This window comes from Bidens hawaiensis, unplaced genomic scaffold (genome assembly GCF_021521415.1).
Source record: "Bidens hawaiensis isolate Kalapana, Puna unplaced genomic scaffold, B.hawaiensis_p1.1 tig00005959_1, whole genome shotgun sequence".
NCBI classification, from domain to species: Eukaryota; Viridiplantae; Streptophyta; class Magnoliopsida; order Asterales; family Asteraceae; genus Bidens; species Bidens hawaiensis.
The window spans coordinates 187403-248542 of NW_027491394.1; the positions used below are offsets into that span (position 1 = coordinate 187403).

Below are 61140 nucleotides of genomic sequence, written 5' to 3' on the forward strand. Positions count from 1 at the left end.
TTTTGGTCCCTGGTCTTTTGGTAACTTGCCATATTTTGATTTCGTCGTGGTGACGTGTGTCCCATGACGTGTCCTGCAACTTCGCGTATCGCGAAGATGCAACTTGGATTCTTCGCATATCGTGAAGATGCAAAACTTTGAATCTGTTCATTTTTGGTCCCTGGTCTTTTGGTAACTTGCCATATTTTGATTTCGTCTCATCATCTAAAAATACAAAGGAGGCTCTTAAGCGGCTCGCGAAGTGCAAAATGCGCCATCAAAACGCCACATTGCGCCCATCGCCCGAGCCCGTGCGCGTTGGGTGCTTCACACCCTCCGCTAGGACTAAGGAGAGTGGTTAGGCACTTAAGAACATTATCATGGAAAGTTCACTCCTTATAAAGTGTTTTATTTTCTTTACCACTTTCCATGTGGGATGGAGTCTCCTTACTTTATTCCCTAACATGAGCTATTTCCATTTCTTTGTCTTATTTTACCCATTATTTATACCATGAATATTTTTAGTCCATCATCTTTATTAGTTGTTAAAGTTAGTCCAAATTTTTTGTGATGTTACAATTAATTTTCACAATCGTTACTACAAGTGTTTCATTAAATTTGTTTAGTCATACATTAAACATTTTTGTTCATTATATTTTATAAATATAATGTTATACAAAACTATATTTTGACGGGCATGTAGTAACTGGAAGGGAGATATCATTAGTAGACTCTTCTTGCCTAAGGTAAGTAATTCGTACACATCCCAATCAACCGCGGGACCTGTTTACTTACCTGGAGAAGTTTGCCAACGTGATAAACCCTATTAGGCCAAAGCATGCTATATCAAACGTCACACAAATACAATCATGATTTCAAAACATTCACAAACCTAATCAAGGTTAAAACTAGACTTAAAGTCTGCAGTCTAATCAAGAAACATCATCAAGGTGATCATTCAAACCTATTTGTTTATAGGTTGACAATCATTCGCAATCAAGAAAGGTTTTCAAACAATCATATCATCGATTCAGGTGAATACGTTAAACCTTTACAAACAGTCAACACATATTTATACTCTATATGATAGACAGGTTGTTTGTCTTATAGAGTCAGTCAAACAATTACATGAGATTACGTGATCTTTAAAACGTTATAATACAAATTAGAGAATAAAACAACTCAGACCGAATACACATGTGTCTAGATCCAAACATAACCGTTAAGCCTAAACATTCAAAGGCTACGTGGCAGCGGGCTAATGGTCATAAATAGTTTCTCCGGTATGGGCTGCGTGGCTCGGAGACTTGTGTGTGTGTAGGACAGTGTTACATATACCGGGTATAGCAATATATCCGCTGAGCTTGTCAAGAAAACTATATTTGTATTATGATTGTTATTTATATGCTTTAGAGTCATAACGATTCACCAGCACATAGCTGACGTATTTTAATTTCCCCCGCAGGTAACTAAGTTTAATGATTACTAGATACAAGGATTAGAGTCATCCCGGAGATAGAAGTTCGCGTATTTGATGGCTCAGTTTTTGATATACAAATCCTTGTAATATTTAATAACAATATTTGGTAAACTATCAACTTGGGTATTTAATTCCCAAGTAAATTTTCAATGTAAATTAATATTATATTAAACCTTTAAGTCTTCCGCTAAAATTTACCCATAACTCTAATATATTTATAACACAAGTACCAACTATTTGTCACACTCCTAGGCCCTAAGTCGGGGTGTGACAGGTTAGTATCAGAGCCAGCGATTTTAGCGAATTAGGTATTATAATAATAGTACCTAAGCTTTAACGATAAGATTATTATTACTTTTATGTAGGGATAAGATAGGATTGGTAATCTTTTCTATCCCTAAGACTAATTTAGTGCAGATGTCATATATTAATTATCTTGGTCATAAGCATCGAGTCGCTAGACGAACTAATCCCACACCTATTCCTTATCCGCCAGATATGGCAAGCAACAACAATAATAGTTATTATACTAGCTTCTTCTGCCGGGAGCAGCCGATAGTTCCGAATTTGCCATACGGAGCTCAACCAGTATACATGCCTGGTAGCAAGCAAATGCCAATTGAAATATCGGATGACACAACAGAAAACAATCCTCAGCATCACCCGGTAGAGGAAGTAGAAGTTCAGAGTAGATTTAATCAGGAAATATACACCGATTCCTCTAGCTGGATGAACTGTCACTCGGACCCAAACAGATGGCATTTTGGATCGCCACCCTCGACTGCCCAAATCATTGCAGAACCCAGCCGCCGTACTCTAGTTCAACCCCAAATACCAATGAATGATTCCTCTGAAGCTGAAGAGGAAGAAGAAAATGAACAAGATAATCGCCAATTTCCACCTTACATAGGTCCCATCCCAACAATCTCAGAACAAGCCAACGTGATAAGAGAAGAAGGACGTTTGATTGAGGAATTTTACACCAACAACATACCTGATGAGGAAATGCAAGCATACGTAGCTAATCCCCACTTGTATCCTAGGGAAAATGCATATTTATTCCCTACTGCATCAGCGCACCCACAGGTTATCCAAATCTGCCCAACGCGGTGATGGATGAACTCAGGAATGAAAGAATAGATAAAAAGAAAATAGGGAAGAAAATAATAAAGAAGTGTGATAAGATGAAAAATCTTGTCAAAAAGTGGGTCAAAGATTAGAATAAGTTGTTATGGTTATGTTGTTGTATTTTCCTTTTTGTGTAACATAAATCAAATGAAATGGAAAGTGTTGTATTACTATTTCCTAAGTTATTATTGCTTTTAATTTTACAGAATGTCAGGAAAAGAAAAAGCCAATAGTAATCCAACTGTCCAAGATAATAATAATGAAAGGACAGTGGATGAAAATATTCGAGCAATACCTCCTGAGTATGTATGTGGTATTCGTGACTTGATTAAAGAGGCTGTTAATCCGTTAGTTGAACTAATGAAGAATAATCCAAGTAGAACTACTTCTTGTTCTAAAAGACCAAGCCAAAGGAAAACAAAACTGTCCAATCTAAAAGGGAAACTAAGAAGGAAACTGAAAATAAAGAATCCGAAAATAAGGAAACAGAAAAGAAAGAATCAGGAAAGAAAGAAGAAGAGAGTGCTAATAGCCCGACTGCAGAAAACGAGCTACTAAACAAAACAAAGAAACCAAAATTTCAAGAAGGGTGTGACTTTAAAGTGTTCAAGGTTTATAGCCCCAAAGAGTTTCATGGAGATAAGGGAGCAATCGTAACCCTCCGATGGTTGAAGGAGATGGAATCAATTGTGATCATCAGCAAGTGTTCGGAAACGGAAAAAGTTCAGTACACCTCTCAGATGTGTAAGGGAGAGGCATTAGAGTGGTGGAACACACTCATCGAAGTTAAAGGCAGAGATAACTTATATAATTTCGAGTGGAAGGTGTTTAAGGAGATGATTTTGAAAAGGTTCTGTCTGATTAACGAAATTGACCAAATCCAAACAAAATTATGGAATCACCGGGTTGTTGGAACCAATTTAAAAGAATATAACACCAAGTTTTTGGAGTATTGTCGCATTGTTCCCCATATGGTCACCCCCGAGTTCAATAAGGTGACTAGATACATTTACGGATTACCAATCGAAATCCATAATTTGGTTCGTTCGCACATGCCAGCAACGATTGAGTCAGCAATGGTATTAGCTGGATATCTGATGGATGGGATGATCCGGAACCGTGACGAGAAGAAAAAGAATGAAGAGAAAATCCTTGTTGGAGGAAAGATGAGAAAGGTCAAAAAGAGGAAGGAAGGGACATTTATGTACACTCGTCCCATTTGTAAGTCATGTGGTAGGAGGCACTATGGTAAATGTTTACGACCAGCCAACACTGTCACCTGTAATTTTTGTAAAAAGCCTGGTCATGCGGAAGCTGATTGCAAAAGGAAAACGGTGGTATGTTTTGATTGTGGAGAGAATGGGCATTTTAGTACCAAGTGCCCGAAAAGGAAGCCAGTAATCACTAAAGTTGGTGCAAGTGGAAGTGGCGCAAGAACCGAGAGTAGAAAAGGAAATGCTCGAGTTTCATGCTCGACATGCAAAAGGCAGCCGATATTCCGGACGTGATTACTGGTATGTTTCCTATCAATAACGTTTATGCTAGAGTGTTATTTGACTCCGATGCTAATCAAAATTTCATAGACCATAAGTTTTGTAGTCTAATAAATACACCTCTAGTAAAATTGAATGATCATCTTGAGGTTGAAACTGCTAATGGTGAATTGATTAAAATAAATGAAGTCGTAAGTGACGCAACAATTTCATTAGCTAGTTATGATATACCTGTACGACTATTACCCATGACCTTAGCAGGATTCGATGTAGTTTTAGGAATGGATTGGTTGGTTATGAACCAAGCCCGTATCCTATGTAGTGAAAAGACGATTGAAATTCAAACACCAAATAGTAAAATCATTCGAATCGTCGGAGATAAAGAGGCAGGAAAAGTTGGAATAATTTCAAAGATAAAAGCCAGTCGTTGTTTAGGAAAGGGATGTCTTGCTTTTATGGCTTTTGTAACTAAAGAATCCGAATCAAAGAAGTTGGAAGAAGTACCAGTTGTTTCAGAGTTTAAAGATGTATTTCCTGATGATTTATCAGGAAATCCGCCAGACAGAGAGGTAGAGTTTAAAATTGATTTGGTTCCAGGAACCTCACATGTAGCTAAATCTCTTTATGACTAGCCCCTACAGAGATGAAGGAATTGAAGAAACAGTTAGATGAATTATTAGAAAAAGGATTCATTAGGCCAAGTTCGTCACCGTGGGGAGCCCCGATACTGTTCGTTAAAAAGAAGGATGGTTCAATGAGAATGTGTATAGATTATCCGGAATTGAATAAGGTCACAATCAAAAACAAATATCCGCTTCCCAGGATTGATGATCTGTTTGATCAACTTCAAGGTGCAAGTTATTTTTCTAAAATTGATCTCAGATCAGGATATCATCAATTAAAGGTCCAAGAAGAAGATATTCCTTAAACGGCATTTAGAACAAGGTACGGACATTATGAGTTCACAGTTATGCCTTTCGGACTCACTAATGCTCCGGCAGCATTCATGGATATGATGAACCGAATTTGCAAGCCATACCTTGACAAATTTGTTATTGTGTTCATTGATGATATTCTTATATATTCCAAAACGGAAGAAGATCATCGAGTTCATCTGAAAGTTATGTTGGAAACCTTAAGGAAAGAAAAGTTACATGCCAAGTTCTCTAAATGTGAATTTTGGTTACCGGAAGTTCAATTTCTCGGTCATATTGTAAATGCAAAAGGAATCCAAGTCGATCCCACTAAGATAGAAGCCATAACCAAATGGGAGAAACCAAAGACGCCAACTCAAGTGAGAAGTTTCCTAGGTTTAGCTGGATATTATCGCAAGTTTATCCAATTTTTTCAAGAATAGCTGTCCCGCTAACGACACTTACTCGAAAGTCGGCCAAGTTTGAATGGGGACCCAAACAAGAAAAAGTATTTGAGACATTTTGGCTTTGCCTGAAGGTCCGGATGACTTTGTCATATATTGTGATGCATCGCACACGGGTACGGGATGTGTTTTGATGTAAGGAAAGAAAGTCATTGCATATGCTTCCAGACAATTGAAGGTTCATGAAAAGAATTACACCACACATGATTTAGAACTGGGTGCGATAATTTTTGCATTAAAACTATGGAGACATTATTTGTATGGTGTTAAGTTTACCATATACACTAATCACAAGAGTTTAAAGCATATTTTTGATCAAAAGGAATTGAATATGAGGCAGGGACGTTGGATGGAAACTTTGAATGACTATGACTGTGAAATTGTATATCATGAAGGGAAATCAAACGTTGTGGCAGATGCCTTGAGCAGAAAGGAACATGATAAACCAAAAAGTGTTCGAGTCTTAAGACTAGAACTTAAAGTAGACTTGATCAATCAAATTAAAGAAGCTCAGAAGTTGGCACTAGAAGAAGAAAATATTAAAGCAGAAAAAGGAAATGGAACGATTGATCAGTTAGTAAAAGGCGATGATGAAATATTTTGACTGGGGAAAAGAATATGGATACCTATGATAGGAGAACTAAGAACTAAGATTCTTAATGAGGCTCATAAATCAAAATATATTATGCATCCGGGAAGTGACAAGATGTATCATAATTTGAGAAATGATTATTGGTGGATTGGCATGACAAAAGGACATTGCCATATATGTTGCCAAGTGTTTAACGTGTTCAAAAGTGAAAGCTGAACACCAAAAGCCGTTGGGGTTATTACAGCAGCCTGAAATCCCAATATGGAAATGGGATATGATAACCATGGACTTTATTATGAAGTTACCAAAAACTGTTTGACAAAATGATGCGATCTGGGTTATAGTAGACAGACTGACGGAATCGGCTCATTTCATTCCAATACAAGAATCTTATAGCATGGATAAGTTGGCACGATTATATGTTGAAAATATTGTATCTTTTCATGGTGTGCCATTTTCTATCATTTCCGATAGAGATAGTCGTTTCACTTCAAAATTTTGGACAAGTTTTCAAAAGGCTATGGGAACGCAACTGAATTTAAGTACTGGATATCACTTGCAAACAGATGGTCAAAGTGAACGCACTATCCAGACGTTAGAGTATATGCTTCGTGCATGTGTGATTGATCTAAGAGGAAGTTGGGATACTCATTTACCGTTAATGGAATTTTCATACAACAATAGTTATCATACGAGTATCCAAATGGCACCATTCGAAGCATTATACGGACGGAAATGTAGAACGCCCGTATGTTGGTCAGAAACAGGGGATAACCAGTTATCAGGTCCTGAAATCGTTCAAAGGACCACTGATCAAGTAATTCAGATAAGAGAACGATTGAAAGCGGCAAGAGATAGACAGAAAAGCTATGCCGATATTCGTCGCAAGCCTTTGGAATTTCAAGTAGGAGATAACGTACTACTTAAAGTATCACCTTGGAAGGGTGTAGTACGATTTGGAAAGAAAGGAAAATTAAGTCCGTGTTTCGTAGGACCATTCAAAATACTTGAAAGAATATGACCTGTTGCATATCGGTTGGAGTTACCCGATGAAATGAAAGGCATACATGATGTGTTTCATGTGTCGAACCTACGCAAGTGTATAGCTGATGAAACTCTTGCAATGCCATTAAAAGATGTTGAGATTATGAAAAACTTAAGTTCGTGGAGCAACCAATTCAAATTGAGGATAGTATGATTAAATTCCTCAAGCGTAAACGACTCAAGTTAATAAAATTCCGTTGGGATTCAAGACGTGGACCTGAGTATACATGGGAACTTGAATCGGAAATGAAAAGAAAATACCCTCACTTATTTCAATAAATCTCGAGGACGAGATTATTCAAAAGGTGGGGAGGATATAACATCTTGGGAATACCCTGTTCAATTTTAGGCCAACAATGTCAATTTTGAAACTTAAAAGGGTAAAAATAAAAATTTTGATTTCTCAGACCCAATCCGCTACGCGATGCAGTTCTCTAGAGATTCTGAAAAAGGGGGCTCGCGCTACGCGATGGTCCCAGATCAGGAGGGCATCGCGCTATGCGATGACCGGGTTAAGAAACCAGTGCCACGTGGCCAACCACGTGTCCACACGTGGCATGACCTTACAAATTGCGGCGTCGCGCTACGCGACGGCCTAAGTAATAGGGCACCGCGCTACACGACGGTCCCTAAAACTCGCCTATAAAAGGGCAGCTACGGGTTCAGTCCATTCCATCCCATTTTCACATTCACAAACACACACTTAGTATTTGGAAGCATGTTAGCTTTGCCGAGGAGTCCCGAGGTCCGTTTTCGTGAAGTTTGTGCAAGTATTGAAGTGTTAACGAGCTGTAGAGCAGTTAAGCGAGTTAGAAACGAAGTTCTGCCAACTAAGCAATCGTCCTGCCTTAGCATAAGTATTTCAAGCTTAGAATTTAAGTCTAAGTTATTGTTAATTATATTATGTTAAGCTTAGACTCAGTCAAGGCTATGGCCTTTAACCTTGAAAGTATTTTCAAAAGCATTCACAAACAGATTTCAATCAAACATTATTTTTTATAAATATAATGTTATACAAAACTATATTTTGACGGGCATGTAGTAACTGGAAGGGGGATATCATTAGTAGACTCTTCTTGCCTAAGGTAAGTAATTCGTACACATCCCAATCAACCACGGGACCCGTTTACTTACCTGGAGAAGTTTGCCAACGTGATAAACCCTATTAGGCCAAAGCATGCTATATCAAACGTCACACAAATACAATCATGATTTCAAAACATTCACAAACCTAATCAAGGTTAAAACTAGACTTAAAGTCTGCAGTCTAATCAAGAAACATCATCAAGGTGATCATTCAAACCTATTTGTTTATAGGTTGACAATCATTCGCAATCAAGAAAGGTTTTCAAACAATCATATCATCGATTCAGGTGAATACGTTAAACCTTTACAAACAGTCAAAACATATTTATACTCTATATGATAGACAGGTTGTTTGTCTTATAGAGTCAGTCAAACAATTACATGAGATTACGTGATCTTTAAAACGTTATAATACAAATTAGAGAATAAAACAACTCAGACCGAATACACATGTGTCTAGATCCAAACATAACCGTTAAGCCTAAACATTCAAAGGCTACGTGGCCGCGGGCTAATGGTCATATATAGTTTCTCCGGTATGGGCTGCGTGGCTCGGAGACTTGTGTGTGTGTAGGGCAGTGTTACATATACCGGGTATAGCAATATATCCGCTTAGCTTGTCAAGAAAACTATATTTGTATTATGATTGTTATTTATATGCTTTTAGAGTCATAACGATTCACCAGCACATAGCTGACGTATTTTAATTTCCCCCGCAGGTAACTAAGTTTGATGATTACTAGATACAAGGATTAGAGTCATCCCGGAGATAGAAGTTCGCGTATTTGATGGCTCAGTTTTTGATATACAAATCCTTGTAATATTTAATAACAATATTTGGTAAACTATCAACTTGGGTATTTAATTCCCAAGTAAATTTTCAATGTAAATTAATATTATATTAAACCTTTAAGTCTTCTGCTAAAATTTACCCATAACTCTAATATATTTATAAAACAGGTACCAACTATTGGTCACACGCCTAGGCCCTAAGTCAGGATGTGACAACATCCGTCCTCTCATTCGTTATCAACTTATAACGAATGAGTGATAAATTAATGAAAGGGACACAATTGTTATTAGCTACTCTAACGAATGTGTCTTACATTTAACAAATGTGTCATACGAATGTTGCCAAAATACCCTTTACATTATTTCTAATACAATAATACATTAAATAAAGACGGAGACGCAAAACCAAGCACTAACAGTTTGTATGACACTTTTAAAACTTGTAAGCATGTTTTTTAGGTTTGTTTATGCCATTTTTAAGTGGAATGTTTGACAATTATGGTTTGTATGATATTTTGATTGTGATGGTTTGACAAATGCTTCCAAATAAAAAGAAACTTAATCAAACACTCTTGTTAAAACAATAGCAGCAACATCTTTTGCAAACAATTTTATTAGAACAAATGATTCAAAGTAACAAATCACACCACGATTAAAGTATAAAAATTTCTCTAAAATTAAAGTACAAACATTACACTACAACTAAAATACAAACAATACTATAAATCAAGTTCACTCCTTCCAATGACAATCATCATGGTTTTTTTCACTCAACTAAAATAGAAACAATTATAACTAAAAAAAGACACAATAGATCGCAAAATATAACAAAATGCCGAACAAAATATAGCTCAATGCTGAGTAATATAACACAATATCAAGAAAAAAAACACAATGCCAAAGAAAGAAAAGACACAATCAATAGCGAAAATAAATACAAAACACAATGATAAACAAAAAGACACAATGATATTTTTCACTCAACATTGTTTTTTTTAGAACGAGAAAGGCGGTGGAAACATTTTTGTGTTTTTACTTTTTTCGTTTTTTTATTAAATTATGAGTTATGGTTTTTTTTTTTTGAGAAAATTCCCAAAATAAGCATTTATGAAAACAAATTTCTAACTTTAAGTCCTATTTGCAAATAATTTCAGAAACAGGTAGTATAAACTAGTCGTGACGAGTATGTCACACCCCAACCTAAGGCGGAAATGCCGGGACGCTATCCGATTGCTCACAGCTCGAAAATACTATCAAAATATAAACGTGACAATATCTAATTAATTATTTTAATTCAAATATACACACACGTTTACAAACGTTACAAAACAATTCAAATAAATGATTATAAACATGATTTAACGATCGTCTTCATTTTAACCTATGGTCTTGACTAAATATCCATATTTCAATTCAAGCAACCTGCATATGCGTAGAAAATAGAGTTTTGTCAACAAGACATGTTAGAGTGAGATGATCACCAATTTTAACACAACAAATAATATATATATATATATATTTATATATATATATATATATGTATGTATATAGGGTAAGGTTAAATGAAAACCTATTTGAGTTGTGAAAATTCCTGAAAACCCTATGTAACATCGGTTTTTTTTTTGTTACATGTAATATATGTTGTAACATTTAATACAAAACATCGAAACATAAAAAAAAATGTTTTGCTATTTTTTAACATTTTTTTACTAATTTTTATATATGTTTTCAGGAGAGGAAAAAGTTATATTTATATTTACATTTTTTATTCACTTTAATTGTGGACCACAAGATTTAAACATTAATTAAAAACATGTGATTAAGAATGGGTTTCTAAAGTTTTCACAACTCAAGTGGGTTTTCATTTTATACTTAGCCTATATACATATATATATATATATATATATATGATAGATAATTGATAAGTGATAAATGCGCAAACCAAACATGTGATAGTAATCAATCAAATCATAACAAAACATATATATAACCAAATCGTGCTAGTCTGCCAATGAATCATTGCCAAGCGAATCGGGCATTGACTACAATGACTAAAATTGTTGTTTTACCTTCGCCAAGCGAATCGGGCTCCGGTTACTAAGACGTTCATATGATCATACTAATGAGAATCCAAGACTTGATAGAATACAAACACACTTAAACAAATAGCATTTAATTGATACAATACACAATGATCATGTTTGCGATTGTTTGAGATATATATATATATATATATATATATATATGATAGAAAATATGAATAAGTACGCATATGTCCCCAAAACGTTTGAAAACAATATAGAAAAAGAGGAATGATCAAACTCACCTGATCAAATAAGCCAAACGGGAATGAATATGTCAAGAAAGTGGAAATCACACTCTTCGAGAATTATCGACAAGAATCCTAATTAAATAATATAATATTATGAATGAATTGTAAATGATGTAACACATATGGTGAATTTAGGAGTTCGATGCGGATTGAGTTACAATTATTATCGGTACATTATGGATTGAACGATTACTCTCAAAGGATTATTGTTATCATTTAATTATAAAAATCATTGTTTATTGTATAATCGAACTTACAAACAATTAGTTTGAATAAATGATAAACACTTAATTATATAATTATCATAAAATTTATATTTTGGAAATCTTAATGAATTTGATGGTAAAAATATAATTAACATTTTTAATACGTTTAGTACATTTATTATAGTTTTGTTTTAAAAATAATACATATATATATATATATATATATATATATATATATATATTTAAAATATATATCTAATAAATATGAGCAAATTTATAAAGACATTTTAACAACGATAAGCCTCCATATTAGTGTCGGTTTTTAATAAAATAATAATGATTCATTATTAATAAGATATATATATATATATACACATGAAAACTTGTAACGAAACTAGTTGACACAAAACATTTAACTTTATGATGTCGGTTTGAATAAACTATTGTTTATTTAATATTTAATATTAATTATAATATATTTTATAACATTAAAATGATAAAGAAATAAAAATAACAACAAAAAAACAGATGGCTGGACTCGAGCCCGCGCCTAATGGCCGGCTCAGGAATGAACACACACACACACCAGCCGTCTATGCTGGTGTGTCAGTTAGTTAAAGCTTGTAAACGGTTTAATATATACAGAAACAAATCAAAACCTAATTCAATCAGAAACCCTAGTTATGAAATCGATAAATCCGTTGAATGTTAATTAAATCAATATTAGGGCTTTTGTTCAATGATGTTGGACGAGCAAAATGCATCTTCCAATTACCTGGAAAGACGATGGGAGCAGGGAGAATGACCACCCCAGTTGCCGGCGGTAAGAATAGTATCGAACAGAGGCTACGACCAAGGTTAATGAAATTAGGGTTAGGGTTTTGAATGTCGAGTTATATAGGAGACGCAGACACGAGAAATTGCGTTATAATCAACCCTAGATTATATAATTGATCCTAGATTATGATGGTTTATACAATATATCAATATACATTTGATTTGATCTTATTTCTAAATTAAATGAGTTGTTTAGGCCGATAATGATACGGGAAATCACAAACTTGATTAAATTCCTAGTTTAGATCGTTAATTATGGCTCAAGTAATCTAAACGGGTAATGGTTACGGGTTACGGATGTGACATCTGACCCGATCCGACCCGACCCAGGTACCCGTTTCTCTGACCCGATCTCTTTCTTTTATGATTTAGTATTTATTTATACTTATACTTTATTTTTAATAATAATATATATATTTTCCTTCCCGCCTCTTTCTCTCTCTTTCTTTCCGCCGTCCCGTCCCTCTCCTCTCTTTCCGCCTTCTTTTCCCTCTTGTCGCCGTCCCGCCCTTACGCCTTGATTCCCTCTTTTTCTTCTAACTCTTTGCTTGTCCTTTGTTCCTTCCCGCCTAAGGTTGTCTGCGCAGCTCCACGCGCCAGACTCCCTTACAAGGAATCCTGCGTGAAGACCACCTGTTTCAGCGATACGCGAGACGAACTCTTCTCGCAGCGCGTTAAGAATTGTAATTCTTCTCGCAGTGCGCGAAGGACGGAAGTTCTTCCCGCGACGCGCTAAGGATTTGTAGTTCTTCTCGCAGCGCGCTAAGAATCGTAATTCATCCCTCGACGCGCGAAGAATTATAGTTCTTCCCGCGGCGCGCTAGGAATTATAGTTCTTCCCGCGGCGCGCTAGGAATTTTAGTTCCTCCCGCGGCGCGCTAAGAAATGTGATTCTTCCCGCGGCGCGCTTAGAAATGTAGTTCTTTCCGCGACGCGTTAAGGATAGTTCTGTCAGCCTTCGCGCTCGCGCACTCAGCCTTCTCGCGCTTGACCCTTTAGTCTAGTCTTCTGTTTTATCCAGCCTGTATGCTTTTGTGTTGTCTTATCTTCTGAGCTGTTGACCTAACCTATCTAATGTCTGAATAGTTACTTTCGGCGCAGCATGCGTACCAACCCCATTGGTTGGTAGAAAAAGTGACTGACATTATCTTTTGAGATCTGCTTTTCCATGCTTTATCCAGTACCTTTATCTGATCCGCCCATGCTTTTTACTGTTCCCTGGCAGCTTTCCCTTTTGCTTTTCCTCTTTTCCTGCTGCCATATCTTTTGATATCTTGCTTTTGGAATCTTTTACTGTTGATATCTTTTCTTTACTTTTGGAGATCTTTTCTAGGGTTTATGTCCCCTTGGGTTTGCCTATAAATAATAGTAGTATTTTCTTAACACTTCACACACAACACTTATTATCTCTTCCTCCCTTTTTGCTCTCTGCCGTTGTCCTCCTGCCGCCTCCCTCTCTGCCTCCGACTTCCTCCTTGTTCTTCCTGCTTTTCCGGTAATATATATTATATATAATAGTTTACTTATTAATTATGCTAACTTATAATCAAGACTTAAAACCAATCGTTAAAACAATAATCTTTAATTATAGGTTAACTTTGCTTGTTTAAGAGTTGATTCTTGCATATCTATCATCGCATCTTTATCAAGTGAGTAATCTCGTACCTAATCCCTTTTTATTTTTAATGTTTTGGGATGTTCATGTGTTCATACAAACTTAGAGTCTTAAACTTGTTTATGAACTTTAGTCGCGCAGTATCCCATGTGTTGAGGACGTTTACTTGGCTGTTTATTTGTATGTGTGTATCATTAACCGCTTTGTTCGGCCTATTCCGAAGTTTTCATGGATCCATTAGATGAACACGGGAGACCTATCGTTTACGGTTTTCTTTGTTTACACTTGCACAGATGTTTTCTCGTTTTTGTGCTCAATTGGGAGCACGGATTGAACTATGAACTATGAGCTATGATCTATTTAGGCTTGATCACAATCTGATTGCACCCTTGTTAAACACCAGACATACACGTGTTGCGCGCAGATTTATTGCTATCTATGTATTGTATTAAACTTGATTTCTCACCAACACGCAAGTGTTTGACGTTTATTTTAACACATGTTCAGGTTTGCAGTAGCCGTTTTGGAGCTTGTGGACACATAGGACGTTTTTACTTTTGGACCTAGATTAAAATGTATCAAGACAAGTTATTGCTGTTCGAATATTTTGATTTATAATATATTGATTTATGTTGATTTATATTATGTGTTTGCTTTGCGCGTGCGCGAATGAATGTATTTATTAAATATTGACACCCAATAGTGTCACGAGTAATGAAACAATATGTGGCGCCCCGATGTATAATCCGCCTTTGGTCGGGGTGTTACAGATTGGTATCAGAGCTCGTTGACTTTAGGATAGGTGGTTAGACGTAACGGCCTAGAATACCTAAGAGTCCCTTCTCGCGCATGAGAGAAATCTCATGTTTGCACGCTTATTGTTAATTACTCGTTATTTATGAATATGATCGCACTTGCGCAGTATATGATTTTATGTTTTATTTCGCGATATTTCGATTTTTGCTGAATTTCGATTTTTATTGATTTTACTTACATATTCGTTTGTTGGATTTGAAAGTCCGAAAAGTCATGGTGATGCATGAATAGCTGATTTTCAATTTCCATTTACGATTATGTTCTGAGGTTGGAGACTTGAAAAGTCATGGTGATACATGAATTGTCAACCTCCAATACTCATTTTCTTGTATATTTTATATTGAAGATTGAAAAGTCATGGTGATACATGAATCGTCAATCTCCAATACTCGTTTGCTCGTATATTTTAAATTGGGAATTCGGAAAGTCATGGTGATACATGAATTGTCGATTCTTGATTCGAATTTGTTACCTTTATTAAGTCTGCATTTAGGGTCATTTATTTTACTTTAACTTTTGACAGTAACTGACTCCGCGAAACCAAGCTTTGTGAGATTAAAACTTTGCGCTAAAACCAAGATATTAACTAAAATTAAAATTTTTATAGAATGCCTCCGCTATCTCGCCGATTTCAGAGAAGAGAAGCCTCGCGCATGCGTAGACAGCAACGTTCCCAGGAAATGGCCGCCGCGATAGCCCAAGCCTTGAGCCAAAACAATACCTCGAGTTATAACATTAAGTCCTTTAACGCGGGTAACCCTCCAAAGTTCACAGGTCTTGGAGGAGCCACCGTGATGCTCCAGTGGCTTGAGAAAATAGAAAACACTTTCCTTCATACCCAATGCCCCTCAGACAGACGAACCCTGTATGCTTCCAGTGTCCTGGAATCCAGAGCGCTTACATGGTGGAATGGAGTAGCTCATGCGCGTGGCGCAGAAGCTGCTTCCAGCATGCTCTGGGAGGAATTTAAGGAAATTCTTACGCGAGAATTCTGCCCTCCCAACGAAGTTAAGCGCCTGGAGGAGGAATTTTGGAATCTTAAGCAGTACAGCGGTGAAGCGCGCGAGTACGCGACGCGCTTCCATGAACTAAGCCTGCTTGTCCCTCACCTTGTTACCCCTTCCCGCCGAGCCATAGAGAAATTCCTTGGGGGTCTCCCCATGGAAATTCAAGATTCTGTATGGGCCAGAAACCCAGTAACCCTCTCTGACGCCATCGAGTTGGCCGCTGTGCTCAGCGACAACCATGTCAGAGCAGGAACCCTGTTCCTGCGGGGAGCTGAGAAAACCAAACCCACCAAGACTGCCCCTGAACCAACGGAAACCAAACCAGAACCCTCAAACCGTAACAACCTCAAGCGCAGGCGCAAAGCCTATGCGCTTACCAACCCGCCCATTACCCAACAACCCATTTATCAACCTCCAGTTTACACGCCTAACCCACTATCAGCCTACCCAACTCCCCCTATAGTCCACAACTATGCCTTAACCAATCCCGCACTCCCTGCCCCGCCTCCTAAGAAACCTTACACAGGAAATCAACCCTTTTGCCCAACCTGTAGACTTCACCACCCAACCCAAACCCCGTGTCGACAATGTAACCGGTGTGGCCGCGTTGGTCACTCTGCCGAATACTGTAGAGTCCCTCTCGCCAACCCAATTGCGCCAACACCACCAGTCTACCCGCAGAACCCACAACCAACCTACCAAAACCCACGACCCAGGTCGTGCTATAACTGCGGTGATCCCAGTCATTTCCGGAACGCGTGCCCGAGACTACAAGTTCAGATTACGCAAGCGAATCCGGTGAACCAGATCTCGAACCAAGTGACGCGTGGACGAGCTTTTAACATAACCGCGCACCAAGCGCAAGCGAATAATGACGTAGTTAATGGTACATTTTTGCTTAACGGATTTTATGCTTCTATACTTTTTGATACTGGCGCCGATCGAAGTTTTATCTCTCGCGCCTTCGAGCAGAAGCTTGCGCGACCGCGCAACGATTTAAAAGAAAATTTTTCAGTTGAATTGGCTAATGGTGAAACTGTTTTAATAAACTCAGTGATTAAAGATTGTACGCTTAACCTTAACGAAAACGATTTTCTGATCGACCTCATCCCCATGCCTCTTGGAAGCTTTGATGTTATCATTGGTATGGACTGGCTCTCGAAGAATCGCGCCGAAGTTATTTGCGCCAAGAAATTGATTCGCATACCTCGAGAAAATGGTGATCTTCATATTTACGGCGAAAAACCCTCCAGTGGTCTTAAACTTATGTCTTGCGCCGAAGCCCAAAGACTCATGCGGAAGAAGTGTGTTGCATTCTTAGCCCATGTGGTTAAACCTGCTGAAGAGAAGAAGCTTCGCGATATCCCTGTTGTGCGTGATTTCCCTGAAGTTTTTCCTGATGATCTTCCTGGTATCCCTCCCGCTCGTGAAGTCGAGTTCCGTATTGATCTTGTCCCTGGTGCTTCCCCCGTGGCTAAATCTCCTTACCGTCTTGCGCCCGCTGAGATGCAAGAATTGGCAAGCCAACTTCAAGAGTTGACCGCTAAAGGATTCATTCGCCCTAGCTCTTCGCCCTGGGGTGCTCCGGTGTTGTTCGTTAAAAAGAAAGATGGATCGTTTCGCATGTGTATTGATTACCGCGAGTTGAACAAACTCACCATTAAAAACCGGTATCCCTTACCGCGTATTGACGACCTCTTTGATCAACTCCAAGGTGCCTCTTGTTTCTCGAAGATTGATCTCCGCTCTGGCTATCACCAGTTGCGCATCCGCGATGAAGATGTTCCGAAGACTGCTTTTCGAACTCGTTATGGCCATTTTGAATTCTTGGTCATGTCCTTCGGTCTAACCAACGCACCCGCCGTTTTCATGGATCTAATGAATCGGGTGTGTAGGCCTTTCTTGGATAAATTCGTGATTGTGTTTATCGATGATGTTCTGGTGTATTCTAAGACCAAGGCCGAGCACGAGCAACATCTTCGGTTGGTGTTGCAAAAGCTTAGAGCTGAGCAACTCTATGCTAAGCTTTCCAAGTGTGAATTCTGGTCTGATGAAGTACAGTTTCTTGGTCATGTTGTTAACAAGATGGGTATTCATGTCGACCCATCCAAGATTGAAGCAATCAAGAACTGGATTACGCCATCCTCTCCTTCTGAGATCCGTTCCTTTCTGGGCTTAGCTGGTTACTACCGGCGATTTATTTCGAACTTCTCGAAGATCGCTTTGCCTTTAACAGCTCTAACGCACAAAGGTAAACCGTATATTTGGGGCTCGAAGCAAGAAGAAGCCTTTCTAACGCTCAAGCGTTTGTTGTGTGAAGCTCCTGTTCTTGCGCTACCTGAGGGTAATGATGATTTTGTCGTGTACTGCGATGCCTCCAACCAAGGTCTCGGTTGTGTTCTTATGCAACGAGGCAAGGTTATCGCTTATGCATCGAGGCAACTTAGGGTTCATGAAAAGAATTATACAACTCACGATCTCGAACTTGGTGCAGTTGTTTTTGCCTTGAAGATCTGGAGACACTACCTTTATGGTACTAAGTGTATCCTCTACACTGACCATAAAAGCCTTCAGCATATCTTTGATCAAAAGGAACTTAACATGAGGCAACGCCGATGGAACGAACTCATCAGCGATTACGATTGTGAGATCCGGTATCATCCTGGTAAGGCTAATGTGGTAGCCGATGCGCTCAGCCGAAAACCCTGCCAGCTTAACTATATTTTGCCGCGCACGCAGCTTCACTTTGCGCCGATTCAGAGCAATCTTGAATCACGCATTCGCGACGCGCAGCGCGCATCCATCAGTAATGGTAACCTTCGCGCCGAGTTAGCGTGTGGCGCGGAAGCGCATTTTGTCCCTAATCTGAGTGGAATTCTCTGCTATCTCAATCGCATCTGGATTCCCTTTGATGAGAATCTTCGCGCTGATATCCTGAGTGAAGCGCACAAATCTCGATATTCCGTTCATCCCGGCGCTGATAAGATGTACAAGGATTTGCGCATAACTTATTGGTGGCCCGGTATGAAAAAGGATATTGCTGTGTTCGTAGCTAAATGCCTGACTTGTTCTAAAGTAAAAGCTGAACACCAACGCCCATCTGGTTTGCTCGAACAACCAGAAATTCCTACGTGGAAATGGGAATGTGTAGCGATGGACTTTATTACCAAGTTACCTTTGACAGCAAGCAAACATGATAGCATTTGGGTAATAGTGGATCGATTGACTAAGTCTGCTCACTTTCTGCCCATTCGTGAAAACTACCGTGTTGAGCATCTCGCGCAGCTTTATGTCAAGGAAATTGTCTGCCGCCATGGTACTCCTTTGAGCATCATATCCGATCGCGATGGCCGTTTTATATCTCGCTTTTGGAAATCTCTCCAATCTGCGCTAGGAACTCGCTTGGACATGAGTACGGCGTATCATCCTCAGACTGACGGTCAGTCTGAGCGAACTATTCAAACTCTTGAGGATATGCTCCGATCTTGTGTTCTTGATTTTGGAGGTAATTGGGATTCGCACCTGCCTTTGATCGAGTTCTCTTATAATAACAGCTATCATTCCAGTATCGGTATGGCCCCATTTGAAGCACTTTACGGTCGTAAGTGCCGCTCCCCGATCTGTTGGAGCGAAGTGGGTGAAACTCAAATCACAGGACCCGAACTTGTTCAAGAGACAACCGATAAAATCGCCAAGATCCGTGATCATCTGCTGACTGCCAGAAGCCGACAGAAGAGTTACGCAGATCGTAGGCGGAAGCCTCTCGAATTTCAAGTTGGTGATCTTGTTCTCCTCAAAGTGTCGCCCTGGAAGGGTGTTGTCCGCTTTGGGAAGAAAGGTAAGCTTGCTCCTCGTTATGTTGGTCCATTCAAGATTCTCGCGCGTGTGGGAAAAGTTGCCTACAGACTTGACCTGCCGCCCGCGCTCAGTAATGTGCATCCAACGTTCCATGTATCCAATCTCAAGAAGTGTTTAACTGACGAGAACCTTCACATTCCACTTGATGAAGTTCAAGTTGATGAATCTATGCATTTCGTTGAGAAGCCTGTTGAGATTATGGATCGCGAGGTAAAGCAAACCAAGCGCAGTCGTATCCCTATCGTGAAAGTTCGCTGGGAGTCCAAGCGCGGAGCCGAGTTTACATGGGAAAGGGAAGATCAAATGAAGATCAAGTACCCGCACCTGTTCTCTGCGCAACCTACTTCGAGATAAATTTCGGGACGAAATTTCTTAAAGTAGGGGAGACTGTGACATCTGACCCGATCCGACCCGACCCAGGTACCCGTTTCTCTGACCCGATCTCTTTCTTTTATGATTTAGTATTTATTTATACTTATACTTTATTTTTAATAATAATATATATATTTTTCTTCCCGCCTCTTTCTCTCTCTTTCTTTCCGCCGTCCCGTCCCTCTCCTCTCTTTCCGCCTTCTTTTCCCTCTTGTCGCCGTCCCGCCCTTACGCCTTGATTCCCTCTTTTTCTTCTAACTCTTTGCTTGTCCTTTGTTCCTTCCCGCCTAAGGTTGTCTGCGCAGCTCCACGCGCCAGACTCCCTTACAAGGAATCCTGCGTGAAGACCACCTGTTTCAGCGATACGCGAGACGAACTCTTCTCGCAGCGCGTTAAGAATTGTAATTCTTCTCGCAGTGCGCGAAGGACGGAAGTTCTTCCCGCGACGCGCTAAGGATTTGTAGTTCTTCTCGCAGCGCGCTAAGAATCGTAATTCATCCCTCGACGCGCGAAGAATTATAGTTCTTCCCGCGGCGCGCTAGGAATTATAGTTCTTCCCGCGGCGCGCTAGGAATTTTAGTTCCTCCCGCGGCGCGCTAAGAAATGTGATTCTTCCCGCGGCGCGCTTAGAAATGTAGTTCTTTCCGCGACGCGTTAAGGATAGTTCTGTCAGCCTTCGCGCTCGCGCACTCAGCCTTCTCGCGCTTGACCCTTTAGTCTAGTCTTCTGTTTTATCCAGCCTGTATGCTTTTGTGTTGTCTTATCTTCTGAGCTGTTGACCTAACCTATCTAATGTCTGAATAGTTACTTTCGGCGCAGCATGCGTACCAACCCCATTGGTTGGTAGAAAAAGTGACTGACATTATCTTTTGAGATCTGCTTTTCCATGCTTTATCCAGTACCTTTATCTGATCCGCCCATGCTTTTTACTGTTCCCTGGCAGCTTTCCCTTTTGCTTTTCCTCTTTTCCTGCTGCCATATCTTTTGATATCTTGCTTTTGGAATCTTTTACTGTTGATATCTTTTCTTTACTTTTGGAGATCTTTTCTAGGGTTTATGTCCCCTTGGGTTTGCCTATAAATAATAGTAGTATTTTCTTAACACTTCACACACAACACTTATTATCTCTTCCTCCCTTTTTGCTCTCTGCCGTTGTCCTCCTGCCGCCTCCCTCTCTGCCTCCGTCTTCCTCCTTGTTCTTCCTGCTTTTCCGGTAATATATATTATATATAATAGTTTACTTATTAATTATGCTAACTTATAATCAAGACTTAAAACCAATCGTTAAAACAATAATCTTTAATTATAGGTTAACTTTGCTTGTTTAAGAGTTGATTCTTGCATATCTATCATCGCATCTTTATCAAGTGAGTAATCTCGTACCTAATCCCTTTTTATTTTTAATGTTTTGGGATGTTCATGTGTTCATACAAACTTAGAGTCTTAAACTTGTTTATGAACTTTAGTCGCGCAGTATCCCATGTGTTGAGGACGTTTACTTGGCTGTTTATTTGTATGTGTGTATCATTAACCGCTTTGTTCGGCCTATTCCGAAGTTTTCATGGATCCATTAGATGAACACGGGAGACCTATCGTTTACGGTTTTCTTTGTTTACACTTGCACAGATGTTTTCTCGTTTTTGTGCTCAATTGGGAGCACGGATTGAACTATGAACTATGAGCTATGATCTATTTAGGCTTGATCACAATCTGATTGCACCCTTGTTAAACACCAGACATACACGTGTTGCGCGCAGATTTATTGCTATCTATGTATTGTATTAAACTTGATTTCTCACCAACACGCAAGTGTTTGACGTTTATTTTAACACATGTTCAGGTTTGCAGTAGCCGTTTTGGAGCTTGTGGACACATAGGACGTTTTTACTTTTGGACCTAGATTAAAATGTATCAAGACAAGTTATTGCTGTTCGAATATTTTGATTTATAATATATTGATTTATGTTGATTTATATTATGTGTTTGCTTTGCGCGTGCGCGAATGAATGTATTTATTAAATATTGACACCCAATAGTGTCACGAGTAATGAAACAATATGTGGCGCCCCGATGTATAATCCGCCTTTGGTCGGGGTGTTACAACGGATATGGGTCACGGGTCAGGATCCAAGGATTATAAACATAATATGCAGAATTTACAAATTAGTCCCTAGGGATTTGAGGTGGAAACCATAAAGGATAAAAGTTAGTTTTTTGGGTTAAAAACGAATATTTTCTAAAGTTAAACATATATTAAATAAATATACAAACAATTATAAATTTTATAATAATGTCTCGATAAACGTGCTTACTTTTCGTTGTTAAAATTTCCCGAACATAAAACGGGTCGGGTAGTAGGTGTAAATTAAGGCGTGGAGAAACCGAGTTGTCACAGAGTAGTTAGTAGAACCAACTAAAACTTGTCGCGTGTCTTTAAACTAACTGTAACGAGCATGTTCACTAATCATTTACTCGTCACGACTAAATAAGTTTCATGCCTCGTAATCAACACCCACAAGTAATTCATAAGTCATTTAGTCGCGACGACTAGTTTACCCGGTTTACATTCCCTACATGAGTAGTTTATTAGTAGTTAATTCATCGCGACTAGTTTAACCTCATAATCTACTCGTCGCGACTAAAGGACTTATAAATTACTCGTGAGCGTTGATTACGAGGCATGAAACTTATTTAGTCGTGACGAGTTAATGATTAGTGAACGTGCTCGTAATGGTTAGTTTAAGAACACGTGGCAAGTTCTAATTGGTTTCTACAAACCACTCGTCACGACTAGTTTATAATACCTATTTCTGGAATTTTTTGTAAATGGTACCTAAAACTAGAAATTTGTTTTTATAAATGCTTATTTTGGGAATTTTCTCTCTTTTTTTTTAATTATTTTGTTAAATTTTTTTAAGGATTTTTTGTGTAGCTATAAATCCTTCTAATCCTTCTTATTTTTGTCTCCTTTGTAGAATAACTTGACCATAAGTTACTATTTAGAGTTTTATTTGTGTATTTTTATGTTATATTGTGCCTTTTTAGCTAGTATATTTAACGTGGAAACATAGAGGGCAACTTAGTTGCTTTGTCTTGAAGAGGGTGGGACATCGAAGCACAGGACAAGATGTTATGATATTAAAACCTCACTTAACGTTGCCAATAGTCATAGATTGACCATGCTATTTGTTTTTCTTTCTTACTTTCAAAACAGTTAAATCGTACGTTGATTCTTAATTTGTTATGTTCGTATGTTGTTTTTTCAGTTAAATTGTGAATAATACGATTTAGCCCATTCCTTTTTCACCCAATTAAATCTATAATAAATCATAATTATGTCCCTCCCTTTTACTTCAATTATCCAAACCAAGATGTGGTCAAAGGTAATAATAGATGAATGTTCACACATTGCATAAATGGCATGGACCATCTTAGATCAATCATGCTCCTAAGAGACTAAAGTATGAAGGTCACCTAACATTACACACCAATTATGATATTTCATGTGCATATTCAAAATTGTAACAAAATCATTGACTTAATATCTCAATTATTGTTACTTTTTACTCCTATTAACATTTAATTTTTCTGTCAATTAAGTATTCTAAAAAATTAAAAATAAACTAGTAAACCTAATTGAGTGTTCTATATTATCTACCATGTTAATGTTTCCTTTAAAACATTTTCAATTACCATTTAACAAAATAATAAATGATGATAACCTTTTAAAAAAATGAACTAAATTAAAAAATATATATATTTACCGATTCTAATGTATCATGATAAATGCAAATGTATGATTATTTATTTGGTTGTCTTAGTCTCTTGGCTCTTTATTCAATTTACTGGTTGTGTGGTAGTCTCTTATGATTTCATTTATGGGAGGTATATTGTATTTGTTTTATTGAAAATACACATCTTAATAGTTTATGAAGCATTTTTCTGATTAAGTTTAAGAGACAAATATTATGTCTTAATGAATCATGTCTCTTACAGATTTAACCTAAGATTGTCAAATAACCCCTGTTTTGTATACAATGTCTGTTTAAATAAGTATCTTACTTGTCTATCTTCACATTATAACAAAAATATAACATTGGTGTAAATTTATGTAGAAAGTCTGTTTTGAATTTGTATAAAGATCTTTTATGATATACAATAGGAAAAAATTAAACAAAAATTAAAACAAGTATCAAATCACAAGTGCCACGTGTGTCCATGGTATCCATAAAACATCTATAATATATATAAATGAAACTTTTAAAATCCTACATGTCGTGATGTAGTCGCTCCCTTCTTTTATGGAAGCCATCAGATTATTTGATTTTTAAATGGACGTCTCTCATTGATTTAACTCAAATTCATGGGTATGGGTCTTACCAAAACCAGATAGCTCTTAAACGGGTTATAACATCTCATTAAATTAAAAATTAATCTTACCAATTATTTGATATAAAAATTCTATAAAATAGGGATATACTAAAATTTAATATCCAATTTAAAAAGAAAAATATATTATTTATAATTAATAAACAATTTTATAGTAAAAAAACATGAGCGGGTCATAGGTCACCAAATCCATATAGCTTTTAAACGGGTTATAACATATCATTTATTTATGAAACCCTTTTATCATCAAACCCTAAGTATATTATTAACTTTATTATAATAAAGAAAATTAAAATCCAAAAAATAAATATTTAAAAACAAAAAAATGTAAAACAACCATTCTCTCAAGCCATGATATACTAAAAATTAATATCTTATTTTATTTTAAAAAAATATTATTTATAATTAAGAAACAATTTTATAATAAAGAAAATAAATGAGTAATGGGTATCACCAAACCCAGATAGCTTTTAAACCGGATTATAACATGTCATTTATTTGTGAAACCATTTTATCATCAAACCTCAAGTATATTAGTTATTAACTTTCTTATAATAAATAAAATTAAAATCCAAATATATATATATAAATATTAAAAACGAATAATGTAAAATAACCCCCGTAACATGGAGATAAAATCTAGTGTACAATAATATGGTCACATACTCACATGGCATGGAGACATGATGAAATTATCTTAAAAGTCAACAAGTGCCTTTTGGTTTTGTTGTACAAGTCTAACTTAGGCTGAGGGGTGTGGAGCGCTAGGAAGGGCGCAAGAGGCCGGACGCTCGCGCCCCGGGGCGCGAGCACCACACCACCGAGGCGCGATAGGGGCGCGAGAGGGGCGTGAGAGCGGAAAACGAGGCAGGCGCCAGGGTGCTAGCGGCTGAGAATGGCGCAAGAGTTTTCTTGGAAAGCGTGAATAGCCGTTGGGGGGTGTTTTATTTAAAAAAAAAAACGTTTTTTTTTTCCTATATATAATAACAAACCCATATCAAACCCATTTCAACACCCATATCAAACCTATTTCCAACTCGATTTTGTTTCTCTGTATTAAACATATATCAAACCCAAACCAATATCACATACCACACCCAAAACCCGAAATCACCCCATCTTCCAAACCTTTTTTTAAAAACATGGCTGGAAATTGGTACCCAAACCTAGAATCAGATTACAGTTACGACGATTTATGGTCGGCACCGGACCAACCGATGTTTTATTCGGGGTCGCAACAACCATCCGGCTTTCAACCATCCAACATACAACCGTCTCCTAACTTTGTAGTTCCGGAGACACAAGAACCAGAACCAGAAGGTGAAGCTGCGGGACAAAGAAGACGCGTCCACCGGAAAAAACAAGTTGCAACGGACGGGTCGGGTTCGGCTTCGACCGGAAGGGCGAAACGGAAAATCACTCCGTGGTCATCGGATGAGAAGGAAGCCCTGTGTCGGGCTTGGATAGTCACTTCTGAGGATCGGCGTTGCGGTAATTGTTTTAACGTTTTTAAAAATGATTTTTAATAAAAAAGTTACCAAAAAAAGTTAAATGACTTACAAATTTATTTATGCATTTTGCAGCGGACTACCAAAAGAGCAAGGTCTTTTGGACAAAGGTTAGGGAGACGTTCTATTCGCTCGTTGGGAGTACAGAGCGGACCGCCGATATGATTTCGGGTCGGTGGACCGAAATCAGAAAATTTGTCGGCTTGTTTACTAATCTGTTCAACAGGAACGCCGGTCGTATGAGACCAAGTGGCAGTGACGATTTGGCGGTTTATAATTTCACTGTCGAAGAGTGGAGGCAGGAGTGCCTGCGGAGGTATGGGACGGTGAAGACGTGGGACGATGTAAAGGTGTGGGAGAGGTTGAGAAGGTGTTCTAAGTGGGTTGAGCTGGTGGCGCCGGACGTTGATGCGGAAGTAGGGCCGAAACGGACTAAAACTAGTTCGTCTGGAGCGTACAGCACTTCCGCCGGGTCGGATTGCCGGGTTGGATTCGACCTAAACGTTGCGGGGGAGGAAACGTCTTCACCGCCGAGGAGGCGGCCATTGGGAAGGGACGCCAGGGGGAAAAAACCGGCTGAGGGGGAAGCCGTAAACATCAACGATCTTGTTGAATCCCTCAATAAATTCAACAAAACCATGGAGGTGGTCTCTATTGACAAAAAGGAAAAAAAAAAGAATGAGAGATTTGGACTTCCTTGCAAGAGACTTCAGCCACCTAAATCCGGTCGACCAAATGCTGATGGAAAAACAAAAGGAACGTATCCGGAAGAGGTTGATCGAAGAAGACGAAGCCGAATAATAAGAATAATGTTTTTCTTTAGTACTTTAATATTTTTTTATATATTAATGTGTTTTTTTAATTAATGTGTGTTTTTTTAAATAATTTCTTGTTTTTTTAATAATACGTTTTTTTAATACATTTATAAAAAAATAAAAAAATAAACCGCTCGCGCCCCCTCTCGCGCCCCTCCACACCATGGCCCGGGGCGCTATCACCACTACCAACACCCATCTTATCAAGTTTCTCTCTCTGCCACACGTCACAATATTATTGGCTGACGCCCCCACTCACGCCCCCTCTCGCGCCCCCCACACCCCTCAGCCTTATATCTAACATAACATAACATAACATCACATCACATCATAAACTTAACCCAAGGATAAAATTGAAAACTATAGTTTCAACTTTCAACCACCATATGAATAAATTCCCTATAAATATAATACTTCCAAAAATTTTAAAATCTTTATAGTTAAAAAATCATTTTACATGAATTATAAAAACACTAAATCTTATCTATATTACACAGAATCCAAAACTGTGTTGGTTTGCTTAATGGGTTATGAAATTGACACATCAAGATCATAACATCTTTCATCTTGTTTTTGTGCATCATATGGTTGTGCATTTTGGTGTTGTACTTGTACATGTTATCTAACATTTGGATGTTTCTTATTTTGGAGTGAGCATCTAAAGTTGTACCTTCAGATTTAAAACAATAATAACCATTTATATTGAGCTGCATACTTTTCAAACACCCACCCACAGCTGGTTCCCAACCATCATGATCATGATTCACATGACTTGTGTTTTATTTACTTGTTTGGGTAAAAAATCATTTCACATAACTTTCTTTTCAGCCACTTTAGAGTTCATGTGAAGCAAATTAAATAATTATAATATTAATATATTACACCAAATGAATATTATTGGTAAATTACATAAACAGTTAAACAAAATAAGGCTGTTTGTTTAGTTAAGAAGGTATTACAAAGCTGTTAATTTAGTTAAGAAACCTAGTTTGATACTAAGATAGTTGAGGGGTATCATATTAAATATCCCATAAATTATCATGCAATGTTCACAATAATTTGTTCCAACTTTCCTACAAACTCTAGAGTCAAATTTCTGCTTAATTGTGTGTAGCTAAACAATGCAGCCAGCCATGCTTCATCAACATAAATATTTGACCTAATTGAAGTGGTCCTATAAAATCAAATCATGTAAAGATAATATATTATTGTTATACAAATAACCAATTTTACACATCTAAGATATAAAAATGAATAATCCATTCATATTATATTATCACAAAACTCAACATCTTTTTTACTAGAGTCACCATTTAAAAATGTTTGATAAATCAGTCACTTGATTGTAAAACAAGTACCGGATACTACATAACACATGAAAATTTGCATGTCATTATGTGAGATTGTGAGTCCGCCACATTGTGGATCTTTAAGAAAAATATAAAATCTTGCAAACAAAGGTATCAATGTACAACTATCATTGCATTAGTTAAAAAAACAAAAAAGAAAGGTTTGATCAGTTTCCCAACATGTACAACTCCTTTTGCATAATGTACAAGTTATCTTTGCAGTATGTGTCCCAATACCACCCATTGGAGAAATGATTAAAACAAGGCTGAAAAGTGAAAACCCATCCTATAATACTACTAGCATTGTAAATTGTATACAGAGATATTCTTTATTTCATATACACACACAAAAACAAAAGGGATGAAGAGAATCTGCTGTTTCACTGCAAATTTGGTCCCAATTCTATCTGACAAAAGGAAACTCAAATAGGGAAGCCCAACAGAAACCCATCCTTAGCAAACTGTCCAATTTGTAGTATAAGTTTGCTTTCTCTTTGACCAGTACCAAAAGATAGAAAAAGTAAAACAAACAAAAATAAGTATGTATTATAAATATGCAAGAAAATCCATTCATAAAGTTTAGATTTTTTTTATTTTACAAGGGTTAAGTAATCAGTAAAATTCAATCATAAAACTTGGATCTTTGAGATTATTATACCAAGAAAATATAGAAACGGTAAAAAAGAAAATAGTGTTCTATATATTAAAGAAAATCAATTTATAAATATCATTTTTTTCATATATGTTTCAGTGTGCTTTTTCTTTAACCAGGAAGAAAAGATGAAGCAGTAAAAAGGGCTTCAAGAATTCAGTAAAATATAATCATAAAAATTGGACCTTGGAGATTATTTTACCAAGAAAACAGCAAAAGGTACAAGAAATGAAGAAAGTGAATTCCCACAATGGTTTTTTACTTTGAGTACGCCCTGCTTGCGGTGCGCACATATAATGTATATATGTGTGAACCCTTGGGTGGGAAAAAGTAAAATTGCACTAATTTTGACGTTATTTTACTAATCACGTGAAAATAACGTTAAAAGTGGCGGAAGGTTAATCAGGCATCATGTGGTGGCGTTGATAGCCGAAAGACAAGGGCACATGCACCAATCAGCCGGTGTCCCGATGATTGAGTGTTATGTGTCTTATGTCCAAGGCTTGATTCAAAACTACTATCGAGCCGGGGGTCTCACCGGAAGCAGCCTCTCTATCCCTATGGGATAGAGGTAAGGCTGTCTACATCTTATCTTCCTCAAACCCTACCATAGCATTGCTATTGGTGGGATATACTGAGTACGATGATGATGTTTTTTACTTTGAGTAAATGACCAAGTCAAAGTTTGACATCACAGGGAAAGGAGAAGATTCATCATGTATCATTCCAAAATAATTTGGGTGGGCCCCAATATATGTGCATTGCTACACGTTGAAATCTCACTTTCTCCTTAGGATTATTATAATCATAAATTATGGTTGTTTTACACTAATGTCAAACCATAAACCAAACAACCTTAAAGTAGAGAAAAAGCAATGAATATTGAACAGGAGTGCCCTTGGGGACAAAAACAGCCCCACAAACTCATAAGGTTCCCCATACATTTTATTTTATTTTGATATTCGTACACACTTTACTTTTGATCTTTATCTTCTCTATACATCTCTCCTCAATGATCAATTTGTTTTTTCTACTGTATTACTTTTATTATTATTGTTATATATTATCGAAAATGTAGAATCAACATTTTCAAGTCAAATACCGATCAAATAATCGCATTTGATGTATACCCTTTTCTTGATGATGTAAATTATGCAGATACATAAAACGAGCAAGTCAGGCCAAGTTGACCTTGGCTCGGGCTCGAATTGTTTACATACCGAGTTAGCTTGGCTCAACTCGTTTACAAATGAGCAAATTCCAAATGAAGTTTTTTCATGCAAGTTTTTTTAACAGCCATAAAGAATATTAAAAACCTAATCAAGAAGTTAAACCAAGTGGTCCTAAAAGTCAACAAATCAAGAATCAAAGTCATATCTTCAAGAACATAAAATCTTTTTATAAATTTTATAACTTCTTTTATAATAAGCAGGTATTTAAAGCATAATTTTTTAATAAATCAACAATCTTGAAAGTCTAATCATTCACAAAAATACTACAATGCCTCAATTCAAGAAACTCAAAAGTCAACAGACATGAAGCTTCCATTTTGTCAATATTGTTACACTATGCAAACATACACCATCATGTTTAGCATGTTAAACAAAATAAATAGAAAACAGCTAACCCTTTAATAGTCAGCACACAACTACACAAGAATCAAAGGGTAGCTTTGTGACATGTCCATTTATGATCCCACCCACCTCTAAATCATTGATTTATGATATTCAACAAGTGTCCCTAACATTAATACCTACAAACAACACTGCACACACACGGATTGATATATAATATATCAAAAGGTACCGAATTGACCGATAAAATGTTAGACAATTTAATTGAAGCAAATGTAGAATGTGTTTTTCCAACACATGGGTTTGTTGACTTTGACCAGAAACAGAGATATAGAATAAGGGTAGCAATGTAATTGCACCATAACAACATACTATAGCAAATGTAAACTAATTACCATACTTAAAAAGATAGCAGATTATCAATGGGCGCGCGGTTGACCGGAGTCAATCTCATTTGTTGTTCTTGGGTTCGGTTTTTCTTGAAATGGACCTCGGTTGATGATGTCACTGATGATGCATTCGCCCATGAGTTGTTAGAGTTGTCGCTGCTGAAATAGGCATCCACTACCCCACTTGGACTTCCGGGAACCGAGTATTTTCGTTTGCGCGTTTGGAAATAACCGGTTACATTATTGTTTGATACATCCATGATGAAATTAGAACATTTGTCCAAGTTTTCCTGTTAAGATATGCAATTTAATATATCTTAGCATCATTTCTTTAAAACAAATAAATTTTAAGAAAATGAACATGTTCGTGTCTGTTTGTTAATTTTCTAAAAGAACGGTTCATGAACATAAACATACACAAGTGATCAGTATTATTAGATCGCTAAAAAGTTAACTAATAAATATTAGGTTAATTAATAAAATTAAAAATCAATGATTTTAAATTGATTAGGGGTAATAAATAACTAAATTACCATCAATGTATGTTTAAAATTAATATTAGGCTTAACGATTTTGAAAATATGAAAAATCACATAACAAACACATGTGAATGGACGAAGTCACGAAACATGTATGTTCATGAAACATATATGAATGAACAAACATATAAACAAACAAACGTTCACGAGCATACATGAACGGATGAAACATGTGTTCATGTTCGTTTATTAAATGAACAAGCATAAACGAATTTCCCACCGAACAGTTCACTGAACATCCGATTCGTTTAAAGACCTACCAATAGATAATTAGATATAACCCTTAAAACAATGAAACAAAACCATAGAATGAGTTCAAATTTGATGCAAAAATAACATATTAATTTAATCGGATGCAACCCGTAAGCTAAATTTGTGTAAAATAAAGTGATTTTGGACTCGCTAGCTTAACAATCAAATACATTTTTAAAGCAAAGAACAAACCTCGGTAATATTAAGAAGATTCGTAAGCTGATTTCTATAATCCAATGCATTATCAGGCTCAATCTCTTTGCTAACAATGCACATTATAGCAGCAGCCATTACAGAAGGAAGAAACCCTAGAAACCTTGAATCTGCATTCATTATAACAAAGATCAGCCACATGATTCAACCTAAAACAAACATCATATAGGTGATCTGTAATCACATCATAAGCTTACCATTAATAACAGATAGAAGAATCCGCTCACACCGCCTCAAGAACTCATAATGCAGATGATGAGTCATCAAATTAAGCCTCCTCATGATGTAATCGAAGAATGCAATCGGGGTTACTGGATTCATCTTCCATTCAAGAAAAGATAACACCAAAAGCTCCATCTTCATTATGGTCTTTGACTCAAACACAAATTTTGTTCCTTCCATCTGAACAAAATAATAAAAAACCATCAGTTGCAGCACAAATTTGGCTTAATCATTTTCACACACACTTATTAAAATTAACATAAACACAACAATTGCACCACAAAATTAGCTTTGACATCTTCACAAACACTTAAAATGCATTAAAAGTTCAACAAACACCATCAAGTGCATTTCAAAATAAGCTTTGGCATTTTCACAAACACTTATTCAGTATAAAAAATTAACACATTTACCAAAAATTGCACTCTAAATTAGTTTAGGCATTTTCAAAAACACTTAAAATGCATTAAAATTTAACATAAACACCATCAATTTTACTACAAAATTAGCTTGTACATTTTCATAAAAACTTAGAATGCACTAAAAATTAACACAAACACCAACAAGTGCACTGCAAAATTAGCTTATGCATATTTCATAAGCACTAAAATGCACCAAAAATTAACACCAACACCACAAATGCACTACAAAATTAGCTTAAGCATTTTCACAAACACTTCAAAATGCACTAAAAGTTAACACCAACACCATCAATTGCACTTCAAAAATTAGCTTAATCTGCATCAAAATCAACAAAAAAAAAAAAACTTACTTGCAAATCCAACAAAAGAGGGGCTTGGATCTCTTCAACTTTAGAAGCTAAAGAAAGACATGCCACAGCCACCAACTGATTCATCCACGGCTTATCCTTCTGAAACGAGCTGCTCATCAAAAACCTATCAAAGTAATTAACAGCCAGCACGCTCGTCAACGCCACAAACCCATAATGCGCACCCACCCGATTCATCCAATCAACCGATACTTTTCTCAAACCACCCATTAAACCAACAACAGAATTATTATTAATATTATCATTTTTCTCTTTTGTCAAAAGAGAATCAAGCTCATCTTCTTCCCAATGAGTGGTAAAGTTTGAATCCTTATCGCCGTTCAAGATTTGATCTGACGGTCCAAAATCGAAATCTTGTTCGTCGCAAAATAGGGCATCAAAGATGGGTTGTTGTTGATGTGACGTCATCATCGTCTTCTAGAGAGAAGAGGATGAACAGGGGTTGATTCATTATCTTCAAGAACACAAGAAGAAATTGAACAGCATGTTTTGTGTGTTGTGTGTGAATAACAGAGAGAGAGAAAGTGAAAGCAAAGAAGAAGAAGAAGAAGAAGAAGAAGAAGAAGAAGTATGAATCAGGCTATCCACCCAACCCTTTATTTCTTTGGTTGCTGATAAATAAACAAGCAGTCAGTAGTCACACAGAGAGAGTGAGAATGAGAATGAGAATGAGAATGAGAATGAGAATAAGAATGGTTTTATACTATCATTTTCATTTTTATTTTTATTATTCAAGGAAAAGATGGGTGTTTGTTTGGGCTCTCGAGATGATGAACTGGCAACATCCAATCGTATATACGCTTTGTGACTCATGTATGTATGACTATGCAGGACGAGGATGGATTCATTTTATAGGTTATTTATATTATATATTTTGGTATTTATTTTGTCCTGTCATTTTTTTTTTTTACTTTGGTCATGCGGTTTCATCGACTTACAAAACCGGCACTCCAACTTGTATAGTTTTTCTTTTTGACAAGAACCTTTACTGGATACTCATGAGTCCCCATACGTGTATAGGGGTGTTCACTGGATCGGATACGGGTTATTCGGTTCGGATTTGAAAATTTTAGAACCCTATCCGAAACCCGATCCGATCCGAATTAGGGACATTCCTATCCGATCCGAATTGAATTCGGATAGATTCGGATAACCCGAAATTATCCGAATAATACGTATAACAAATATACAAACTTAAGTTTTATAAAATAAACATACAAACTGGAAAATAAAAATAAAAACACTACAAAAACAAGAAAGTTAAGTAGTGTTAGAGAGTATAACGACGGAGTTTTATGACATTTTTGTCTATGGTGTGTTAGGTTGATTGAACGAATAATGAAGTTACGGTTATAAAGTTATTATAAATGTTAATGGACATGGCTATATACACTAATAATATGTTATATATTCGGATTATTCGGATATCCGAATAATCCGAACTATCCAGAATTTTTTGAAATCCATATCCGAATCCGATCCGAATCCAAATTAGTTATTCGGATATTCGGATCGATCCGGTCCGAATATCCGAATAAGAATTCGGATCGGATTATTCGGGTTTCGGTTTCGGTACGGATTTCGGTTTTTTTCAGATTTCGGATTTCTTGAACACCCCTACATACGTACGCTGTTAACATATGAGATTAGGCAAATTACAGTTTTTGATGGTTGAATGGTCTTAAGAGATTATAGTGGGAAATCGGGTGCTTGCAACTACATCATCCTTTGAAACTTGAAAGTTAAGAATACAACTATTGATTTATGAACTTGATGACTAGGGATTGTTTTCGCTGGTTTTGTTATAGTTTACAAGATCCTAATATTGATTGTATGGTTTTAATTTTGTATTGACTTTATTTAAGACGTGTCTATAGATCTTTTTTGTAATATCTTTTCAAACATAAGATTCTTGTATTGGTCGTAAAATTGTTTGATCTCAATCCGATCTGATGTTGTGTTGATATGAAATGGTAATTTAACAACTTTACATTATCTAAATTTTATAGATAGATTAAAAAGATAGCAAACTAGTTGTTTGTATGGCGTGTAACACTGATTTGCTACTTTATTATATAAACTAGTATTCGTGCCCGCGCGTTGCGGCAGGGCACAGCACTTCAAATGCATTAGATGTATCATCAATAAAATCCAAATTGTAATCCGAATTTACCAATAAATACAAAGATCAATAGCACCACCTAGTCAACTGTAACCACCGAGTCCCGACTATTGGCTGCAAAATTGTCTGTCCATAAACTGATGGAGGACTGGTGGACAGAGATATTTGTGTATAATCCAAGTTACCTTCTTGTTTAATTTCCTATAATTTGTAAAAGCTCGTGAGTTATAAAAATAAAGCAACAGAAATAAGCAAAATGTTAACATAAACATATCGTATTCAACTAAGAACTCCCTTGAATTTGCAGCAAAGTTGAAGATTCATTTGAAGTATTTTTCAGGTATAAACATGCTGTGTCAACAACAAAAAAAGTAACAAAAACATCAAGACCAACTAATCTATACAAATGAACAAAAAAAGAAAGATAGATTTGTTTATTTACAAACACTTGATGATTAGTGCTTGATTTCAAAAGGGTTTCTAAAATCGTAAATTGAAAAGGTTTCATGGATTCCTCTTGCATTTAGACACCTAGTTTGCTAATAGACAGTTTTCCCATTTGCAATCTCATGTTTATGGACGTTTTTATCAATAATTGGTGAAATGTTTAACAAAAATATAGGGAGAGGGGTCATTGGTCAAACGGATCAAAAGTCGTTCGACGCACACTTTTTAATAATTGTTACAAAAGTCGAAAGTTAATAGGAAAAACTGTTTTGGGGCAATCTGAACCGACCCCACGTTTTGACCCAAGAAAAAAAGACCGCATCTGGTCGTCGGTTCTAGCCTCCTGTTTGGAAATAGGAAGCTTTGATGAAATTAAAAAATGAGTTTACTAACTATTATTTTTATATCTGAAATTTAACATTTAACATGAAATCTAATGTGCCTGTGTCTCCTTCAGTAATCTATGAACCCACAGCTTCATTGATACCGCCACCAAGCTCCTGAATATTAAAAAGAAATATATGGTTTAGCCCCAAGCAATAAAAATGAACTTGTAAAAATTCAATTGATGTATTATATAATGGTTGCAGAGTCATCTCAATATGTATTCCAAATTCAATGTTCAGCCAATTTTAGTTAACTATTTCAAATAGGCAATTAGGAAATGAAAAAAAAAAAAGAAGGTGCAGAAACACAATGTTATTTAACGAAGTATGATGATTCATAGTATGAAGTCCGTAAATTCAAAGTTCTGATCCATTACTACCAATACTAATGAGGATTAAGTTTAAAAAAACCACCTGTGAATTCTGTATTTCATAATTACATATTGCATATCAAGTACCTAGACTGTAATAAAATTTACATCAAAACGTCAAACCGAGGTATAAAATGCTAGCAAAATAGCTTGAAAACCCTATGTTACATTATAAATTAGAATAGCACAAATTATCATCAATCATAAATACTAAAATTGACAAAAATGAAAAGAGCTTGACAATCAACAATCAATAAAAAGACAGTAAATCATGCTTCGTGATTGAGCAAAAGTATGTATGGATAGGTATGAATCCATGAAAACCTTTAACTGTCCTATTTTTTTAGTAAAATGAGTAAAATCAATGTTAAAAAAATTTCTTAACCATAGCATAATTTAGGAAGAGGACTTAAATACTCTTTGACGGTAACGGCTTCTTCATAATCATAACCCTAAGATCATGAACAACATCAAATGCAAACAACAAAGATGAAAATTCAATAAGGGATTGCCAAAACATAAGAACATTCAACGGAAAAATAAAACTTGTATGTATTAATTCTAAAGAGATTGAGCGAACCTGAAGAAGTGGTTTTAACAACACTAATCATTAATGTACTCTCAAACTCCACATACTCCTCATCACTTCCATCAGTCTTTGGCAGAAATATCCAAATTGGTATTCTGCGCTTTGGCAGAAATATCCAAAAGAGAAGATACGGCAAATAGATGTTGTACCAGCTGCACAAAAAGTTGTAACTCTCAGCTACAGGAACTTATGTGAGTGTGACGACATCTGCTTTTTAAACATATCTAATAATGTAACTTACTTACTTAATTAAAAAGATGGTCCATGTGATGTGGTAAGATCGAAATAGAGATTTGACCCATGTGTTTAATTAATTACAAGTTTAGTCTGCATTGGTTGCTCACGTAAACAAAAAAATGGTTCCTAATGTGCAAGTCCTTTAAGTTCTTCTACTAAGTTCGAAATGACCAAAATATCCCTTTGTTATAAAAAAAAGTATTAAAGTAATAAGATTGTCTACTAAATAAAAAAAAACAAAATATGTTGATAATTATATGACCCATTTATATAATAACAAACTGAACCACCCCCTCCCCCCCCCCCCCCTTTCCCTTTTCCGATATACACACACTAACCATCTTCTTCACTCATCTAGTCTCCTACATTCCAACCACCACCAATCCCAAAAATATTATTCCAACCACTAGCTCAAAAGGCTGATCCAGGGAGGTGTGGTTGTGGATATCAGTAGTTTCATGGTTGTTGAACTACTAAGAAATATCGAATACAAAAGTGGAGAGATTGAGATATGAGTGGTATTGTATATCGGTAAGAGATTGAAAAGAGGCAGAGATGAGCGTCAAGTGGGATATTTTATGTTTCGAGACAAAAGGGGAGTAGCAACATGTTATGGAGAGGAAGGGTTCAAATGATAGTGCAGATCGTTCAGTTCAAACATGGAGATATAGGAAACCAAATGAGTTGAAATCTCTAATACAAGTTCGCCACAGGTGTAGACATATCGCACTAGAGTTAATATTGTGTTTGGGGATGCTGTCATTAGATTGAAGGTTATCGGATTTGTTGTAACATCTCGACTTATGGCCTAGAAATGTGACACTCAGTTGGTACCTGTTTTGTAAATACATCAGAGTTAGGGTTTATTTTAGCGAAAGACTTTATATAATATTAATTTACATTGAAAATCTAAATACCTGAGTATTCGGTTACAGAATATTGTTTTTATATTATTACAAGGATTATATATTCAAATTGAGCCATCTTGTATCGCGAGTGTCTATCACCATGACTCTAATCCTTGCTTATAGCTACCTGCACTTAAAAACTTGCAATGGTTGGGAAAAATGTCACACCCCAACCTAAGGCGGAAATGTCGGGATGCGAACCGTGGTTCACAACTCACAAGGTACTATCATACAATATGAAATACGACAATATCTATTTAATTTATTTATTTCAATTTCGAATATGTGCACAAGTTCCAAACATGACAAATATAATCTAAAATAATTAATAATTCCAAAACTAAGATAAAATAGAGCAAATATTATTTATGTTATTGTCTAATGTCTTTCTATGTGTTCTTCACCTTAACTTCAAATCAATTGATAACATGTACATGCTTAGAAAATAAAAGGAGATTTGTTAATAACACATGTTGAGTGAGATGATCACCAGTTTCGACACTAATAATAATATATAATAAATAATAAATGATAAATACGTAAACAAAATAATGTGAGTATTAATCAATCATACCGTGAGCAAATAATGTGTCAGTTGACCATTGCCTTGCGAATTGGGCGTTGGCTACTATTACTAGCATACAAATGTGATTGTCGGTTGACCATCGCCATGCGAACGGGCTTTGGCTACTAAGACTAGCATATAAATGTGATTGTTGGTTGGCCATCGCCATGCGAGCGGGCTTTGGCTACTAAGACTAGCATATAAATGTGATTGTTGGTTGGCCATCGCCATGCGAGCGGGCTTTGGCTACTAAGACGGCGTATGATCATACTATAATGTGATTATGATGGGCCTCTCCGAATACGATAAAATAAACGCTTAAACAAGTAGCAATTAGTATTTAATTGAAATACACACAATATTTACGTTTGCTAGTTTGTGTATATGTAATATAAAAATATGAACTAAATACGCATATGTCCCCAAAAGATTTGAAAATTAGTAAAATAAAAGGGGAATGATATCTCACCTTATTTAGGCGAGTGTGCGAGAAATAGAATAAAAACACAACTAAACGAACGAAACGTTTTTTAATGTGCTGACTGAGATAAACCAAACTGACCTGAAACTTTGAGACAAACAACTACGGTTAAAACCGAGAACATAGCCACCGGTATCGATCCAAACTGATGTCTAGAACTCCGGTTATGAGATATTTAACGTTTAAGCGATCTGGTACTGACCAGAATCCGAACAGAGATTCGGAAGTCGGGTTTTGGTAAGTAACCTTAAAATCTCGAGATAAAAATAAAAGACTTCTGGACCGAAAGTCGGATACAACCAGAAGTGATAGAAATCGATTGGTCAACTTTGTTGGTCGATTTGCCCATGAAAGGGTCGGAGTCCAATTGACCACCGAGACTCCATCAATCGGCAAAATTGATTGAGGGCTTTTATTTTACAAATAAAAATCTATAATATTGAAGAACACAACTTACCCCGGAGATGAATAGAAGGATGAGAAAACCGTGGTCAAAGAGTTATTGAACTTGAAAGTGAACGTAGCAATACGAACTTGATAAATTCTTGAAGAAGATGATGAAAGATGAGAGGGATTTTGTGGGTTTTGAGAGGGTGACTGGGAATCAGTAGTTTTTAGGGTTTAGAGATGTGTTTTGATTAAGTAATATGGGTTATAACTTGTTTATGAAGTAATTCACCCGATTTGGAAATGAAATAAGCTATTAATGAGAAAATCCGGTATAATAACTAATAAAATTTGGCTTGGACAATAAGAAACGAATTTGGGATATGCTATAACATTTCTTGGAGTTTAAGTTTCGTTAATTTAATGGAAAATTTGAAAGATTTAGAAAAATTAGTCCATGTACTTTAATAAAAGCGATTTTTAGCCGTTTTAAGCGATTTTAAAGGTTTCTAGGGCTATTTGGCATAATTGAAAGTTATGAAATTATAAAATAAGTTAAACCAAGTTAAATAATACTAGTTTTAAATAGTTCCCAAATCGGTTTAAACTTAAATGAATACAAATACGAAAAATCCGAGATTTTACAAAAATTACGTCAGTGACGAGCTGGTGAAATGTTGACTGGCTCTTAAAAGAATTTATAATAGTCATTAAATACAAATATAGTTTTCTATTCACAATCTCAGCAGGAATGCCGATCATTCCCGGGATTTGTACCACTGACCTACATACACAATTCAAGAGTTCCCCGAGTTACGTAGCCCCTGTTTGGAGAAAGAGTTCCCTGAGCCATGTAACCCAGTTTAGAGAACCGGTTATGTCTGACTTGATTTGCATGCATGTTTAGTCAGTTATGTTTGGATCAAGACATATGTGTGATCGGTATGAGTTGCTTTTATATTCTATTTTGTGTTGTAACAATTTTAGAGATCATGTAAAATCTCATGCAAATGTTTATCAGACTCTTTGTAATAAACATGTTTACTACAAGAGTAAAAATGTCTGTCTGTAAAAGGTTTAATGTATTCACGTGTGGTTGTCGGTTCAGTGATGTTTGAAAACCTTTCCTGTCTGTATGATGTTAACCTATAGTAAAATAGGTTTGTATAAATACCTTGATGATGTTTCTTGATTAAGCTGCAGGCCTTAAGTCTAGTTTAACCTTGATAAAGTTACGGTCGTTTATGAAAATATACTTGTATTTATATATAACGTTTGGAATAGCATGCTTTATCCTAATAGGTTCTATCACATTGGTAAGTTTCTCCAGGTAAGCAAACGGGTCCCACAGTTGATTGGGATTTGTACTAATTACTTTCCTTAGGCAAGAACCTTACTACTAATGATATCCTCCTTCCAGTTATAACATGCCCGTCAACATATATAGTTTTGATTACATTACTTCTTATGAGAGTAATGTCACTTCTTTTGTAAAAATATTAATTAGAATATAGAAATCTTTCAAGGTTAAAGACTATAACCTCGAATAGGTCTAAGCTATCATAACTATATACATATATATATATATATACATATGTATATATATATATATATATTCAAATAACTTAAACCAAAACCCTATCTTAAATCGATCACTCTGAAATAAAAATAATAAAGAAAGAGCAGCAAATCGTCATAGGGCTTCGATAATAGAGAAGGTTTGGACGCTAGCAGGGCTTTAGGACTTCGTATCTTGCACAAATTTTGAGAAAATGGACCGTCGGTTCAGCGGGAAAGTCGGGCACGAATTCCTAGACTAAATGATTATGGAAGAAAGTGTTTTGGGATGAATTGGGTCAAACCTGTAGCTCCCCTTTTATAGGTGTGTTCGGGCTCCCATTGCGATACGCGATGAGGCTTTTTCTGTGGCTGTTGCCTATCGCGACGCCGCAATTCACAAAATCATGCCACGTGTTAACACGTGGTTAGACACGTGTACCTAGTTACTTAATGTGGTCTTCGCATATCACGATGGTCCATTTAATTTGGCCATCGCGTAACGCGACACCGCCATTTTCTCGATGTTGATGAACTTCCATTGTGTATCGCGATGGGATTATGTTTATCCCGTCGTGTATGGCGAAGGGTCTAAAAACACCAGAATTTTCATTTTTTAACCCTTTTACTTTGAGAATTGACGTTTTCGACCCAATCTTAACTAGGGTATTTTCAAGATGTTACATCCTCCCCAACATTAGAAAAATCCTGTCCTCGAGATTTACTGGAATAGATGCAGATATTTCTTCTTCATTTTGGATTCAAGTTCCTAAGTGAATTCTAGACCGCATCGGGAATTTCACCTAACTTTTACGAGTTTCAATCTCTTGCACTTTTCAATTTGGATTGGCTCCTCTACAAATTTAATTTTCTCATTTGCTTGCCCACCCTTTTGAGGCATTGCAAATGATTCATCAGCTAAACGTAAGTTGGATATGTGAAACACATTGTGAATTCCTTTCATTTCTTTCGGCAGTTCTAAATGATATGCTACTAGTCCTATTCTTTCAAGAATCTTGAATGGCTTGACGAATCGTGGGCTTAACTTTCCTTTGTTACCAAAGCGTACTACACCTTTCCAAGGTGATACCTAAAGCAGCACTCTGTCTCCTTATTGAAATTCTAACGGTTTTCGACGTGTGTCATCATAACTCTTTTGTCTATCTCGTGATGCTTTCAATATTTCTCTAATCTGAATTTCTTGATTAGTTGTCCTTTGAACAATTTCAGGTCCTGATAGCTGATTATCACCTATTTCATACCAACATACATGCGTTATACATTTCCGTCCATATAGTGCTTCGAATGGTGCCATTTAAATACTTGTATGGCAGCTGTTGTTGTACGAAAATTCTGTTAGAGATAGGTGAGTGTCCTAACTACCTCCTAAGTCTATAGCACAGACACGAAGCATATCTTCTAGAGTTTGAATTGTCCTTTCACTTTGTCGATCTGTTTGAGGGTGATAAGCCGTACTTAAATTTAAGTGCGTACCCATTGCCTTTTGAAAGCTTCTCAAAAAATTGGAGGTGAAACCACTATCTCTATCCGAAATGATGGATAGTCGTACACCATGCAAAGTGCCGATAGTTTCTACATATAGCTGTGTCAACTTATCCATGTTGAATGATTCTTGAATTGGAATAAAATTGGCAGGCTTGGTAAGTCTATCTACAATAACCCAAATTGTATCATTTTGATGATAATTCTAGGATAACTTCATGATGAAATCCATGGTTATCATATCCCATTTCCAAATAGGTGTCTTTGGTTGTTCTAGTAAACCTAACGGCTTAGAACATATTAAACATTTAGCAACATATATGTCACACCCCAACCTAAGGCAGAAATGCCGGGGTGTGAACCTGGTTCACAGCGCACGAGGTACTATCATACAATATAAAATATGACAATATCTAAGTAATTTATTTATTTCAAAATTCAAATAAGTGCACAAGTTTCAAAATATAACAATAACAATTCGAAACAAATAAATAATCCCAAACTAAATAATAGAGCAATAAATCTTTATTTTATTTCCTAAGGTTTTTCTATGTGTTCTTCACCTTAGCTTCAAATCAACTGATAACCTGCATATGCGTAGAAAATAAACAGAGATTTGTAAACAACACATGTTGAATGAGATGATCATCAGTTTTGACACTAATAATAATATGTAATAGTAATAACTGCGCAAACAAAATAATGTGAGTAATAATTGTAACAGTCCAGCTACCGCCGCACCATAATATTTTCCGCTTTGACCGGGACGTACCACCATCGCCTCACGGATTTGCTTTTGGTTACCCAGGTGAAGACTTCCCAGGAGTTTACCCATCCTAATACTACTTCCACCTGAGCACGCTTAACTGTGGAGTTCTACTCTCATCCACCACCATTAAGCGCCCAAAACGCGTTATGATGGGGAATGTATCCACCTCCTTATAAAGAAGGCTTTGTTCTCCTCCCCAACCAATGTGGTATGTCACAAAAAGGAAGTATTAGTACGCATATGTCCCCAAAATGTTTAAAAACAGTAAAATAAAAAGGTGGATGATATCTCACCTTGACGATTAAGCGAAAAAACCGAGAGATAGAATAAACGAGCAAAGTTAACATGACAAGTTTTCTAATCCAAACTGACCTGAGACTTATACAAATAAAAATAGAGTCAAAACCGAGAACATAGCCACTGGAATCAATCCAAACGAAGGTATAGAACTCCAGTTATGAGGTTTTCAGTAAATAAGCGAGCTGGGACTGACCAGAATCCGAACAGCGGGTCGGGAGTCGGGTTTTGGTCAGTACACTCAAAATCTCGATATAAAACTAAAAGTCTTCTGGACCGAAAGCTAATTCCGATCAGAATGGTGAACAAATAATGTGTCAGTTGATTGTTTCCTTGCGAATTGGGCATTGGCTACTATGACTAGCATACAAATATGATTGTCGATTGACCATCGGCATGCGAATGGGCTTTGGCTACTAAGACTAGCATATAAATGTGATTTTCGGTTGACCATCGCCATGCGAACGGGCTTTGCCTACTAAGACGGCATATGATCATACTATACTATGATGGACCTATCCAAATACGATAAAATAAACACTTAAACAAATAACAATTAACATTTAATTGAAATACACACAATATTTGTGTTTGCTAGTTTTTGTATATGTAATATAAAAATATGAACTAAATACGCATATGTCCCAAAAAGATTTGAAAATCAGTAAAATAAAAGAGGAATGATATCTCACCTTATTGCTTAGGTGAGTGTGCGAGAAATAGAATAAAAACACAATTAAGCGAACGAACCGTCCTTTAATGTGCCGACTGAGATAAACTGAACAGACCTAAAACTTTGAGGCAAATACCTACATTTAAAACAGAAAATATAGCCGCTGGAATCGATCCAAACGGATGCCTAGAACTCTGGTTATGAGATATTTAACGTTTAAGCAAGCTGGTACTGACCAGAATCTGAACAGTGAGTTGGAAGTTGGGTTTTAGTAAGTAGCCTTAAAATCTCGATTTAAAAATAAAAGTCTTCTGGACTGAAAGTCGGTTCTGACCAGAAGTGATAGAAATCAATTGGTAAAGTTGACCAATTTGCCCATGAACGGGTCGGAGTCCAGTTGACCACCGAGACTCTCTCAATCGGCAAAATTGATTAAGGGCTTTTGTTCTACAGATAAAAATCTACAATATTGAAAAACACAACTTACCCCCGAGATGAATAAAAGGATGAGAAAACTGTGGTAAAAGAGTTCTTGAACTTGAAAGTCAACGTAGCAATACGAACTTGATAAATTCTTGAAGAAGATGATGAAAGATGAGAGGGATTTCATAGGTTTTGAGAGTGTGGATGGAAATCAATAGTTTTTAGGGTTTAGAGATGTGTTTTGATTAAATATTATGGGTTACAACTTGTTTACGAAGTAATTCACCATATTAGGAAAAGAAATAAGCTATTAATGAGAAAAAATCGGGTATAATAACTAACAAAATCTGGCGTGGACAATAAGAAAACGAATTTGGTGTAACATCTCGGATTTTTCGTTTACGTTTAAACCGACCGGGAATAATTTAGATTTTCATTATTAAACAAACATATAATAATTAAGTTTCTAATGTTCAATTTATACCCCTCATACTTTATATAATGTCTAAATCCTTATTTAAAACATAAAAAGCTCAATAATGGACCAAATATCAAACTACAGGGACTAAAAATGCAAAAAATGAAACTTTCCCCATTGTGGCCCGGGTCGCTGCGCGACGGGACCTCCCTAGGTGGCCACGCGGCGCGACGGGGTACCTACACAGATCGTTTAAGCCTTAGTTCGTTTTCTAGTTCGTTTAAGGTATAAAATCGTTTATTTTAGGTATGTTAGAGTGAATTAAGGTCCAAGTAAATATCATACAACTAAAATACCATTCCTAATTCGTTTTCCCTTGTCCAAGATCAGATCTTTGTGAATAAATCGAAAATTCTTTCTTTAAATCGCATATACTTGCTTAAACGGGCCAAAAAAACCCATATTTTGTTCGTTTTAGCTATTCTTATATAAACACATCATAATTCACTGCTGTAAACCTTAATCTAACCCTAAAAAAACATCCTACAGCCGTCCTACCTTCTGCCCAGCTCGAATCCTCTCGGTTTTTGGTGTTTTCGTTGAAGAACCGTTTACATTCTGTTGACTTTGCTTGCTTTATGATCTTTGACTTCTGTTTCTCATCAATCCTTTCACTTCCGGGTAAGTTGTAAACTGTTAAATTGTTCATACATATTCCCTAGTCAATAGCCTTCAATCAATTTTGGTGACTGAAGGGTGTTGACTGGTCAATTGCTTTAAAACCCGCTAAAGGGTAAAACAGCCAACAAGTTTGACTTATCATTTTCTCACACTTCTGGTCGGATTCAACGTTCGTTCCAGAAGACTTTTTTTCTCATAACATAATTTTAAGGGTTCTGACGAAAACCCGACTCCCGAATCGAAGTTCGGATTCTGGTCAGACTCGACTCGTTTAAACGTTTAATTCAACATAACTGGAGTTCTACTCATCCGTTTGGGTTGATTTCAGCGAAATTAAGTTCGTTTTTATTTATAGTTTCATATCACAAAGTTTCAGGTTCTGATTTGTTATCTCGTTTGACGCGTTAGTGGACGACTCGCTTAAACCTTACTCGTTTATCGTATTTATTAATCAATTGCCTTCCATCTAAGGTGAGTTTGATCATTCACTTTTTTATCTACTGTTTTCAAATGTTTTGGGGACATATGCGTACTTATTCATATTTTCTATCTATATATATACACAAAATCGCAAATATAATCATTGTGTGAATATCAGTTGAAAGTTATTTGCTAGTTGCTACATGTTTAATTGTTTACTTGATAACGTTTCGGAGAGGTCCAACATATCCCTTTTGTATAGGGTTCTCATTAGTATGATCATACGATCGTCTTAGTAACCGGAGCCCGATTCGCTTGGCAAAGGTAAAACGACAACCTTAGTCATTGTAATCAATGCCCGATTCGCTTGGCAACGATTTCATTGGCACACGATTTGGTTATATGCATGTTTGTTATGATTCGATTGATTATTATCACATGGTTGGTTTGCACATTTATCATTTATCAACTATAATATATATGCTATTATTTAATGTTTCAAAATTAGTGATCATCTCACTCAACATGTGTTGTTGACAAACTCCATTTTCTACGCATATGCAGGTTGTTTAGATTGAAGTATGGATATGTAGTCAAAACCGTAGGTTAAATTGAAGACAAACTTAAATTTAATTGATTGTATTTATTTAATTGAATTGTTTTGTTGTATTTGATTATTATGTGTACATTTGAATTAAAATAATTAATTAGATATTGTCACATTTTATCTATGATAGTATCTTCAAGCTGTGAGCAATCGGATCACGCCCTGGCATTTCTGCCTTAGGTTGGGGTTTGACATTTGGGATCTGCTATAATATTTCTTGGAGTTTAAGTTTCGTTACTTTAGTCGAAAATATGAAAGATTTGGCAAAATTAGTCCATATACTTTCATAAACGCGATTGTTAGCCGTTTTAAGCTATTTTAAAGGTTTCTAAGGGCTATTTGGCATAATTTAAAGTTATGAAATTATAAAATAAGTTAAACCAAGTTAAATACCAATAAATACAAGTTTTAAATAGTTCGAAAGATCCAAACTATATTCCCGAATCGGTTTAAACTTAAACGAATACAAATACAAAAAATTCGACATGTTACAAAAAATACGCCAGTGACAAGCTGGTGAAACGTTGGCTGACTCTTAAAAGAATTTATAACATTCGTTAAATACACATATAGTTTTCTATTCACAATCTCAGCAGGAATGCTGATCATTCCGGGATTTGTACCACTGCCCTACATACACAATTCAAGAGTTCCCTGAGTTACGTAGCTCCTGTTTGGAGAAAGTGTTTCTCGAGCCATGTAACCCAGTTTGGAGAACTGGTTATGAATGACTTGATTTGCATGCATGTTTAGTCAGTTATGTTTGGATCAAGACACATGTGTAATCGGTCTGAGTTCCTTTTATATTCTACTTTGTATTGTAACAATTTTTGAGATCATGTAAAATCTCATGCAAATGTTTATCATACTCTTTGTAATAAACAACATGTTTACTACAAGAGTGAAAATGTCTGTCTGTAAAAGATTTAATGTATTCACATGTGGTTGTCGGTTCGGTGATGTTTGAAAAACTTTCCTGTTTATATGATGTTAACCTATAGTAAAATAGGTTTGTATAAATACCTTGATGGTGGAGTTAAATATGATACATATGGGAATGTTGGTGAAATGGAACTAAATGATTGGTTTAACTATTAAAAATAAATATATAAAAGAAAAAGCAAATCAAAGTTGATGATCGATGCCGCCTCTTCTTTAGTGCCCTTTAATGTCGAGTATGTAGTGGCGTTCACCAACAAAATATGTCACTAAGAGTGTGCAAGGTTTAGTTCGGTTAATAACCTCAACTAAATTAACCAGTTGGTTTTCCGTTAATTGGGTAGGTTTATTCTGGTTAATTTTTTGGTTTTTGGTTCGGTTAGTTTTGGTTAACCAAGGATACAAAAAAGGCTATTCGGTCAATTCAGTTTTCTATTAATTTCGATTCGGTTTCATTAGTTAGCCCCCCCTCTCAATAGATACCACGGAGATACCACGGTGAGGTTTGGCACCTTTCTCATCTTGCTAGTGTTTTGAAACTCGTCAGGATCGGCTAGTTCACCCTTTCAGGCCATGATCCGGTGCACCATCCATTTAATCTTATGGTGCAACTTTTGTGTTCTTTGATCCTCGACATCTCACATGACTTTATCAAAGTGAAAAACCCTAAAAAACTAACCCCCCCCCCCCCAAGCTAAAAAAAACCTAACCCCAACTCGAAAAACCTAAACCCCAATAAAAGCTAAACTAAACCCGAAGGCTAAACCGAGAATTTTTTTTAAACGGGGATGCTAGATAAACGTTTTAGTTTTTTTATTTTTAATTTTTTTCCCTTACAAAAATAATGTGATGTAGGTGATTGAAGGTGTACCATAAGGATGTGAGTAAATGATCTAAGGGTTATGAAGTGAGTTCTCCAGTTCCCCACTTTTTTAGAGTTTCTTTTTTAAACCTACCTATATATATATATATAGTGAGGATCCTTTGAGAACTTTTTGAAATTGAGAACCATTTTGGACCACAAAAAAACCCCTTCAAAAACATATTTAAAAAAATATATAAACCGAAAAAAAACAAAAAGTTTAAAAAACGTAAAAAAAACAAAAAATTTTATTCTTCATCCCGGTTTCGTGAAAAAAAACCTAATCATGCACATATGTATATTTTTATTTAATCTCCATTCACATAATGCATGCATATATACATTATCATTTATCTTAATGGTCCATATGTGTATAAAGAATTACATGTATAAAATTAAAAAATAAGTATTATACATATATGTACAATTTTGCTAAACCAATATTTTTTTATTTTTTATTTTTTTATGAAACCGGGATGAAAGATCAAAATTTTTGGCTTTTTACTTTTTTTATTTTCGCATTTTTTTGTTTTATAAATTTTTTATTTTTTTTAAAAAGAGTTTTTTTATGGTTCAAAATAATTCTCAAAGTTCTCAATTTTAAAATGGTCCTTACACGATCCCAACCATATATATATATATATATATATATATAGGCTAAGTATAAAATGAAAACTAATTTGAGTTGTGAAAACTTTAGAAACTCATTCTCAACCACATGTTTTTAATTAATGTTTAAATCTTGTGGTACACAATTAAAGTGAATAAAAAATGTAAATATAAATATAACTTTTTATCTCTCCTAAAATATATATAAAAATTAGTAAAAAAATGTTAAAAATAGCAAAACATTTTTTTTTATGTTTCGATGTTTTATATTAAATGTTACAACTAAAAATTAGTAAAAAAATATTAAAAAATAGCAAAACATTTTTTTTTATGTTTCGATGTTTTGTATTAAATGTTACAACATATATTACATGTAAAAAAAAAAAAACGATGTTACATACGGTTTTCGCGGGTTTTCACAACTCAAGTGAGTTTTCATTTTAACCTTACCCTATATATATATATATATATGTTAAGGTTCAAATGAAAACCATGATTTTCTAGAAAACTAATTAAATCAATCTAGACCATTGATCTACTAGATAAATGGTTAATATGAACAATAGCGTTTATGTAAATATATACAAATTAAGGGTGACTAGTTTATTAGATAAGGGCAAATAAGGAAGAATATAAATTAGAAACCATTGTCAAATCCCTAAATCCACTCTCATCTTTTCTCTCTCTTCTCTCCCAACCTTTTGTTTTTGAACGTCTCTTCCTTCTAACTTCTTGTAAAAAACCCAAACTAGTTATGCATGTGTCAATAAAAAAAGTTCAGATTCTTTCTTTCAATAAAAACGCATATGCCAATAAGCTACATATGTGTAATATGAGGAAGATAAATATATATGTTTATGTATACATATATGGAACTTGACATACTATATATATGTATCATGTTACATATATGTAAGTTGACAAGGTGCATATATGTAGTTTGTAAAAGTTACGTATATGTATCATGTTACATATATGTAAGTTGACACACTCATATATGTTAGGAATGAGCAAATTCGGTACCGGCACCGAAATTAGTATCAATTTGGTATAGTCGGCATCTAATCGGTACCAAAATTTTGAGTTTCGGAATCGGTACGGTATCGGTACTTTCCGAATTTTTACCTTCAATACCGGTACCATACCGGTACCGAACCGAATATTTCGATACCGGTATCAAAATTTTGTGATTTTTGAAATCGTTATTTTCGGTATACCGAGCTCATCCATAACATATATAGCTTATATAGATGTTACATTGAAGAAACACTAAGTGACCCGGGGCAGATTATGGATAATCTGGGGGTTAAGTAATGTTTCCCACGAAGATGAGGTCTGGCAGAGAAGGTTGTTCTTCAGGTGACCTGCAAAACAGACACCGTAAGCTCGTCACTGAGAAGGGGGGGGGGGTTCCTCCTTGTGACCACCCTCCGGCGTGAGAATCAGACTAGATTGCTCTGAATATAAGTGTATATTAAGAGATTGCTAGATAAGAATGAGATATCAGATGATGTCCTTACCATTCCAAGGTGTTGGAGTATTTATAGCCGAAGGTAGGTTCTTTAGAAGGTACAGCCGGCTGAATAGTATTCCTGTTCTACCAACAGTGGACTATGCACAGGCCATGCTGGTTGGTGGATAGGTTACGGCCGACAGTAACAAGGTCGGCTGTATACTGTTCCTTTACTGCCGGCTATGCACTGTTCCACCAACTGTAGGCTGCGCACGTCCCATAGTAAGGGTTAGTGAGTAGGCAGCGGCTAATAATGACAAACAGTACTAGAGGGTGCTCCTCCTCGTACTGTTGTCGGTGAGCTGTCACCCTGTGATTGGTTCATGGGCTGTTCTGGTCAAATCGTCTGTTATGCCCATACCTTAGTAGGTATAGTACGAAAGATCTTCCAGAAGCATATGGACTGGTTCATTTAGGCGGGAGTATTCCCGCCTTGCTCATTCCTTCATGTGACTACTGAAGTAGCTAATGCCTTGTGCGTGTAGCCTTGCTGTTAGTGCGGGTAGCCTTCCCTGATGGCTTGTATCCGCAGCTGCGGGAACAGGCGGGGTACTTCACCATTGGGAGGCTTTCCCTGCGGGTACAGCTGGCGTACTGCGCATAAGGTTCTCTGAGCATGGTGGGTCCTGCTGGAGCAGTTGGTCGTTGCGCAGACGCCCCTGTTCGAGGTGAGTCTTGCAGGTCCAACTGGGCTCCGCTGGGACCTACCTCTTCAAGTCCCCCCAGTCCAATGTTCTTCTCATGAATTATTAATAAGTGAGGTGAACTTTTGGACTTAGCAAGGGGTTTTGAAAAAGGTTTAGTTTTTAGGTTTTCCGTGGTGATTCTTCCCGCGGTTTTCCTGATGTCACGCAGAAATTCCCGACTTTTCTGCTTGATCTTTGGGTGTGAGGCGGGTAGGTTTGTAACCTCCTCGCAAGTCAGGAGCGTTGAGTCCCACTTGTGGATTCTCCATGGGGTTTTGGTAGTTTTCAACATATTGATCAATTATGCTAAAACCACCAATTCCATCTTGGAGTTTCAAACAATATAGTTCTCGACGTTCCCGTCATGCGGGGATGTTATTCCGGTTTCCGCAAGCATGGCCCAGAAGATCTTTCTTGGTTTCAATCCCTGCATAGTGCTAAGTATGTGAAGGGTTTTGCCTTGACACTGTACCCGCACTCGTCTTACGGTTACTTTACTTCCAAGGTATTCCTGGCGTCAATTCCCTGCGGGTGCTAAGTATGTGAAGGGTTTTGCCTTGACACTGTACCCGCACCCGTCTTATGGTTACTTTGTTGCCAAGGTAAGGGGTATTTTCCTGCCTACTTTTGAATCTTTTTTTGAATTTTTTGAAATTCGAAGAGTTGGTGAAAGGATAAGAACAGTCCAAACCTCTGAAACGTCGTGCGACGGTTTCTTCTGACTGTGTCAGGACGTGCAGGAAGTTATGGTGACGTGATAGTATCTGGTCATTCCAGACGCTTTTCAGGCGCGTGGGCGCGATTTTTCGGGCGCGTGGCCGCGAAATTAATGGTACGCGTCCTTTCAACAGCTGTTGCCAGCTTGCTTTTTGCCACGTGTCATAGTTTCATTCCACCTTCGATTTCTCTCTCTTCCGCATTAAATTCATCGCATTAATTGCGATTAGTATATAAAGGGGGAGAGGGTCCTTTGCAATTCACACTTTCACTTCTCTCTTCATCTTCAGAACGATTTCCGGCGAATACTCATCTTCTCAGTCGAGCATTCCCTTGAAATCGTTTTCTTTCATATCTGCAAGATGTCGTCTCGTGATCTCGAATCTATAGCCGATGACAAGAGTACTGCTGGCGAGTGCCAGTGTGCTCTGCCTGTCGATCTGTATCAGTACGTCGTCAAGAAGTTCATGCTCGAGTCTCTCGAGCCTGAGTTTCCTGAACCCCATCAGACGGTGTACGATGCCCCCAGAGGCAAGATCGGGGTATATGCTGCATTCTTTGTTTATGGGAATCTTAGGTTCCCATTGACAAAGTTTGTGTACCGTGTCCTGGAGAGGCACGGTGTGCACCTGACCGAGGTGCACCCGATGGCGATTGCCAGGATTCGGCACTTTGAGTGGGTGTGCCGGATTCTGGGCATTGAGCCCTATGTTGACCGCCTGATGACCTTCTACTCCTGGAGGTGCATCCAGGGGTGGTATACGTTGATAACCCGGATTAAGGGTTTGAAGATTTGCGCAACCGAGCGCAGTCTTCGCTCGTGGAAGCGGGAGTTCTTCTACTTATCCGCTCGCGCCATCCCCCTTGCCATGAAGTTCAAAAATGGGCAAGCACTTCCCAGCCTTCACGCCTCCAACTACGAGGAGGCGGAATGGTTTACGAAGATATCCCGAGTCCAATCTCCGGTTTACCGGTTTGCGGAGTCCGGGATGGTAATGCTCGGGATGAGCCGGGTGTGGAAGGATGCGGATGCGCGGAAGATCCCGATCGTCCTCGAATACGGTTCGAACTCTGTTCCTTACGGTATGCTTTGTTTCTTTTTGTTAATTTAGAATCTCTTCTAACTTCTTTCCTGTTTATTTCAGAGGGGAACGACTTGCAGTCGCTCTTATACCCGCGGGAAGCTGACGGTCCCGCTCGGATGGGTACTCGCGCTCTAGACGAGAACGAGTTGCCCATCCTAGAACAAACGGCGGATCGGTTCGTGGAGGTCTACCCGCTAGGCCACGAGATCCTGAGCGCCAGGCGGCCAGGTAAGGCGCTATTCGACCATCGACCCCTCAATGTTGAAACCTCTGCTGGAATTCCTCTAATCTTATGTTCTGATGAGGAATCCGCAGATGGTCCTCCGTTGGTGCGGAAGAAGAAGGCTGCCGGCGGGAAGGGGAAGGAGAATGTGGCCTCCACTGCCGATCCGGTGCCGCGGTCTGACTCCGAGGCCAAGAGTGAAGAGGTGGCGGGGAACCCCGGTGGTGAGAAGACCACCGCTCCGGAGGATGTGACGACTGTCACCTCCGGAGAGCCCCGGATGACGACGGTGATCGGCGCAAAGATGCCGGCTCCATCGGGTTCATCCCCGCCTGTCCGTACTTTCAGGCTCAAGAAAACCCGTGAGTACAAATTTCCTTAATCTTTAACTTCATAGCTTATTATCATTAACACTTGTCTTCTTTGTGCAGGCGTGGATGTTGACGCATTCCAGGGTGGAGCGCAGGGTATCCCTCCGCCAATGACGGTAGGCTTGGTCAGCCTACCTGAGGCGACGACCCAGGCGCCTGCGCCTGCTTCCGCTGGTTTAGTTGCTCACTCCTTTGAGCCGACTGTTCCAGCTGTGATGACGTTACCGCCGGCTGTGAGTACTATTTTTACCGCATCCTTCACCGAGCCGGCGGTTACTATTGCTGCGGATTCCGCAGCGGCGACCGCGGCGGCTGTTACCATGCCGCCTCCGTCATCGGCCACGACGGCCGATCCTTCAGGTATGCCCGGGGCTTATCGCCAACCTCTGCCTCCTTCCCATCTGCCTGACCTCTTGGATGGATTTCCGTTGGGTTCAGGTGATGGGTTTGGCGGCTATCGGCCTGTTATTGACCCTACAGGTGCGTAGGGTTCTTTTGGCCTATTTTATATATTTTTATCATCTTTTCCTAACTGCTTTATGTATTTTGCAGTGTCGGATTCCAATGAAGTGTATGTTCCACGATGGAACATCCGCCGAGGAACAACCCTTCGCACCCCTGTGGAGTGCGTGGAGTGGGCTCGTCACGCTGCTCCCAGTGGTGCGTTGGGGGAAGCCATGGCTAGCTACCAGGAGGGTAGGCTAACCAATGAGCTTCGGGTTCTCCTGGCCCGGATGCAGCCGCGCGTCGAGCTACTTTGTCGTGAAAACGACAAGTTAAAAGCAGCTCGCATTAAAGAAGTAGCTCAGGCGCGGGCTGTCCGGGAGGAGAACCAAAGGCTTACCGCAGTGGCTGCGGAAAAGGAGAAGGCCTTCAAGGCCCTCGAGGTTGAAGTTCAGGCCCGGCTCGAGGCCCGTTCCAAGGCTGCCCAAGCTGTTAATGAACAGCTTCGGCTGGCTAAGGAAACTGCAAGGAACGCAACCGAGAGGGCCACCAAGGCTGAAGCTGTTGCTGAGCCTCTACGCGTGGAGAATGAGGAGCTTAAGGCCAAATTAGAGGCTCTCCAGCAGGCTCATGATGCCTTGGCGATGGAAGACGCCAAAAAGCTCCAGGAGATCTTGGACCAGGGGGGGTGCTTGACCATACTGAGCGGAAGCTAAAGGGCGTCGAAGAGGCTGCTGCAAAGGAAGTGTTGCTTGCCAACCTTGATAAAAGTGAAGCCGAACGCGCCTGTACCCAAGCTCAAGCCGCCCTCCAAGAAGCTCTGGTTGCCAAGGAATGGCTTCTTCGAGAAGCGTTGTCTCAGGTAAGCTTTCCATGTCTTTACGCTTTTCTTTGTAAATAGAAAAGGTTCTTATACTTGTATTTTTTCTTTGTAGGTTGTGCATCGGGTCTTCTCAGAGACGTTTTATGACGATGCAATGAGCGCAGCCCTCAACGCTTCTCATGAGGATGGGGAAAAGGCCGGCTTCCTGCTTGGTCTAGGGTTCGTTGAGAAAGGCATCCCACCTTCCAACTTCCCTTTGTATAATATTGATACTGAAGCTGTTTACGACCAAGCAGTGAATCAGTATGCCGCCTTCCCGCATCCGGTGGTGGAGAAGGTGAACGAAGTCGCTGCTGCTGATGATGGGCTAGCTATCCTTAAAGCTTTCCTTGAACCACCACGCTCTACTGATGGAGCGGGTCCAAGTGGAAGTGGTCCTGAAGCTTGATTCTGAAGATCCCTTTCCACCATTAGCGTAGATTTTTGCTTTTGTATAGCTATCTTTGTAATATTTGAATTTGATGGAATAAAGATTGTGTTAGTTCTTTGCCTTGTTTATTTTACGCCTGTTTTGATCTAACTTAGCAACTTCTTTAGTACTTAGATAAGTTAACTTTTTAACGTGGTAAATTATAAGTTTGTTTCGCTTCCTCTTTCATGATTGTGCGGGTATGACCGTCACTTACACTTAGTAGGATGGCTTAACTTTACTTATATCTGACCTGCGTGGAAGTTTTCCTCATCTTTTCCTTTGAAATTTTCTAAGTGTTCAGAATAAGTTAACCTTTGAACGTGGTAGATGATAGGTTGAAGTTTTGCTTCCTTGTTCGTGATTGTGCGGGTAATACCGTCACTTGCACTTACAAGGATGGCTAAACTTTACTTACATCTGGCCTGCGTGTAGGTTTTCCTTCAAACTTGAGATTTTTAGCGTTGTGTTTATGCGGGTTTTGCCGCATTCCACACGTAACGACTTACTTCTTCCCCCATTTATGCGGTGAATACCGGCACATCAGTGTGGGAAGTTCATAAGTATAAAGGTAAGGCTATCAACACATTGTGAAAGGAGAATCATTTCCATTAGAAGTGGCTCTAGGCCTTTTCTTTACAAGTTTGGAATTGATCTACATATAACATTTGCGTAATTGAGCTCCATTCCATGTTCTTGGGATGGGAGTGCCATCGAGCCTTTCGAGCCGGTATGCGCCCTTTCCCAGGACTTCTTTGATAATGTATGGCCCTTCCCAGACCGGGGCCAGCTTTCCTGGGCGTTCTTGGTTCGAAGCCTCGTTGTTACGCAGTATGTAGTCTCCTATATTGAAGTTGCAGAGTTTTACCCGCGTGTTGTAGTACTTTTGCATTTGTCGCTTGTAGTTCTCTTCACGCACTGCGGCTAAGTCTCTGCGTTCCTCGGTTAGCATAAGGTCCAACCGTCTTTCCGCATCATTGTCTTCTGGCTGAATCAAGACCCTTGGTGAGGGTAAACCAATTTCGACCGGGACCATGGCTTCAGTGCCATAAGTGAGGCTGAACGGGGTTTCTCCCGTACTGGCCTTCTTCAGCGTTCTGTTTGCCCAAAGGACGTGCGGAAGCTCGTCCACCCAGCCGGATCTGTGTTCCACGAGTCTTTTCTTTATGCCTTCGACGATGCTCTTATTTGCTCTTTCCACCTCACCATTACCTTGCGGGTGTGCCACTGATGTAAAGGTGTGGGTGATTTGAAGTTCTTTCAGCCACTGTTGTAGCTTCTTGTCAGCAAAGTTGGTGCCGTTATCGCTCACCAAATTCTGTGGAAGTCCAAAACGACAAATAATAAATTCCCAAATAAATTTTTTGATATGTTTCGCGGTTGTTTGGGCTAAGGGTTTTGCTTCTATCCACTTGGTGAAGTAGTCGATGGCTACCACTAGGAACTGAACATTTCCTGCTGCTGTAGGAAATGGTCCTGTCACATCAATGGCCCACTTCTGAAATGGCCATGAAGAGGTGACTGGAACAAGTTCATTCTTCGGGCGGTGCGTGTTGGGTGCGTAGAGCTGGCAAGACCTGCATTTTCTGATGTATGCCAGCGCATCCGTATGCATCCCCGGCCAAAAGTATCCCGCTTTGTTTAGCTTAGCTACAACTGCGCGGGGACCTGCGTGTATTCCACAGATGCCTTCGTGTACTTCCCTTAGGAGGTAGTCAGCATCTTGGTTGTCCACGCATCTCAAGAGTGGGCCAAGAAAGTTACGTCTGTAAAGGATGTCATCGATGAGTTGATAATTCAGTGCTTTACAGCGTAGTTTTCTTGCCTGTGCTTTTGACTCTGGTAGTGTACATGCCGCAAGGTATTTTATTATTGGTGTCATCCACGTTTCCGTGCCGGTTTGGATGACACAAATTTCCTTGTGCGGGACCGAAGGTGTCTCGAGGAGTTCAATGCGGATATCCTTTCCTAAGTGGGTGAAGGCTAATGATGCAAGCTTGCTTAACGCATCCGCAGATTTGTTTTCACTTCACTTGACGTGTATGACTTTGCAGTCATTGAAATCGCGCATAAGGGATTTTGCTTGTGCGAGGTACAGGGCCATTGTGTCGTTCACAGCCGTGTACGTCCCGTTGATTTGATTGGCTACTAACATGGAATCCACGTGGGCTTCCAAGTTTTTCACTCCCATTTTACGCGCAATTCTCAGCCCAGCCAAGAATGCCTCATACTCGGCTTCGTTATTCGTACTTGGAAAATCCAGTCGAATAGCGTAAGTGTATTCTTGGCCTGCTGGGTTGGTTAGTTTCAGCCCTGCGCCTGAACCCTCGTTACTGGCTGCTCCATCAGTGTAGAGTCGCCAGACATCATTGATGTCTTGTGCTGGAGAGGGTTGAGCCTCTTCCTGGCACTCTTTTTCCCGCGATGCAGGCACTTCTGCAATAAAGTCGGCCAAAACCTGGCCTTTTATGGCTGGTCTTGGCTTATACTTTATCGCGTACTCCCCCAACTCAATTGCCCATTTGGCTAGGCGTCCCGATAACTCGGGTTTGCCTAGAACGTTTGCAAGTTTGAAGTTGGAGAGAATGGTGATTGGGTGACCCTGTAAATATCGTCTTAACCTGCGTGAAGCGTGTATAAGTGCTAAGACTAATTTTTCGAGGGTAGAGTACCGGGTTTCTACGTCTGTTAGGATACGGCTGACATAATAGATTGGCATCTGAATGCCTTTTCGCTCTACTAGCAGGACTGCCCCGGTTGCTCTATCTGTTGCGGAAAGGTATAGGATTAACTCCTCTCCCGCTCTTGGTGCTGTGAGCGTTGGGAGTTCGATCAAGCGTGACCGAATCTCCTGAAAAGCTGCTTCCGCTTCTGGTGTCCAGCGAAAGTGCGTTTTCTTTAAACAGTTTCTCAACGTTGACATGAAGGGAAACGACTTATCCGCGTGGTTTGCCAAAAAGCGATTAAGTGCCACTAGTCGTCCATTCAGTGTCTGAGCCTGTTTGATGGTAGTAGGTGATTCCATTTTGATAATGGCTTCGACCTTTTCAGGGTTCGCTCTGAAGCCATCTTTAGTGACGATGACCCCCAAGAACTTCCCTTCTTCCATTCCAAAGGCACACTTGCTCGGGTTGAGCTTCATGTTTATCTTCCTGAGCGTGTTGAAAGTTTCTTCGATGTCTTTCAACATCGCTTCTGGGTCAGGGCTTTTGATGACCAAGTCATCCATGTAGACTTCCAAGTTCCTCCCAATTTGGGCATGAAACTGGTTGTCCATCAGGCGTTGGTATGTGGACCCGGCATTCTTAAGTCCGAATGGCATCATTTGATAACAAGATGTGCCATCGGGCGTCCGAAAAGCGGTTTTGTCCTGATCATCAACGGCCATGTGGATTTGATGGTACCCCTTATACGCGTCCAGGAAGCATTTAAGGCGGAACGGTGCCAACGAATCCACCTTAAGATCAATTTCAGGTAACGGATAACAATCTTTGGGGCATGCTTTGTTCAAGTCCTTGAAATCTATGCACATGCGCCATTGTTTGTTATTCTTCGGTACCATAACGGGATTTGCAACCCAAGTTTGATATCTACTAACGCGTACGATGCTTGCGTCAAGGAGTTCCTTGACTTGGGTTCTACACGCGTTAGTTTGTTCTGGCCCCATTACTCTGCGCTTTTGTACGATTGGCGTAACAGCCGGATCGCATTTGAGCTTATGCTCTGCCTTACTTCGGGGTACACCAGTCATGTCAGCTGGTGTCCACGCGAAGATGTCAGCGTTTTTCTGTAATAAGCGCTTGAGTAAGGTGCGTGTGGGATCAACAACTGTTGGGCCAATGGAAACGGCCTGGTCAGGATACTTGCCGTTGAAGGCCCATCTTTCTGGCTCGGTGATGGTTGGTTTAGCCATCTTTGGTTTGGGTTTAGATGAGACAGATGCGATGCATACCTGGGGAATGCCGGTGATCATCGCTACACCCTCAGCTGTTGGCCATCCCATCATGACGTGGACTGAGGATACCACGGCGTTGAATCTTGCCATCCCGTCTCTTCCGAAGAGAATGTCGTATGTGTGGTGTGGCTTCCTCATTACGACAAAATCCACGTCTTCTGTGCGTGAGTGATTCCCGTCCGTAAGAGTGACGGGGAAAGATAGGATGCCCAGGGGGGTGTTTGTGCTGCCATCGAACCCTTCCATCGAGGCGCAAATCGTTTCCAGGCGCTCTTTGTCTTCGTCATCTAGCTTGTCGAAGAACTGCCTGTACATCACCGTTGACGATGCGCCGTTGTCAGCAAGAGTGCGAGAAGTGATGTAGTGCCCCAGCTGGCTTTTGATGACGATAGGTCCTCCTGGCACTCGCGGGAAGCGCACCTCGGCTTCCTTCCACGCGCATGGTTCTGTCGTTCGCCTTTTTCTTCCTCTGATCTTCCCATGAACCATGTTGATGCTGATGTCAACGGGCTTTCGTCCGTTGCCTCGGTACCGGTTGTCGTTCCTTCCTCCCTTCTTGATTGATGCCACCAGGTGTGCCAGTCTTCCATCCTTGACGAATGCTTCAACAATATCCTTCAAGGATGTACACTCTTCCGTACTATGACCTTTTGTCCCGTGGAAGTCACAGGATTACTCTGATCCGCATTAGGTCGCTGCCGGATCATTGGAGCTTTTGGCCATGGTAGCTTTTCAGTGGCAAATATCTCCGTGACGCTTTTGGTGAGTGGTGTCCACCGGTGTTTTTGGCTTGAAGGGTGTGTGTGATTTCTTCCGCCAACAAGAGGGTGAGAGCTGGATGAGGTGTCAAAGTTTACCCTTGACTGCCAGATACCTAGCTTCCTCTTTTTGTTCTGCCGGGCGATCCGAACATTGTTTTCTCTAGTCCTCTGCGTGTAGAGGTGTGTACTCTGGGGAAGATCCCTTCCCAGTTGCTTCTCCGTCTCAGCAAAGCGCTTGGCCACCGTCATGATGGCATCCCATGTTGATGGCATGCCATCCTTACCCATCAATGTGCGGATAAGCTCTGGGTATTCGGCGCCCTGGATGAAAGCGGCGCGAACAAGATCTTCACTTATGTTGCCGAGACTTAGCTTTTTGGAGTTGAAGCGAGTGATGAAGTCTAGCAAAGATTCATCCTCCTCTCTAACGCAGTTGAGGATCGTCCACTGTTCTTCGGTATATTTCCTCTGCTGGCTGAAGCGCTGGCTGAACTTGTTCTGAAAGTCCGCCCAATCATAAATGTGGTGGACCGGTAAACGATCGAACCATGCCCTGGCCGCTCCAACCAGAGTCATCTGGAACATATAACACCACGTGGGTTCCGTCCAGTTACTGACGGTTGCCCCCGCAATGAATCTGTTCAAGTGGTCGTCTGGGTCGGATAGACCATCATAAGTGCCGATGTTGGACATTTGTTTGGCACTTCTCGGGGCGATTGCTTCCGCAATGTCCCTTGCGAACTTAGACTTTCCTGCATTTGCAGCAGTTGGTCTAAAGGTTTTGGAGAAGTCCCGCGGGTTTCTCTCCGCATTTGTTGGTTTAAAGGCTTCCCCAAAATTCCTTGTCGGCTGGAAGTCCGTTTTCTTACGTTTCCCTTTTGCCTTATGGCGAGGGTTTGCGTCGGTATCGGATTCTTCCCGCTCATCGTCTGAGTACTCGTGCTCACTGTTCATATTGAGATGTTGGCGAGTACTGCCGAATTCGTCAGCCTGTTGAACTGAACGTAAGCGTTCATCCAACTCAGCCTGGAACTCTTTCTGACGTGCTTCGGCCCACGCCTTAACTTGATCTAGTGTTTGGCGAGGGACCCTCGTTCGTTTCTCCAACTGGGCATCAGTGAACCCCAGTGGAATA

General features: G+C 38.4%; 1 protein-coding gene across 1 annotated transcript; it reads right to left on the minus strand.

The window, feature by feature from the left end:
* Positions 1-30516: 30516 nt before the first annotated feature.
* On the minus strand, positions 30517-33203 carry LOC143631201 (cyclin-D3-3-like). The gene is made up of 4 exons (XM_077100035.1): positions 32690-33203; positions 31893-32097; positions 31675-31805; positions 30517-30981 (listed from the first exon to the last, which is right to left on the minus strand). The coding sequence occupies exons 1-4, from the start codon at positions 33116-33118 to the stop codon at positions 30703-30705; spliced, it is 1044 nt and encodes a 347-aa protein (XP_076956150.1). The 5' UTR covers positions 33119-33203; the 3' UTR covers positions 30517-30702.
* Positions 33204-61140: the final 27937 nt, after the last annotated feature.

What these genes read in the sequence shown, in the direction of transcription:
- LOC143631201 (XM_077100035.1), bottom strand. Translation starts at nt 33,118, where the DNA reads ATGATGACGTCACATCAACAACAACCCATCTTTGATGCCCTATTTTGC. An exon ending in CTCTTTTGTTGGATTTGCAA is followed by an intron (nt 32,098 to 32,689) that starts GTAAGTTTTTTT and finishes TATTTTGTTCAG; the next exon opens with ATGGAAGGAACAAAATTTGT. An exon ending in ATCTTCTTAATATTACCGAG is followed by an intron (nt 30,982 to 31,674) that starts GTTTGTTCTTTG and finishes ATATCTTAACAG; the next exon opens with GAAAACTTGGACAAATGTTC.